General features: G+C 37.0%; 1 protein-coding gene across 7 annotated transcripts; it reads left to right on the top strand.

Moving 5' to 3' along the window:
• The first annotated feature begins 34,519 nt into the window (after positions 1–34,519).
• SLC35B3 (solute carrier family 35 member B3) lies at positions 34,520–59,516 on the top strand. Of its 7 annotated transcripts, none has more exons than XM_027654102.1 (11): positions 34,544–34,657; positions 38,989–39,267; positions 40,627–40,748; positions 42,383–42,537; positions 43,972–44,079; positions 46,295–46,392; positions 49,159–49,251; positions 49,644–49,755; positions 52,621–52,690; positions 53,786–54,060; positions 58,993–59,516. In XM_027654102.1, the coding sequence occupies exons 2-10, from the start codon at positions 39,067–39,069 to the stop codon at positions 53,934–53,936; spliced, it is 1,110 nt and encodes a 369-aa protein (XP_027509903.1). In that variant the 5' UTR covers positions 34,544–34,657; positions 38,989–39,066; the 3' UTR covers positions 53,937–54,060; positions 58,993–59,516. The 7 variants fall into 7 exon arrangements, with proteins under 7 accessions (XP_027509906.1, XP_027509903.1, XP_027509902.1 ...); XM_027654101.1 differs by having other exon boundaries at positions 58,598–59,516; XM_027654098.1 differs by having other exon boundaries at positions 55,591–59,516.
• The last annotated feature ends 12,573 nt before the right edge of the window (positions 59,517–72,089 follow it).

Below are 72,089 nucleotides of genomic sequence, written 5' to 3'. Positions count from 1 at the left end.
ACCATTTGGCATAAATCAATTCCAAAATTGGCAGACTTCTCAGGTCTGACTATTCTGAACACAAATTTGTAATTCCTTTTTAAACCACAAAGTTTATAATATTGACAAGAGATGCATAAATAGTGCTGAGATTAAAAAGAAAGAATATTTAATGCATTTTAGCTTGTACAGACCATTCCTATACTATCAGTTGCTGACATGTAGCCTTCAAAAAATAAACTGATTTATGCAATTGCTACATGATCTCCTGTGTGGTATAAATAGATATTGTGCTAAATATAAAAACAGCAGGCCTGCACAAAAATATACATGCAGTAAGGATCAGTTATATGGGAGCTAACAGAAAGACAATGCCTCCTGGGTTTACTGAGCAAATGTAATTTCTATAATGAACCTTTTTTTAATCCCTGGTAATTTTAGACCCAGGTAATAAGGTAGAAGTTTTTGTAAGGGAAAGTAGTACAGTGGCAATACCATGGAAGAGAGAATTGATCGCAAACAAATGATTATTAAATAGCCAGGCATCAAAAGAACAATTGTTTCTTTAGGACGGAGGGGGGAAAAACCACACCATTTTCAGTAGTCATCAGTAGCCAAAAAACAACACTAATCCACCATTAGTGTTTACTAATGATAACTAGATACACTCCTGTTAGTATTCCAGAGCCAGCCCTGCCATACTGATGTTTATTATTACTGTTTGTAGCTGTAGGCAGCTAGAGGCTCACTGTGTCTATCCCTTTCTCATCATTTTAAAAAGATTAATCTTTAGACAATGATCTGCTGATATCATTAATCTTAGTCTTGAACTTCTTTGTTGTTCTTGCCCGGTAATGAACAGCAACACAAAAAATGCCGTGCCTTCAAAAACAACAGGAATCTGATTTGTTGGGACTCTGCACTTTGGGTAATTTTTCACTGCAGCACAATATAGATGTAAAATGGCAATCTAGGTGAGACAGCCTTATTCTCTACATCACTGCCCCATTTTCATACGAAGTCAACTCCATTTATGTTAACACAATTATAGCTGCTGCCCAAGAAAACTAGAAACTGTAGAAAACTACAGTGCCAGGGTTTTGCATGCACTCCATGACACAGATTACTGTGCAGTCCAATACTGTACCAAAAATGTATTCATCTTTGTATTACAGAAAGAGAGAGAATCTTTCTCTGGTAAGGAGTAATAAGTTTTTCTAGAATCACTACCCTAATGTTCAGCTGCTCACATATTTCCCCCTCAGAAAAAACTCCAGAACTCACCTCTCTATGGAACTTGTCACTCATATACTTTCATTTCACTTGTTTTTAAATAATTTTTGCTAGAAATAAGAAAAAAATATTCCCTGCTCCAGAAATATTGACAAGTAATTTTCATCTGCAACTTCCAAGAAAAACAATTAAATCCCCTAAAAATCGAAAATTTTCATTTTCAAGCGCTTTTTTTGTTTGTTTGTTTCATAAATAACATTTTTCATTAATACCAAAATTCACTGGAAAAGCCAGTTCTCCAGACAGCAACACTGTTCCACTCCAGTTAACCCAGGTCTAGTAGAGGTCTATTCACTCATATCAAAGCCAACTATATTTCTTCCAAATCCAAGCTTTTTCCATAAGTTAGTGTAATACTCCTCCTCGGAACTGTTGCTGAGACACTGTTAATTCATTTGAGCTGGTGCATGGCTAAACTCTTACCTGTGCTTTTCTTTTATTCAGTATGTCTAAGCTCCTTAGAGTTCCAAGCAATGGAGAACTGAATTTAATAATATGTATGTCAGACAGGTACATATCATCTTCAGTACATTCAAAACAATACAATTTTTTTTTAAAAAAAAAGATACTAAGACAATGAAACTTTAACGGAAGAAAACAAAACTTTCAAAACCTGTGGCTGGGGGAAGTATTTCCATTTTCACCCTTAAATTTCAGAGCACCCTTCACAAGCCCTCTCCCCAAACAGTGTTAATTTCTCTTTATAACTTCCTGGTTGGATCCACTCTTTTGCATACAGATAAGTTCTCATATTGTGCCATCCATACAGATATTAAACTTTTTTTCCTGTGAGTAAAGTCAATCCCATTCAAGTGCATGTATGCAGATGACTTTTTTTCCTTCTCTCCTCATCAGCAAACACACACCTCCTGGGGAAAAGTGAAAAGGAATGAGCAATGTGCTTAAGACAAAGTATTTATAGGAGTCACCCTTGACTTTTTTTTGTCAGCATTACAATTGAAATGTCCTGTCTCCCAGATTAGGTAGACTGGATAAAATCTTGTAGAAAGGTCTTCTCTTTGCCTCTCTTGTTGCACATTTGATCACTAGAAAATAGAAGAGTTGCCCAGAGTTATCCAAGATCAGAATCTGTACCAAATTTGCCCCACAATCTCCATACTGTAGAAAGCTAATTCTGTACTATATAAGTAGCTCCAAGACAAGTCAATATTCTACCAGATATTAAGTTATGTCTGCCCTAATGAACACCAAAAAACAGTTCCCCATGCTAATTATCTATCTTTTAAGGTAAAAGTTTCCATCTTAAGTCTTCACCCAATATTGAAATACTTTAACATTTGATTAAATTCCCTTCAGATATTTATTATTTGTAGGAAGGTAAGATAAAAAGCATTCCAAATTGGTAAGAGAAAATCTACTCAGATTTTTGACCACAACTAAAATGTTTAGAAGCTTAGAATGTTTAAACAAACTTCATGAAAGTACGATTTAAATATGCATAGATATTTCCACCTCATTTACAACAATTTCCAAGGAACACAAAGAATTCCAAGCCATAAGAAAGAGTGCAAAAGAAAAACAAACAAAACAAAGCAACAAAAATCAAAACTGCTCTAGTTCTCTAGTTAAATAATTAGAGAAAAATTTTGCATAGACACAAATGATAATAATGGGATCTTATTCTACCACCACTAAATTTTATGGCAAAATTCCTATTCACTTAACACGGGATAGTGTTAAGGAAGAAAAAGAAAGAGAAAACAGAACTTAGTCCTTCTAAATGCAGTTTCACTGCTGTCTCTGCAACAAATTATCTATGCAACTTGTAAGTAAAATACTCAGAGCCTGATTCAGCTCGCTGGTGCCTTATCTGGTCTATACTGAGGTCTACAAGGAATAGGTCTATTGAGGTCTATAAGGAATTCCGTTTATATGCACATACACATGAGGAGGAAGAGACTGGATGGCAGAAGGAACAGAGATACATATTTCTCTGCAAAGTGCAAAAGAGCTGTGATTTCCCATGTTCCTCCCATCTCCATTCATTTGGAGATCCAACACAGCTGGACTTCATTCCCTACAAAGTACTTCCTGGTGCTTTTTGGGTTGTCCGAAAGAAGTAAAGGTAATTCCTGTGGCAGAAAGAGCTTCTAACCTTCCTGCCTCTCTTTCCCATTTGTAAAGGGATACCAAATTACCTTGCAATTGTACTGCAATGGATAATTCACAAAAAAAAATTTAACTACAGATAAATAAAGCAATGGCCAAATTTTGAAAATCTGACATAGGAAACATAATAGACTCCAGAAGCAACAATAATTCAGCTGTTTAGTGGACATCTCACCTCAATATGCTTGCTTTTTCTCTGTAAAACCTAATGCTACCTTACCATGTGATACAATGGCATAATACCTGATCCGTAGTTCTTACCTTATTTTTTCCCTTTCCTGAAATTACAATTTTTAGTAGTAGAATATTTACATATTGTCTGAAAATAAAATCCCTTGAGAGGGTTATTTTCAAGGCTTTTAATCAAAATAATACAAACCCTAAAAACCTCACATATATATTTAGAGTTTCCATCAGTGGAGTTTCTTTGAAACATCAGGCTTGCACATGATTCTTTACAGTCTAGGGGTCTAGAAGAATTGAGATGGAAGATAAGAAGCAGCAAAAAGTTGGAGCATTAGACAAAGTACAAATAAAGCAGAAAAAACAACACAAATGATAACAGAGAGAACATCAGAAAAAAAAATCATCCACTCCATTGCAGCAAAGGAGCTATCCAGCAAAGTCTGACTGAAGACCTTTTTTCAGGTTTTGATTTTTATTTTTAGACCCTGCTAAAACATTTCTAAAATATGCAAGTAATGACTTTGAAAAGCAATAATTGCGATATTAAATTTTGCTTAAATTTCTTGGGCACTGATTTGTGTACAGGCTCTTATACCAAGTTCCCACGAAGCCATAAAACGTTTAAAATACTGTCTGTGCAAATGCAAAATTTATGAATTCACACATCTCTGGTTGATTTATGTGAAATAATAATGCACTATTTAATGCTTAAACATGGCTAGGAGCAATGCTAGGCTATCAAGATGTACAATGAAATAATAGATTTATAAGACGGATAACCTTCCTGCCTAGAGAAGCTTGTTTAAAGGTGTACAGATATATTAAACTATATGTAATTTTATACTAACTTAATGCTGTAGGCCTATACTGCAAGCAGTAAAAGATTACTGCCACAGTATTTTCAATAATAAAATGATCTGGCTATTCAACATAAGGTATCAGAGGAGTGCAAAAAAAATTCTTTATGATTTTAAACTTTTTTACTCCTCTCTTTTGATTTAATTTAAACATTGAACTGCTATCTTTGCTTTTCACCAGTCATTGTCATCAACTCTCATCTGATTTATCAAAAACACTTTCGTTTCACCTTTCAAGGTAGGAGATTCGGTCTTTCTCTGTGACACTAAACAACAACATATTCAAAGATTTCTGCATTAAAATAAAAGGGACATATGTGGAATGTAGGTCCTCTTACAGGAACTGACTTTTGCTGAGGTAGAAAGTACCACTATGATGTGGTTGTGAGCGGTATATTCCATCATTCCTGGCAAGGCATACGAAGGTAACAGGATCTGGCCCTTAAGTGGAACAGCAGGATGCAATACTGCGTAGGGACTCACAATGTTGACTGATGTTAGGTGGAATACTTGTAAAAGACAATGTGAAAAACAAAAACTTAATATCAAATATTTAAGAACTTGTACTGTTAATTCAGTGGCAGGTATCCACTCAAATACATGCCGGAGCAGCACCCACAGACCCTACATAGAATAACGTCCCATGTTCACATTTCTTTTGCTCAGAAGAGGTCATAGTTTGTTTGATTGTTTGTATTTTAATTCAGTACTAAAGAAAAAGCTTTTAAATAAAAGGTCCTCTCAGGCAACTTTCACAATACAAGAGTATTTCCATAGAAATTTTGAATAGGAGTCTATCCTTGGAAAGAAATTCACATTAGAATCCAACAATTAACAATTCTTCCAATGGTTTTCCTTTTCTTTTTTTTCCTTCTGCTGAGTTTTTAGTTGTTCAAGTAAGTGGGTTTTCTTAAGTAAACCAACGAAAGAAAGATTAAATGGAGTTCAAATACACTTAATGGGCAATTTTTTTTTTTAGTAGACAAAAAGTTATCTCATTTTTCTTAGTGTATCTCTTATCAAGATACCATGGACTGAATCCTGTTCCTGTTTGCTACTCTCAAGCCATGAGAGAGCTCAGAAGCCATGCTGAAAGGTTTCAAGTGACTCCAGGTTTTGATATGCAACTACTGGCTTATAAATATGTAGGAAAGGCAAAGTGGTCTAAAGCCAGTACAAGAGGAAGGCAGCAAGCACAAAATCCAGACAGACCAAAGATGCTCCTGTAAAAAAACTTAAGATGAAATAACTTCCCACTCAACCAGTGAATTAGCTAAACCCAGTAAAGTCATCTTGTTTGGCTTTGAAGTTCCTCAGACAACTGTAGTTCTCCTTCTGTGGATGGACAAGTTAATTTGAGCAAGGCAACATTCATGTTGTACCTGAGGATAGCTGAGATGTGTGAATCTAGCAGCTCTCCAGCTACCAGCCTCAGGGGATTTCCAGAAAGCAATGACAGGATGCATCTTTTTTAACTTTAAACATTCATTAGGTAGATGTCTGCTCATTAGCCAGGCAATGGTAGTTTTAGGTTCAGCCTATATCTTACTTAAGATGGTCAGGATGAATCATATCCTAGACGTGCCCCCATTTCTTAACATTGACTAATAGTAGAAACTACAGGATCAGGTTTAGAGTTCTACACTGTAGTCTAAAGAGAAGATGAATTCCACCCCAAGCTCTTAAACAGTTTAAACTGTGTTCAATACATTCTTTAATTCAATCTTAATGTAAATGCATAAAGAATATAGAAGGTATATGAGAAGTTTGTTATACAGAATAACTGGAGATCACGGTGTCTCACAGAAGGGGAGAAGCAAACCAGAACTCATTGCAGAGGTTTCCATTCATTCAGGGGCTATATTAAGTCACCCTATTACACACGCCCATTCTCCTTGGAACTTGCAAAACTGCTACCTCTTACATGAAAAGAAAGAAGACCCTCGATTCTCTGTCACCAGCAAGCAGGACACAATTGATTCTGGCTTATATTAAATTGTTCATTGATGATGCTTTGCATTTTCCAAGTATCCTAGAGACTTTCAACTAAACCTTTTAACACCCTAATGAGACAGGGGAATTGCTGTTCTGCCTCCTTGCAAATGAAGAAAATAAAAGACAGATATCACAGCCTATGCCTTTAAAACCATTTGCTAAATTTCAGTAATTCAGTATCTGGATTCTTATTTTGGGACTCCCAAAGCATAACTTTGAAAGGTAATCAGTACCCAGTGTTCTGAGCTCTACAGAAACTAAGATCATTCTTCTCCTGTGAAAAATCACACTGAAGACTTTTCAATGCAGGCACACAAGCAACAGAGCACAAAATATAGTGGGTCCTTTTGAACATATATTCCTGAATTACTGGCTTATAATAATAATTAAAAAAATGTTAAACACTCTAATTTACAGCAATGAAAGGGAAGCAAATACTACACCTGAACATGTAAATCATACCTCTGCATATTACATAACAACTTATGTACGTTAGTTTTCAATTCCATTATTAATCACAGCTCCTTATTTTAAACAGAAAAGCAAAATTCACACAACCATAAACACTCTAGTTTACCAGCTGCATTTTTTTTCTCTGTGCGTATAACAAACATTCTATGACGGAAGTTGCTTTTGTGCTAATGACACTTTTAATAGCCATTTAAACCCAGATGAAGTAGGGTGTAGACAGTTTTATATACATCTAGGTGGTGAGTCTTCTTTTTAATCAGCAAAACCACTTTTGCAAAGTTCAGGAAAAAAATAATCCCAACTATATAATATTTTACTTCCACAAATGCTAGCCACAGTTGAAGAATGTTTCCTGCATTTTCAGAACCTGAGCAAATATTATTTTAAGCCAGTGTGGTACTGAGTATTTATGGCTATATGTACTACAAAGGCACAAACAGGATGGCCGAGGGAGGTGATGGTTACATAGGCTTCATGAATCACAGCATCTCATCGCATCAAAATTTATTCCACAGCCCCCCACTTGGGAAGAGTGTAACTCGAAAGGTAGAGGCAAAATAACCCCCACTGGGAACATAGCTATTCTCCCCATGCTTTAAGTCTGTGCAAATCCAGCCACTTTTAACTTCTTCAATAAATACTGAGAACTCTGACCCTAAATCCTCCATTACCTAAACTCGCAGAAATGTCCAGTTAAAGAGTTGCAACTACAGTTCTATAACCATGGAGGAGAAATACAAAACTAACTATATATTACCATATTTGTATTTAACAACTACAGTTACAGGCATTTAGAGCAAAATTTTCTCTTCCATTAACTAGAGATTTACCACCAAGATTTGATGCAGGATACACAATGAAACTTGCCTTGGGTAACCACAGGAGGACCAAAAAAATCCACTAGCTTCATCCAAGGTCACTTTTAACTAAAATGTAGCAAAATTACTGTGAAAACTTCCAAAGTAGATAATAAAAATTATTCCATATGGGTACATTCTCTGGGGAAGAATTATATAATACCAAATAATAAACTCCAATATAATACACCACAAATAGAGGGACTTTTACATACTATCATGCTCTCTAGTTTCATAATATCCAGCTAAGAAAAGATTAGTTCACCATTAAAAGTACCCAACTTGTCTAAAACTCTACTTCAGTGCACAACCAAAAACATTGTAAAGTGTTATAAATGTAACAGAAGACTAAAAATACTAATAAATATACCATTAGAAGATGAGAAACATTCCAATTGAGATGCTGAAAATGTCCTGAAAAATCCAAATATAAGATGCTTACACATACACCTCAAATTGATCAGTTTTCCTACAATCACTCACACAATCTTAATACTTTTTAGAAGACTGCATGGTTCTGTGAGAAAGAAATGCTAGAAATGAATATTTGTTAAGTGTGCAAACCTCCAGTAAAGGAAAATAACTACAAAATAAGATTAATCATGAAATAACCACAACTTTAATTCCAGTGTGACATGAATTGAAAATGGAACACAGGTCAGTGAAGGGACAGGCAGAGACCATACCTCAGCGCAAAGTCACCATCAGGGTATTCTCATAAACAAATACCATCATTTGAACAGTCCAGTGAGATACCTACTGTACACAAGGTGTGCTGGTCTAGCCAGTATTTTAATTAGAGCAAAGCTTCACAAGATTTTCTTAAATTAAGGAACATTTTGTGAATGCTACATGATGATACTGCTTAGATATTCTAAATATTTTAAGTTGTTCTATGAGAGATCAGTACATATTTCAGCACACAGATGAGCATATGCCATATTAACACTGTAAGTAGCTGTAGCTATAAACTGTTATAGTACATACTATGTATTATAAATTTATTTAGATGAATAAATTTATTTTGTCTTTTTCCCCAAAAATGTATTAAAAGACATCAATATATTAAAAACAAAATTAAAAAAAAACCAAAACACAAAAAAGGCTTAATTTTGATCTCTACTAGTCTCATGTAAATCTAAAGTTTTTATTGCCAGTTTGAGCCATTTTTAGCTTAGTCCCCCAAAATTGTTTTTATTCCCATATGTATAACTAAAAACAATTAGCCGAACTTTCTAAGAAAATGCTCTGTTAGGCTATGACTGAGCACGTAAAAGTTTCAGAGCCCAGGAGGGAATTTTCTGCAAAATTACAAGCAATTGAACATTTCCACTACAATTAATCGTGTGCCCTAGGAAATGTACATCTCGGACAATTAAATTTTCTCCCGTTTATGCTCAGTGCTGCATTTTCAATTGGTCATAACCTTTCCTTGTCTCCATTTTCTTAAAATGGATGGTCCTCCTAAGAGTGTTTCAGCGTCACTTTATAATGTTATGTCTATCAGTATGTTTAACATTTTTACAACTAGGTGCTTAAAGCTATACTTTTACAGTCATGTTTAAGAACCTAAGAGTAATTTTATTCCCCTGAATCTGAGGCATTACAGCTCCAGTTTACTTTAGTAAATGTACATGGGAAATCTAGTCACTACAACTAAAAAATTAAATTTCTCCTAAAATAAGTTTGATAATTCTGGCATACAACGAACAATATCTGACATTGAATGACAAAACCTCAGTACAAAGACTACAAAATTTTATCAGAAAACAGCCTGCTCTATCTGCTTTCAGTTCAGAGCCACTGACCCTAAGAAACAGTAGATCAAATTATACATTTGAGTGTTGATCACCTCTCATCATTACCAGACATTTTAAATTAACTGAGGCAAACTAGTAAACAGAAGCCAAAAAAACAAAACTAAAACCAAAAGACACCTTGACATAACACACTAATGCATTCCAGTGTCATCCAGTACATAAAGCCTTGCTGTCCTGAGGGCACAATGTACAAGGGCTTCTGCAACTCATCCCAGACCAAAGTGGCATCCTGACAAGTGAATAGTCTCAGGAACACAATGAAACTTAACAAGTAAAGACCAGTTCAAAGCTGATTGACTTTTTTTTTTTTTTAAGCAGTTACCTTGGTATTTGGGCACTAGCATTACTTATGTTGGGGATTAAAGCTAGAAAGCTTGAAAAATATTCTACCATGGCATGTTTTGCTTCCCAGGTGCCAGAACCACTTTGCAGAGAGTCTTTGCTCTATTGGGAAAAAGAGTAAGAAAACAATATTGTTCTCCTCTGCCTATCTGCAAGGGGGATCATCCTCCCTCAACATGGGGAAAACTGACTTTTGAATTCATTTTCCTTCCAATCATTTACTTGCATAAAAGGAGCTATACCAATCTCAGGCAGCTGAAGGATGCCTGAGAATTATACTTGGTGTTGTTCTGCCTACCAATCTCATAAAAACTTCAGGAACTGGACATAGGTCCCCTGTGCCAAAATCCAAGCAAAGTAAATGAGATTCCAATAAATTTTTTAAATAATGTTTCTGTGCTGAGGGAAAACATAATTCTTGTCCCTTTCCAATCAATGAAATCCAGTATCTGCAATTATCTACGGGGAGATTTCTATGCAGTGAAGAGGAATTACTTGTTTCTGGCAGCAACATTCCCATGCTTAAAGCCCCTGACTCCATCAGTCAGTCCTGAGTACTTTACATTCTCTGCAATCTGGAAATTTTCCAGATGTGTACACTAGTCATGTAACAAAAGCTGCACTAATATACACCATGAATGCCTCAAACTCTCATATTCACCCTTTTTTTTTGTATTCACTGTACTTCTCAAACACCCTACTATTGAGAATTATATTGTTTAAGTGGTGCATAAACAACATAGATGTAAGCTCTTAGCATGCAAAACGATCAAATTAACATGCTAAGCAATCAAACTGAGCGACTTTTTTTTTCCTTTTTTCCTCCCCCAGTAGGAAATGCAGAACATTATACACTCACTGTGATTATAAACTGATAATAAATCCTAAACTACATAAATATCTTCACTATTCTGAGGGAGGCTCAAGATGGGACAGCATTGGCAGCCTTGCATTTGTATGTAATTACAATGCAGGAATAAAACCAAAACAAAAAAGTTTTTAAGCGCAGTCTGAGAAGTGGCTGATACAGTGAGATGGTTCCCTCTTCTGGTCAAAGTTGGAGGAAGCTAAACTCCGATTTTAGTCTTTTAATTGAAATCAGATAATCTGTAGGATATAAAATTATAGTACAAGTCTAATTTTAGTTTACATCAAATTCATCCAAACATTTTTATAATATATTTTCAGAAATTAGTCCACAGATGAGATAATTTTCAGAAAACTCTTTAGTGAAGGTCATATATCTGCTCTCTTGAACTTTATGTATAGATTACCTTATTCATAACCAAATATTAGCACAGGTCTCAGAAACAGGTGTCTAACTTACTGTTCTTGTAATGAATGTGCATTATGCAAAAGAAAGAAACTGTAAAAAACCCCAAACAGGTAAAGCTAAACTGAAAGATTATTTAATAGCATATTAAAAAAAAAAAAAAAAAATCATTCCCCAGTTGCCCCTGGCTAACCTGGTAATTTCCAACAATGTTGCAATGTAATGGAAATACCTGCTGGTACCCGTGGCAATGTAAGCTCAGTAATGTTTTGAGGGGTTGTTTTTCTTTAAGAAAGGCCCCCAAAACAGAATATCTCCTTTCTACATATTACACCCAAGAACCAAACTACGCCACTAACAGTGCCAGTGCTCAATTAAGAGCATATATTATGTTTTTCTCAAAAGGTAAATAAAAAATAACATATGGATTTGTACCAAGAAGTCAGGAAATACTAAGCTGAACTGAAAGAACAACTCCTTGGGTGATCAGTAAAACCTATTGTAATTGATAACATAATTTTAGAGTTGAATATATAACTGTCTGGTCTTATATGTTCAGAAGTTACTTTGAACCTCATCCAAGGAAATTAGATTGGCCAAATAAACAATAGAGAAAGAAAAGAAGATGCAAAAACTATTGACGGTCATTTTTTACAAAATACCAAAAAAAGAAACTCATCCAAAGAATCACCATAATATTTTAACACAATGTTAAAAGATGCTTGAGAAATAACTGGTAACAGTTATCCACAGGAACATGATGTACAAGTATATCTACAAATATGTACAAGTGTGTCTACAAATATATAGCTAGACAAAGTAACAAAGAAACAATAGAGAAATGTCTGAAAAGCAGCAACAAAAACTTCCTTGTTAACTCCCATGAAAAGAAACGAAAATAGAAATGACGGGACATCCACAAGGCCTGAAGTTTTATTCTATTTCTAAAACTCTAAAAAATAATGAAGAATTTGGGGATGACACCAACAGTCAAGTTCTCCTATTGAAATACACACAGAATAAGGATTGACATAGAACTGTGTGTTTGCTGCTCCACGTTAGTTTGTTAAAGCAGACCAAGTTCAGCCATTTGCTTAGTTTGATCACCTTCTGTTTTTCTCTGGGCACCATTTCTCCTACATTCATCTCTCTTTTTGAATTGTACCCTAGAGAAACTTCATGAAATCCACTTTTTTTCACAATCCCAATTACTGTAATACATTCCTGACAAAAGCCAACATTAAGTTTTGTAGTTGAAACAATGTGCTTTCCAAAACGATACTTTTCTGGGACATTATACTGCCTCTCCTAGGAGACTTGCAGAAAATCCTGTCAACCCTAACTGCTACAATAAAAAACAGCAGAGAGGTTTCACTGCGCAGCCCTCGTCACTCAAGCTGAAGAGTTCCCTGGTTAATGATGACAAACCAAGGAAGGACATGAAAAAATATTTTTCTGTTCTCTTGTGCTTTAAGATTTATGCTCTGTTAGATTTCGGTATGAACTCACAGCAACAAATTTCTTCACAAAAGAATCCTTTCCCCCCTCCATCAACTGGATATAGCCACATAGAATCCCTTTAATACTTCTCCTTTTTCTTTAACTTGCCTTCCTTCATTTATTATCCAGACACTGAGACTAACTCTGATTTGTATCCCAGCTGGGCTTTTTCGGGGGGTTTTTTGGTGTTTTGGGTTTTTGGGGTTTTTTTGGCTGACATACTAAAGAGCTAGTACAGTTAAGTTACTACACCAAGCATGAATACCATCATCATTCTTAGTAATAATAAGTATTTTCCAGCTAGACAGGTATCAGCCTGGTGGGTCCCTCTTACTCCTTCATGTTGTTGAGCTCTCACCTACCAACTACATTTTTTTTATAATGAAAGGAAATAAAAATGTTACCTACCAGAGCGGGATGCTGCCAATATCCAAGTATCTTGTTTTTCAAAATATGTTTTTATGAAAGATATGATTTCATGAAGCAGATTTATCTTAAAAGAGATTAATTTTCTAACATAAAAGTGTTCAGTTGCAATTTTTCTAACCGGTTCTGCCACAGCACTCACAGGGGTTCTATGAAATGATAATTTATAAATGTTTATATCAGCAAATTATTTAAAAGATCCTTAGTTAAAACGGGTTCTGGAATATTAAACTACTGTGTCTCTCAATATGAACCGCAGCTTATACATCACTATTTTTTTCCTTAGGAAAAAAATCACATCGGGAGGAAAAAGTGAAAATCACTTGGCTTCCTCTAACAATATTGTCCTGGAAGTTCAAGGCAATCAGTAATTTGATAAAAACAAAATTATTTTTCATTGAAAAAGTTATGAAGTATTCAGAAACATCAGAAAGAAAAAATATTTTACACGTGGAATTTATGTTGTAGGTCAAAATGAGGCTTAAATGATTCTTTCATGTTTCTCTTGCTTTGAATTACAATGAATTTTATGGGTAAAATGATCTAATATTAAAAGGTTTTTCTTAAACATATGTTTTGATACAGCACCAAAATTTTCTTATAATGGCAGGCTCTTCAAAATATGACTTTTCAGAAAAAAATCTGTAAACAAAATGCTACTTTAATTTTTGTGCAATCACACCTTCATCACTTGTTATTGTTATATGAAAGAATGACAGAGGATGTTCTTATAAAGCACAGAGCATCAGAATGTTTTAAATATTAAAACAAGCACTTGTAAATTTCCTTTGTCTCAGATAATTTGGTTGTGGAATCTTCCCTTTCCCAACAATGCTCACATTAGCAATGCTAACATTAGCAGGTAATAAACAATGTTTCCCCACACACAAAGTCCAGCTCAACAAAGAGGAATTAAAGAAAATTTTTTCCAGCTTCAATGATTAGGCATTAATGACAGGCATTAAATAAAGTATTAACTTGACAAAAAGTAAAGGCAAGAAGGTGATTATCAACAAGAGTAAGTATGGGCAAACTGAATTCCCAATTTCTAAATCTCTAAATGTATAAGGAACGCAATATAAAGTATCAGCTGTTTTATACAGTTCTGTACCTAGTTTCTAGGATTTTCTTGGTGCAGGAAAAATAGTCATCCAGAATGTATTAAATTTGATACTGCCATTTGCCCAAATAAACACAGAATTTTATGACCATAACTGAAAGAAGATAAAACATCCAAAAGATAAAATTTCACACTTGTACAATCTGAAATTTTCACATGCTACCCTCCAGCACTATTTCCATTTTTTTGCTTTTATTTTTTTTAAAACAACTAGAAAGTTTTAGTATGTGAGGATTTTAGCATTGTTTGAAGCAGATTTCATGAGCATAAGGCTTAAGACAAATGTTCCATATGTCAATTTCTCACGGTTTTCGGGGGAAAAAAAAGAAATTATTAATTTTAAAAAATAAACAAAACCCCAAAAGAAACAAAAAGATAAAAACACACAAAAAAACCCCAAAAACAAACAAACAAACAACAAAAAAAAACTAAAAAAGGACCTAAAGATAGCATTAAGAGGTTTCTCCTGATTTTTAAATGACAGAAGTTCTCCTTTCTGTCAAGTTCATGGATGTTTTAGTTTGGTATAATTCAACTTTTAATTCTCGATGATACAAATGTAGACTATAATTTAATTCCACTAGTTTAATTTAGTTTTACTCAGATGTAAATTAAATATTACACATATTCTCATATTGCCTGTCAGTTTTGCTTTCTAAACTTAATGTTCTATAAAGTATTCTTAATTAGTAGCAACCATGGAGAAACATAAAAGAAAATAACTCAGAGTTGGGTAAGATACAGAGATGAACTCCCACACGTCTTAGGTGTTTTCCTTTTTCCAAAGCGGGTCTAATATAACCTTACACAACAGCAAATTAAGGTTGTATCTTAAACAAAGACCACAAAAAAACAGTTCAGGTACATGTATCAAAACTCTAAAAAATTACAAAGAGGCAAAACTGAGCAAGGTGAAGATTTGTGGAGATAAGTATCTATAGGCTCATAGATGATCCATTACAACTTGCCCAGCTTTAATTCCACACTTTTAGAAGGTGGTTTCTTAAAAGCCAACAGCAAATGACAGACTGACCTTGAGTGTCATTCAGTTCTGTGGTCAGCTGGCATTCATGCACCACTACATGGAAGGCAGGTGCAGTGTTCAAGCTGCAACAGCGTTGCTTTGAGTTCCCTCACACACAAGACTCCACAATGATTGACGGATGTATTTCTACAGACAGCTTCTCAGACAGGCCTGGCTTTACAAGGGATGATGCCAAGCACTTTCCTTTTGTATTTCGGAGGGTCTTTATGCTGGGAGGTGACTCTCGACATTTTGGCATATTGATGTGAAGAACACGGATATATTTTCCTGCAGTTTTGCATAAGACATATGGGAACCAGAACGCACCTGTCACAAGTTGCCAACCGTAATATGTAGCTTGTAAGAAAACATAACCTTTGGGAATATCCAAATGATATTAATACAGTATGGCTAAACAGACAGAGGCCATAGGCAGGCCTGGCAAGTAAGGGCACAACTGCCATTGACTTTGGATGGTGTAACACTTCCTTACACCACAGCTGTACGTGGTCCCAAATGACTTTCAATTTAAAGAAATGTCATGTTTGTGTTAATCACAGGCATAATAGTAAAGACATATACATACACATATATATATAACCTTCATTACTTTCAGGGTTATTATGAAAGCGTTAGAAGCAGAGTGAAGCAGAAATCACCTTTAAGCCGTTGAATGTTTTTTCCCTGAATATACTCACTTAGAACATATATGCTGTTTCAGTGCTTAGGTGATGAGTTCACTCACCTGCAACAGTTCTTACTACACTGTAATTTCTCTAAAGGTAAATAAAAATAAAAATGTCACATATAGAGACACATCTGGAAATAGAAATAGTAAATTTTCTGCAAAAATAGTTGGTTAGAAAATGATTGTTCAGTCCCAAGTTGAATAATGGATAGCAACTGCTGAAAATAATAGAAGAAATATAAACTCCTGAACTTATAAAGGATAATATTTTTAATCTGAGTAGGGAAAGCAATAAAAAAAGTTCTGCATAAAACTGGAGAAGTATTTCCAGAAATATAAGCATCTATAAAACTGAAATAAATGGTCTCCTCCTAGAAACCACCATGAAACAGTAGTACATAAATCAGTACTTTCTAAGGAAGACAATATGTAGCTGCACAATTCTCACATCTACCCATGCAACAATCCTCTGTTCTGACTCCTCTCCTCTAGTCAAATCCTAGCACAGTCCTAACAGCCAACTCATGTAACTTCTTCCACAAGCAATACTTTGCTACAGCTTGTTTCCAGTCATTTTGTTCATCATTTACACTGACAGTCAGTGTGTTTTAATTCATATATGAACTTACAGTAAAAACTAAATTCAGACATCCCTGAAAAGCTTGCAAACCCCAGTCCCATATTATTTAACATAATTACAAACATGTGATACTAGACCTGATCTTGCATTCCAAAAAGGGTTCCAATGAACAAAAATTCCCATGATGATGAACGGAAAGCAGCAATGTATCTCATGACACCCAAAGTCTATCATATCCAATCAGTATGGCCAATCTCAATACAACTTAATTTGTGGCTAAAGAAGCACAGTTATTAAGTCATGTGAATCTTGCAACACTGTGTCCTGAAATCATTTTTCTATCAAGCCCGTGTAATCTCTAGACCGCCCTGGGGAATGCTATTGACTAAAGAAACAACTGATAACAATATTCAAAATGCACGTTCTCACTAGATACCCTAGGACCATGCTGGTGTTTTTGTTATCACTAGAATTTCTGTCACTGACGTCCTTGTTCCTGAGAATAGGGGTTAAATAATTAGGAAAAAAATTTTAAAAATTGTTTATTTATAACATTATACAATTGTGGGTTAACAGCCTGATCACAGTGCAAAGCAGCTTAATTCTGTGATCTTCCTACAATAGCTGACTTCAGATTGCTTAAAGCAACATGGTATTAAAAAAACATATTGTTTATTTTTAACCCCTTGTGTTTGCTACTAAGATATTAACATCATGAATTATGAAACAGAATATGCATTCCTGAAAGTTGACATAAAATTTACAATAGGTGAAATCTCATTAAAGAAAAAAGTGTGACCAAAAGGTTTAGACTTCCTTAGAATGTTGTGCTATAGACAAAAATATAGAATGGCATTGGTCTTCTTTAGTTTCAAAAGGTTAGTTTTCTGTAGGTTTCAAGGGGTTTTTTTATTCATAAAACTAACAGAAAATTTATCAACCTCCATTTTTACCTATTTGTGTGTGTGTGTGTGTGATGATCTATGGTACTGCCCAGATGATTATACTTCACCATCTGGTTAACCTTATCAACAAGGCACTAGAAAACAAATCCTGTGCAGTGTTGTTCTGATCAGAAGCAGTTACCCAAAACCATGAAAAATTGTTATGGAGACTTGAAATGTGCTGCATAAACCAGTTGTGACTGAATTCAACTAAGGGCTTCTACACTTTTCAAGGAAAAAGATTATCCTCCAAAACTCCACTCAAGATCATGGCTTTCATGAGTGAGAATATGTTATGTTCAATACTAGAGAAGTAGATAATATTGATTGGTACCAAAGCATTGGGATAATAGAGCACCCAGAAGCAGATTAAAGTTCTTCATAAACAAAAAACATAAACATTCATGTCTTGGTAACTTATTTGGAATTTAGAAAAGATAAGCAGCAATTAAATTTTGCATTTGAATCTTCAGGGAAAAATAGACATGTTTATCCTACAGAACAACAGTTGCATTGAAAGTCTCACACAGTGGTTATCCACATATATATGAAAGAGAAAACTCTTGAATTCAGTGCATAAGAAATAAGTAGAACTAAACATCTCATACACCACACAGCAGAGTCATGCTGATAATCATAAGTAATCTCTTAATTAGAAAACTAATTTATTAGAGGGATGTATTTCTGTGTTAATTCTTGAAAATTGATATTTCTCAGTATTTGAGCCAGTAGGGTCTCCTAAACAGACTACTGAAAACTTTAAAACAAATTTAGGCCTTGCTAGAAAGTGAAGTGCAAGTCATCAGGCATACTGACTGGTTCTTCTAATTCTAATTCTTCTAATTAGGGAAAAAAGATTTGCCAGAGCAGACTGTTTCTTGTAGGCATTCTCAAACAAAAGACAATGATCTGGTTTTCCTAAATGGCAGCCAGGAAAATGTTACGTAATAATTGCTCTGCTTTATGAAATAAATGCAAACCTTCCAATTGGAGTCGGTAAAAGAATATATCTCCAAGAACAATCCAAAAGCCTTGCTCAGCTTTTCTCTTGCAAGTTTCTCTGGTAAAAATACCGCAGTCTCACTGTCTACTGTAAGGCTACTTCTAGCTCTTATAATCAGAAAGAAATGAGGAAAAGAAGAGAAAGCATAAAGACTACTTTTTTGACTACCTCACAAAAGTAATTCAATATTTATCAGAATATATTCCAAGTAGAACGTCCATCCTTAACTTTTTGATGTAGTAGTTTTTCTAAAACAGAATTAAAATTTATCACAGTGTTAGTCCTGTTTAGTACTATGTATCACACAAGGTCATAAACAAAGAAATTTGCTCTGCAAATGAATGCAAACTTGTACACGACATTTCAGTAGTTATGCAGAGCTGTTTGGATTAACTATTAATAACATGATAAACAAGACAGATGAGTAAACCACAAGGAGGTAGGGAGAAATTACCACAGGAACGCAGCACAGAGTAAACAAAACTGCCTTACAGTCCATGCCAGGCCCTAGTACAGAGCATGGTTAGGTGTGTGGAAACCTTGGATCTCAGTGTACAGCAAATACATGGTATACTGCATCCCACTGCTAAAGAAAGTCCGCTATGAATTATAGCACTCCACATAAATTCTCTCATTTATGCCAGAAGCTGTCATAATCCCTCCCTTGACAGAATCTTCCCTATTTCACCTCTCAGGAGAGTTGCATCAAATAATCTGCCCCACTGAGTCATGCATATTATAGGAATGCACATCCTTTATGTCAGGATTTCAATACAGTGGGCAGCCCACACTGTTATTTCTAGAAAGAACAAAGCCAGTATCTTCTGATAAACACCTCGTTTGAAAAGAATGGAAACAGTTTTGTTTACAAAATAAAATAGTCAAATACCCCTGTGTTTATTGTCACCCAGATGAAAGGCCAGTAACACAACTTAGGTTTACCCTCAGTATACAGATTTTAGAGAATGACTATAACTCTGTTACAGTTTATACTTCACCAGTCTCAAAAATTACCTTAGAGGACCACCATATCCTGCTAACACAGAACTTGTTTTTCTGTATTCCAAAGGAATTCCATCACTCTTAACCCCTTTTACAATCGTTCTCTTCCTCATACCTACAGAACGCCAAGAGCTTTGAAATGCATTACTATGCAAATATCTTGGGTGTCTTTACTACACATTTATATTGCAGAGTAATCAATAAATTATTATTTCAATATTTATTGGAATCTCAGAATAAGAAAGAAGACAGATTACACAAATCCATCTTAGTTGATTAATGGGTACTCAAGCAAAAGGCATACACTGATGGAGTGGGTCAGTATGCAGACTATATTACTGAATATTTCAGCTCGGTTGTAAATATAGTATCTGTTTCTCTTAGGGACTGTCACACTGAGTGCAGTATAAAAGGCAATAAATTTCAACAGATTAATTAACTCTTTGGTTACTGGGGCTGTGTGTCACCTATCCTGGCACCTAATAAAAAATCCTTTAATGCCAAGACATAAAGAAGGGCCTCTTTGAAAATGAGTTATTAACAGCATTTCGTGAATAGATGGAGAAATTGTAGCCCAGCCATTTAAGTGTCATAAAGTGCAGCAAAGGCTGCTGGAGGCCTCTGAGGGACGCCAGGCAATACCATAACAATCAAATCTGAGATGGAAGAGGGATTGAGCTGTCCACTCAGAATTTTTATATTGTCAAAGAGCAGCGAGGAAATAATGTGATCAAGAAGTGAATTAACCTTGTGTGTGAAAGAAAGGGGATGATCTGATGGAAAAGTCAGTAAAGTAAAAATCACTCCATAATGCCTACATTGCAGGCTGGTCATGAGGGGCCCCTAATGTCTGCAGGCTGTCAGGGAACAGATTCAGCCCTCTAAGTACCATAAACCCATTACCTGCATTAGTCAGTAATTGCAATACCTTTATTCATACTTTCAAAGTTCTTAGGGTTCTGGTGCTGGCTAACCACACGACATTAATGTCTATAAATGTTCTCTCTTTCCATCTTTGTAATAGAACACGGACAGTCTTCTGGGGCAATTAATACCCAAAAAGGCACGGAAAACTTATGTACCATGTTATATTTATATGCATGTCTATATCACACCATACTCTTTAATCTGGTTTCCTTGGTGTCAATTCCCTATGAAACTATGCTGCCATTTCTAGTAAATTACAGGTTGCAGAAATTTGCACCGTCGGAATTGAAGCAACCACATGGTAGGACTATACCAAGGAGGAAATAATCCATACCGTCTAACAAGGTTGCTTTGACCTAGATGTCTTTAGTAAACCACTAATCAAACAAAAGGCAGTGAAAGTCATACAGTACACTTCTGTCATGTAGGAGGATGCAAACTTTTTTCTTCTCCTTACATAAGACAAAAATTTTCCTTGAACCACTCATTGTAGAAATGATGAGCACAGTCTAGGAGTAGATGACGTCTACTTGGCCCAAACCTCTTGCATATACAAAATTCACAATCAGGTGTGACACCAGTAAAGTCTAGTAAAAGAAAAATCTTGTAGGAACACCCACAACCCTAGATAAATGACAAGCAGAGTGGGCTCGCACCTGATGTTTTGCATGTTTAAAAGCATTTTCTATTATTAAGACTGCCTTTCCCATAAAAAAACTGTTCACCATTATCTCAAAGGAGAACACATAACAGTGCAATGAGGGCTAAAAACCATGTAGTTGCAGCATCACTATATAAACTGAGTACTAAAAAAGCATCCTTTAAAGAAGGTCTCACAAATCCTTATTCTGACTATTAGAAATAACCAGAATTACAAAACCAATATGCAAGTTTAACAAAGATTTTTAAATGTACTATGGTTTTCCAAGAATTCTTACTTTGTGATAAAAATTTAGTTATCATTCATTCCTGCATACTGTAGTCCATCTAGCGATCAAAATTAGTTTCAGAAATGCGAGAATGCAAAGTCTCCCTGCTGCTGCCAACAGAATTTGCCAATAGGAGTTTGTTTCCTAGCCAGCCATTGCATGTGAAGAAAGACACAGGACTTCTGGTGTAAGTCATCTCTCCTAATAGCTCATGTTCAGCCACCATCCTGGGGTGGTGCTGCTGGTGATTGCTTTTGGCTTGCAGATCTCCCCAGTCTGGCCCATAGCACTTCTGACTTCTGACTCTGCGACTCTCAGACACAGTTTCACTTTAACCAAGGTGGTTTATCGAGAAATACTGTGGTATCTAATTTTTATTGTATCCTAGAGTAAGTACTACTGCACTCTATCCTTTCCTCTAACAAATTGGCACAAAGAAAAAAAAATTGCAACTCAGTTTTCTGCAAATATCACTTCTTAGACAAGCTTTTGTGAAACAGTGTATATATTTATGCAGAAGATTTACTAACATTAGAAAGGTATATAAAATATAAAAAATTAATAAACAGAAAGTATTTTCTCCTCATGGTGAATGTGTTATTTTACTCAAATTCTATTCAGCAGGTCAAAAATAGTAGGAGTTCAATAAGTTTGGAAAGCTTTGGACATGTTTATATAATAGATTACATTATGAATATCACCACTGAGTTACTCTTCTCTGCTCCTTCAAGATTGTCCATACTCTTATATGTTCATGACAAACATTTGGCAAAATACCTTGTTGTCTGCCTATATTATATCCACTTCTAGTTATCACCAGAAACTATACAAAGGTTACCTCTAGGAGCATCCCTCCAGGGCATGGAAAAGTGCATCCTTAATATTTCTGTTCCTTTTATTCAAGCAGCCAAATATTCAAAGCAATTGTGGAGAATATATTCAAAGCTGAAATTAGGTTAGTCACTTCCAACTCTGAAGAACAACATTGAATGCACCTGAATCCATTACCCAGGAAAACATGGAAACAAACTGCAGCACTGAGCAGATTAAAAAGCACTTTCACTTAAAAAAAAACAACAACAAACAAACAAACACAACTAACTGTATTTATAACAAAACAGCTGAATGAAATAATCTTTCTCCAGGTCTACAGAGCAGCAGTGAGCACCAAGCAAGGTTCAAGAACAGCAAAATTAAATCTAGCAGAAGTCCAGGCATAGGCTGCCAAGTATTGTGTGCAGCAGGAAAACTATTCGTCCTTCTACCAGACTTCCAGTTCAGTATTAGGTGAAAACACCTCATCATTTTCAGTAACCTCACGCTGATAGTCCAATTGCTTAAAATGAAAAATAGTTTTGCCAAAGAATATTAAATTCAGGCAACATTTGCTGAGCCTAATAGCATGTGAGCACATGGCCACAAAAGTGGTAAGAACAAAGATCAATATTTCAGACTCTCAGTTTGGTGAGAAACAAACCCTTTACTCTCCAAAAAAAAACATCACAGAAATTGAAATCTATATGAAAAGCTTGTTTAGTAATTCGATTCCGTTTTTGTTCCTTCAGACTTATGACTTAATCCACAGGCTTCATCTTCCGGTAACGAAACGGGCACAAACCATTAAAAGGAAAATTTACTTATCCCATAATACTATTCATATACATGATTATAGAAGCTTTCTTGATCCTAACTAACTCTTGAATTTCATCCAACTAAAGTCAGTTCCAACGAAACTTTTTCTATGACTATCATACATGTAAAAATATTTCTAAAAAAAAAAAATCACATAACAGAATATATATACACATACATATGAGTAAATCTAAAAAAAAAAAAAGTGACAAAGGCACTGAGCCAGTACAATTTTGAGAACAAAGACAAATCTGGCTCTCTTCAACAACAAATTCAAAAAATTATAATATAAGAATCAGACTATATTTTAGATGGCAAAGTAAAGTCAAACTCTCCTTAAAGCTGAAGCATTCTGGGACAATGATCACCGGGCTGTGAAAGGAATTAATGAGCTCTAACACTACAAGTACTACTGCCCACTGTGTTATAAATGCTTCTCTCACTTCTTCAGTTTTCTCACCTGCAAACAGGAGCTAGAATAAAAACAGCATGGTGTTTGAAGACTACTTCTGAGAGCTTACATCAACTTCAGAAATTATCAGACACTGTACTAGATCAAAGTATTACAGATAAATGATTAGATTAAAAGACCACATTTCTATGCAGATGACTTTTCACTTCAGGAAACAAGCAAACAGAATGGTTTTCATTCTTTCATAATGGAAAATGTTATAAATGGACAGTGTATGTCATGAAACATCAGTGTTCCCTGCTTAAGGTCATGCCTGTCACTACACTCACTTTAAACTGAGCTGAGTAGATGTTTAGTTTTGTAGTCATGCAATTTAAATACCTGCATGGACACTCCAGCATGTAAAAGACCGAACATTACAGACTGAAGAAGCCCACGGAAAATTACACAAAGGAACTTGTGTATATACTAAAAAAGTATATATCTGTTGGTTTTGGAAGAGTCACTGAAAGATGTCCAGATACCTCAGAAAAAAGCAATGATCCTTGTTAGTGAACCCTGGAAGAACTGGGCTGGGGAGTGAACTATCAAAGAGCTCCTAATAGAGAGGTTCCAAACTAGCAGAGTTCTAGCTACTTCCCATAAGGAATGGCCTTTAAGATAGACGAAGTGCAATATCTTAGAAGTAAAGGAACATGAAATGAATATTTTCATAAAGCAGGTGCTCTTCTAATACAACTGTAGTATAGCACATTTTCAGAATGGCTGATTGCCATTATTGCTCACACAAACAAATAGAATAATTCTAACCATGCTTACCAGTCAAGGCGTTTGCCACAGCCAGGGCCATAAAAGAACAGTTCTTTATTTTAGTAAATCTACAAAATTTATTTTTCGCTTTCTTTAAAAGAATGGATTAATCTTCAAAACTTAAATGTAGTGGGTTCACTGGAACTAAAGGCCACCAGTTTCTATCTAAACAAAAATTGCTTAACACTACCTTTAATCCTTTACAGCGAACCCTGCTGATTCTCGCTCATAGAAGGATTTTCTGCCACCAGCTTTTGTGCCCCAAGTAATTTTCGTCTTTCTCACACACCATTAATAACGCTACTGCTCCAGGTATCACTAAACAACATAATTAATGGAGCCTAAGTACACTGCAACCTAGCCATGCTGCAATGTGATTTGGGTCTATAAAGAACATGCTGAAGGCTTTGGCAGAATTGGCAAGATCATCCCAAATAATAATGCTGTGTGGGTTCAAAATAAGGAAAAAGAAAAAAAAATACAGAAACACACTACCTTCAACATAACCAAGCAATCAGGATACAACTGTAATAAACTGAGAATAATAAGCATGTTATAGTGCTACTTAACTTATTTGTAAATATCAGTTTAAATTGCTTAGCAAAGGAAAAAAGCCTGCAATATGGACCACGGGGGAAAAAAAGACTTTAGATTATTGGCTTAAGTTCAGCAGCAGAGTTAGCAATTTATGGACTTGATTATACCTTCAAAATGAACAATAACCCAGTAACTACTGCAGTAGAAAGGTACTAAATTTTTATGATATGGGGTAATCAGGTTGGCTACCAACGACATAGTAGACATGCTGCAAAGAAGAAACAATTCACATTAAAACAGTCAAGTAACAAATTCCCTTCTTGAAAAGGATATTTTTCTTTTTATGATGTCTTTAGCAGACTGTAGGCTGTTTCTTTAAATGAATGCATATGACACACTTAATTTTCAGGCGCACTTGGTTACAGAAACAGGCACCGCACTGTACATCATGTTTAGAAATAAATAGAGCTGTCATACCAGGATTTATATTGACATTTACATCAGACTCTTAATCTGTGTAGATTTGACAGATAGGAAAAAGTCAGTCACCCCATATATAAATGACGCTTACATATTCATAATCAAAATATTCTTGGTTGTTTACTCAGTAAAGCAAAACTAGTTTCTTTATGCATCTATACTGTGGCAGTAAGTAGTCTGACATTTCAGCATATTCGGAGATGGTGTGCTAGGTTATTGCAATTACTATTTCCAGTAAAAATTAAGGGGCAAAACTGTGGTGCTTTTTTTTTTTTAAAAAAAAGGTGTACTTTTTTGTAGCAGGTTGAAAAGAATTGTATTCTTTGCTTCATGGTGTAATGGGTACTCACAGTGTGTGGAATTAGCAATTTCATGCAAAATCAGTAAACTTTTCCCTTCTACTAAGTGCATGAATTGTTAAGAAAAATTAAATAAAAAATGAAGTACTTATGATAACTCAATAAGCACTAAAAGAAATGTAGTGCTTTTTAAATAACTTAATGCCTACATGAGTGCTATAAAAATTATGCAAATATAATTGTAAAATAGAACATTCAAAAAATAATAAAAATAATATCCAAACTATTTTGGACTTTGCTTTTTTTTTTTTTCAAATTTCTTGTTATCTTCTAGAATTTAAAACACTTTTTACACTGTCCTCTCCTGAATGTTTGTGTAATGAGTTGAGCACAAATTTGGGCATGATACCTGTAAATTCTCTTTTCACGCATAAAAGATATAATTTTATGTGGATTTAGGGCAGGGAGAAATAGACTTAGTTTTAAATAGTTTCAGTAGGTACTCTTAGCTGTCATATGAATCCATTCTCAGACAACTCCAGGGTAGAGATTAGGATAGTTTAACAGAACTTACAATAAAAACGGTTCAGCACACAGAGAACAAGTCCTCAACCCTTCTAAAACATAAGGAAAAATTAACACAGGAGGGAGATCTGCATTCCCTTCTTACCTTAGACACTGTCCATATGAAGTCCATATAAACATAAGTGTATCAGTTTTGATGCCCATAAAGCAGTGACAAAACTGCTTCACAGGAGTGCTGCTTTAGTTTGAAAGATACTCACAAGACACTATAAAATATCATAAAAACACCCATGAGTACAAAACAAGTGATATGAAAATTCATTTCAATACTTTCCCATGCATAACATGTTAGTTTCTTCAGATTACATTATGTTATGGAGGTTTTCACAGTCTTGCCTTCAGAAAAGTTGAAATTCATATAAAATCCATTATTTATTATACTAGGTCCTTAGTAATAAATACGGTATACTGCTTTTAACTGCAATTGTGGCTAATTCCCAGCTGGTTTTATTTTTCTAGCACATCAGCAAAGTACACAGAGTCCTTTGACTCAAATTATTAAGTAATATTATAAATTAACTGAGAAGAAGAAAATAATATAGTGTAAAAATTACTTCAACATCCTTTTAGGAGGAATTAAGATGTAATGATGAATGAAGTTCAGAAACTCAGAAATTTTGCTTCAAATTTATGTCAACACAATATAAAATATTTTTATGCTTATCTAAAAGTATCATTCTTCAGCCTGGCCTGTCCAAACTTATTCTCTCCCCAAAGCTACCAAACAGAAATATAAAACAGAACTTGTATTCTCCTTTCCTTCTTCCAAAAAACTATCAATCTTGCCTTTCCAATACCCACTTGACACCAAAAAACCTGTTTGTTTGTCTTCCAGAAACATGCCTTGCCTGTAAAACACCACCTTCCAAGTTTATGTACTTCGAAATATTATACCACGCATATGTATATCTATGATGGTGGAGGAAGCGGCTAAGCCACTATCCAACATATTTGAGGATTTGTGGTAGTATGGTGAAGCTCCCACTTACTGGAAAAGGGGAAATATAATACCCATTTTTAAAAAGGGAAAAAAGGAAGACCCGGGGAAGTACAAGCTCATCAGTATCACCTCTGTGCCTGGCAAGATCATGGAGCAGATCCTCCTGGAAACTATGCTAAGCCACATGGAGAACAAGGAGGCAACTTGTGACAGCCTGACAAATCTGGTGGCCTTCTATGATGGGGTTACAGTGGTGGTAAACGAGGGAAAAGCAATTGAAGAAATTTACCTGGATTTCTGCAAAGCATTTGGCACTGTCTCCCACTATGTCATCATCTTTAAACTGGAGAGACAGGGATTTGATGGGTAGACTTGGCAGATAAGGAATTGGCTGGACGGTTGCAGTCAGAGTTGTGGTCAATGGCCACTGTGGAGACCAGCAACGAGTGGCATTCCTCAGGAGTCAGTATTGGGATTATCACTGTTTAATATTTTCGTTTGTGACATGAACAGTGGGATTGAGCACACCCTCAGTAAGCTGGCCAGAAAGCCATTCATATCCTGGGCTACATCAAAAGTGTGACTAGTAGGTCAAGGGAGGTGATTCTTGCCCTCCACTCCACTCTCATGTGACCCTACATGCAGTGCTGCATCCAGCTTTGAGGCCCTCAACATAAGAACATGGACCTGCTGGAGCAAGTCCAGAGGAGGGCCATGAAGATCATCAGAGGGCTGGAGCAGCTCTCCTGTGAAGACAGGCTGAGAGAGTTGGGGTTGTTCAGCCTGGAGAAGAGAAGACTCTGGAGAAACCTTAGAGCACCGTTGCAGTGCCTAAAGGCAGCCTGCAATGAAGTCAGAGAGGGACAGCACAGGGGGCAATGGCTTTACATGGAAGGGGGCTAGGTTTAGATTAGACATTAGGAAGAAATTATTTACTGTGAGTATGATGGGGCATTAGAATCTGTTGCCCAGAAAAGCTGTATATACCCCATCCTTGGAAGTGTTCAAGGCCGAACTGGATGGAGCTTTCAGCAACCTGGTTTAATGGAAGGTGTGTGCCCCTGCCCATGGCAGGGAGGTTGCAACTAGGTGATCTTTAAGGTCTCTTCCAACCCAAAGCATTCCATGGCATCTTCACTTACCAATTCCATGAGCTTTGCAGTCCCAGATACATCCAGGTTGGTAATCTGTTAAAGGTCCCTAACTGAACATTATAAATGCCAAAAACTCGAATGGCTTCAAAGTAAGATAAACAAAGTGTTGGAGATGTCTACTAGAGGGCATTAAACAATCTATACACAACATCCACACAAGTTACTAGCACAAGCCAGGGGGCTATGCTAAGAGGAGAACTACTTAGCTATCCTCAGGTCCTTGGACTCTATCACAGAGAATGACTAAACAGACCTTTGATATGACCTAATACTTGTTCTTAGGTTAACTTTCAAGAGCAGAAATCCGTCAACATTCAGGGAGGGACCTGACTTCCATCCCTCAACAGTGAGGACCTGACTTCCAACTTTGCACAGCCACAACACACTCCATTATTTACAATCTAGAAGGCCCTAAACTATTACAAAAATCATGCAATAGGACAGTGAGAAATTTTTTTATAGAAAACATTCTATCAAGCAACCTTCCTCACTCTGCCATTGTCTCCAGCGGAGCAAATGACCTGCAGGCACAAGTGAGACAGCTTTCACTCCCAATGCCCTAGAGTGTCATCAGTGTAATGCCATCAATTTCAAGTCATAAGCCTGTTCAGAACTGCGTATGAATAAAAGGAAGTTATTCCAAAAAAGGCTGCTTGTGACCCAAACTGACTGGTCAAGTTACTTTAACCACCTCTGAACACGAAGTACAAAACAATTTGAATGCATCCTGGCTTAAGCACAGTTTTTCTGATATCAACCAGTTATGACTGCAAAATTCCATATGTTGTTATTCCAAACAAGTTGTAGAATACACAACTGCACATCCAGTCTTTCTGAAATACATTACTTACTGTTTGCACTTCTAAGTACCAGCATTTATATGCACCGGCGACGAGACAGAAATAATGAAGTTATATCTAGACTGTTATCAACACTTGATAGATTATATGCCTGGCCCTATGTTCCGTGTTTTAAGTGTAATTTAAAAATTTAAAAATCAGTATTGCAGTACTTTGTAATGTCAGAAGGCAGAACCTTAATTTAACTTTATAATTCTAGATACAATAGCTTTCCTTTGAATATGAAGTGATGTATCACACATTTCAAACACAGTATTCTGTAATCATACAGCTCTTTGTTAATGTTAAAACCACAATTTAGTTTCTGAGGACATAAAATGCAGTAGTACAAGGAATACATTAGAAATGCTTTTTAAAATCAGGCTAAGAAAAATAATTGTAGCTGGAATTTAAGTACAGAAAATTAAAGGAAAGTATTCAGAAAACCTTTATTAGAGAGGCCTAAATAACATATACTTTTTAGCAACATATATATTAAAATATATGGATTTTTAATTGCATTGATATTATGATACTTAATTAGCCATCCCCATCTTGGATGGGCACTTATTCCTAATTTTAAAAATAATCCTAGCAGAAAGCCCATCAAGTCGTTCTTCTGCTTCTGTCTTATTTATTGTGTTCTCATTCCACTATGTCTCAGTAATAGCAACAAAAACCTGTACAAAACTGGCAGAAAAATCTTACTGCGGAACACACAGTATTAAATTATCAGTCACACAGTATTAAATTATCAGTTACACTATTATATTTTTCAACAGAGGAGAACTATTACTTTTCTTCCTCTTCCTTATGCTACAGAGGTCTCTTCTTTTCTCAGCCAAGTTTATAGGTTTACTTAACTCCCACTAACTCAGTGGATGACTGGATATGACGGCCAAAATACACTTTCATCTAACCAAAATATTTACTTTTGTGTGATGCTTATTTGTCTCAAATATAAATCCTAAAAAAATTTTCACAGAAAAAATTGGCTGCTTTGCATGTAATTCCCATTTTTGGTAAAGATATTAAACCAGTAAATGACATTGGGTTTAGCTGTTTCAAGACTCACGAACTGCATCCTCATTTGTATATGTCATGATTTAATCAACACAGCAGATTCTAAAATTATTTATGCCAATAACACACAGATCTGAGAGGGTGGCTTCAAGCATTTGAAAATGGTATTAATTTGCCGTTCATGCTGACATATAAAAAAACCCCTCACTGTTCTGCTTCATTAACTTCATTTACTTATCACTCAGGTTGAATACTTGTGGATACTTGTGTCACTAATGGTATACCTATGCACCATGAGAAAACATACCTGTATTGGGTAATATTCTTAATAGGAATACACACTATGCCACAAAGATATTACTGTCCATAACCCATCAGCAAAATGTAAAATGTGCACCTGTTATAAATATTCCATATTTGTGAACCCCTTCCACTAACAAGAAATGCCTAACAACTTTGTTCTGGTTAATTCACAACCTGCTATACAGGGCATGGGAACATGGGTACCATTTCACTGCTGAAAATTAGAAATGTTCATAGTCAAAGAAGTGGGAAAACAATCTAAGTTAGACAAAAAAGGCAACAAACTTGGCATTTCTAAATTGGACTGTAGTGAACAAAAGCTCTTGTCAATAAAACTTCAGCCAACAGTATTATTGTGTATCTTCACTTATGTATTCCAGAAGAAAAACATAGGGTTAAGTCTGTGCACAGACTAAGCTTCCCCATTGATACCTTGAGTTGGTCAAGAAGAAGTACAGACAAGCAGTGTGAGAACTTTAGATCTTTAATACTTCCACTGCCTCTGCTTGTGATGTACAATATCTATTTCCTGGATAAACAGAGAAGTTAAGTCCCCAGAGCCTGAATCCAGTAGCTTTCATAAGCCCTAACTTCATTTTTACAAACGATAAAAGAAAATGTAATTTGCTTTCCAGCTTTACCAGTAATCCATATGTGTTCATATTGCAGACTGCAAAAGCATCTGTGAGATCAATAATAAACATCCTACTCGTCATTTACTCTTCTGCTTTATTTAAAGAGAACATTCTCCAGCATACACCCCACTCTACACTTTCTCCAGTTTGATTGATGGAATATGGATAATAGAAATAGAAGAATACATTGCGAATAGCAAAATACATGTTCTATATTAATAAGCAGGAGAACTCCCGAGTCAAAATAAAGCGGCCTAATTTCTACATTTCTGAATTTAAAGAAAAATAACAATAAGATATCTACAAGTCTCAGATATCAGGGAATATCAGATCACATCTGCCAGTGTGTCTCTCCTCAATGCTCTTATTAGTCAAGAGCCTCACATACCTAGGTTCCTTCCATCCACTTAAAGGTTACTTAGTCAATACAATTTTAGTGGTGCAGTTTGCTTTTTCCTGCTTTCTGCCTCCTTCTGAGTCATTAAGGCACAATCACAGAGTCACAAAATGGGTAAGACTGGAAGGGACCACTGGAAGTCATCTGGTCCAACCTCTCTGCTCAAGCAGAGTCCCCTAGAGCACGTTATTCAGGATTGTGCCCAAACAGCTTTCAAATATCTCTGGCGAGGGAGACTCCACAACCTCTCCGGGCAATCTCTTCCAGTGTTCGGTCACCTGCACAGTAAAGATATTCTTCCTCATGTCCAGGGGGAACTTACCGTGTAATCACTCCACTTATGTCCATAACAGTAAGGTTTATTACAGATGACGTATCTAGAGAACTTACAGGAAGCCAGAAAATGCCAGCTGGTCACGTGCAAGCTTGAATATATTTTCTTGAATCATTGGGGTCATTATTTCTATCACGGAGACAGAGAAAAGCACCATTCGTATTGTTGCAAAAAATCACAATATTTGCTTACTGTGAAGTCCCTCAACCCAGGTAAAGGAAATCCAAACCAAGAACCTCTCAAGAAGATGGCTCCAAGTATTTTTCTCAACAATCACTAATCCCCTTTTTCAGAAACAGCTATTTTGCTGAAAAGTTAGAGGGGGTTCAAATTTTTTGTTTGTTTTGTTTGTTTGTTTGTTTTTTTCTTAAGTCAACCCAAAGTACACATTTTCTTTTTGATGTTTGTCACTTAACAATACCCTTAAAAATATGATTTTAAATGCTGGTGCACTTGTTGCTAATATCTATAATATATAATGATTTACTATGCAGGCACTGCAAAAGGTAAAGGAAAACTTTTAAAACAGTGTAAACATAAAAGCTTGAATTTCCTAAATACATATCTATTGTCCTGTAGTGTTTATGTACAACATTAAATAGTTCTGCATATTGTTACAGAAAACACAGCAGTGACATTTTATAGCCTGATGTGATTAATAATAACTAGACTTTATGTATCTTCAAGTTACATCTAATTTCCACATTTTCCAAAAAATGCCTTTAGCTACCTTTCTTCCCAGTTCTTTGCCTGGTTCCTTTGGCTTTTATGCTCTCTATGCATTCTGCTGTTATTGCTCTCATTTACCTTTTTGCTTGTCATTATTAAATACCTTTATTATTTCCTACCTGCAGCCTCACACAGATAGATCACAAAAAGGCCACCCTGGCAATACATTTTTGCCATTTTTTATGAAGGCAGCAGCTTTGCATGGGTGCTTCACTGCACACATCAGAATGGCAGAGCATCAACCAAAGCCCAGAACAAAACTTGTCAAGGATTCTAAACAGTCTCAGTTTCACTGCAGCATGAAACAGTCACCTTCTCCTGGGGCTTCTAACAGAATCACAGCATCAGTCAGGTTGGAAGAGACCACAGTGGGTCATCTGGTCCAACCTCCCTGCTTAGGAAGGGTCATCCTAGAGCACATGGCACAGGATTGCATCCAGACGGTTCCTGAGTATTTCCAGTGAGGGAGACTCCACAACCCCTCCGGGTAATCTGTTCCAGTGTGTGGTCACCTGCACAGCAAAGAATTTCTTCTTCGTATTCCTGTGATTCAGTTTCTGCCCATTGCCTCTTGTCCTAGTGGTTAGCACCACCAAGAAGAGCCTGGCTCCATCTTCTTCGCACTCACCCTTTAGATATTTACACATATTAATGAGGTCCCCTCTCAGTCGCCTCTTCTTAAGGCTGAACAGGCCCAACTCCTTCAGCCTTTCATCATGAGAGATGCTCCAGTCCCCCAATTACCCTCATTGCTCTCCACTGAACCTGCTCCATGTCTCTCTTTTACTAAGGAGCCCAGAACTGGACACAGCGCTCCAGATGCAGCCTCACCAGGTCTGAATAGAGGGGCAGTATCAGCTCCCTTGTCCTGTTAGCAATGCTCTTCCTAATACATCCCAGGATTCCACTGGCCTTCTTGGCCACAAGGACACACTTGCTCATGGACAGTTTGTTGCCCACCAGGACCCCCAAGTCCTTTTCCGCAGAACTACTTTCCACCAGGTGAGTCCCCATTTTCCAGAGCATTAAGGTGATCCTGCTCACTGAGGACCTAAAGCAGCGCTGAACAAACCACACCCGGGCAGAGAGGTGACACCTTCACACCTGCCCCTGTCACTGCGGTGCCCCCTCCAGGTGCACTCAGGTGAGGAGACCCTCAGGCCCTCTCAGGTTCCTGCTGCCCCAGGCTCCTTCTTCACGTCCTGTTGTGCTGTGGTGGGACAGGGCACATGGCAGAGTTATTGACTAGGAGAGCCAGTGGTATCCTGGGGTGCATTGGGAAGCATGACCAGCAGGTTGAGGTAGAGGATCATCCCCCTCTGCTCTGCCCTGGTGAGGCCACATCTGGAGTGCTGTGTCCAGTTCTGGGCTCCTCCGTACAAGAAAGGAGCTACTGGAAAGGATCTGGTAGAGAACACAAAGACAATGAGGGGTCTGGAGCATCTCTTTTGTGAGGAGAGACTGTGGGAGCTGGGCCTGGAGAAGATTGAGAGGATCTCATCAATGCATATAAATATCTCACAGGCAGGTGTCAAGAGGATGGTGCCAGACTCTTTTCAGTGATGCCCAGCAACAGGATGAGGAGCAATGGCCATAAACTGAACCACAAGAAGTTCCACCTCAACACGAGGAAGAACTTCTTTATGCTGAGGGTGGCAGAGCACTGGAACAGGCTGCCCAGGGAGGTCGTGAGTCTCCCTCTCCGGAGACATTCCAAACCCACCAGGACACGTTTCTGTGTCACTTGCTCTAGATGACCCTGCCTTGGCGGGGGGATTGAACAGGATGATTTCCAGAGGTCCCTTCCAACCCTGACCAGTCTGTGATTCTATGATCCCCGCCGGTCCCGAGGGACACGCCAAGAATCCCCCCACGAGCAGCCGCCGACAGCCGGGATCCGGAGCCCCGCCGGGCCCCGCCCCTCCCTCGCAGTGGGCGGTCTCTGCATAGGAGCTGAGGGGGCGCCACCGCCTCCCGCCCCAGGCCGGGTAGCAGAACGCCGAGCGAGCGAGCAGCGTTGTCTCGATGCGCTCGCCTCTCTCGCCGGCCCCTGGCGCATTCCCGTGGCCACTTCCGGCGGCGCGCGGGGCTGGAGCAGGGAGCGATCCCGGCGGGAGGGAGGGCGGCACGGGCTGGCAGCGGCGGGAGGCGGCCGGCCGGGGCCGCCCTGCCCCTCCTCGCCTCTCCTCGCCTGTCGGACAGGTACGGGGGCGGGACCGCTCCTTCCTCCCTCAGGGACGAGGGGCTAGCGGGAAGGAGGCGGGGGTCGCTTCCTGGGAAGCGTCACCTGGCATCAGGGGGCCATGGGCGCGACGGTGAGGGGCGCCGGGAGTGGGGGCAGGAGCTGGAGGCTGTGGCCGACGGGAGGGATTTGGCCGGTCCGAGGCGGCGGCGGCGGCGTCCGCGGGCAGCGGGATGGTTCCTTTCCTGGGGGAAGGGCGGCCTGTGGCGGCTGGAGAGCCTCCCTGGTAGCCCTGTCCGGGACAGCTAGCAGATGCTCGGGCGGGGCTGCACCTGGCGTGGGACAGCCCCCGGCAGCTCGGTGGGCGGAGGGAGGAAGCTTCAGGGATCGTCGTGGACCTTGTCTCTCTTCCCTCTTCTGCCTCCGGGGCAGGAGGCGGATACCGTGGAGCAAAGTATCCCTTCAGGTTTCCTCACAGATGTGCGTTTCCGTCCCTGTTACCCGGAGCATCCCTCAGCTGCTGTCCTGCCACCAAGCATTTCTGGTAGTGTTTCCGGAGGAAATGGATCGTGGCCAGGGCCGACGTGGAACTTGCCTTGCGTGGCCCGGGCGGGCAGTTTTTCTGGGTGTGCTGAGATGCTAGGTTCTGCCAAAATTATGTTTTCAATTGATGTTCTTCAAGGTGGAAAAAAAAAAAAAAAGCCCCAGGCCCTCCATAATGTCTTTTCCATGTTTGGTAAAAGTTAACTTTTTGGAGGCCAGAGAAAACTTTCCTGTCTAGTCACTTGGTCATTTGTTTCTTTTTTGCTTAAAAATTACTGTTCTGCGTGCAAGGTTGCAAATATTGCTCTGCAGGGGAGTTTTTTTAGACGGGACAAAACAAAGTCATTGATTTAAAGAATGTGTTGTTTACATTTTTACACGCAGGAGGAAAAACAAAAGAGGGAATTTGGTATTTTATGCACATTGGGACAGCTCTTAAGCCACTCGACTTTTCATACAACAGATTTTTGCTGCAGCTTCGTTCAAGACGTGAATTAGTTGCTTGAGGGATTTTAGCAAGAGAAGGATGAATAACATTTTTCATACTTAGAATAGTAACAGTTTGAGAAGTCACAGTGAACTTCAGAAGAGTTCTGTCACTGTTGATAATGAAATTACTTGGTGGAGGGTGTTGCAAATGGATACATACATTTAGAGTTTTTTCAGCTGTTAAATAATGTTCCTTGAAATGTTTTTTGAAGGATGTAGAGAAAAACAATTACTGTGTATCATTGTTTTATGGATGGCCATGGGCGTGACTAGAGCAATCAGTGTTGTTTCTTACTACTTTGATAATAGACTCAGTCATCTGCAAGAAATTAAATGAACAGATTGTAAAATCTGATGGCATTCCTGAGGAAATATGTTGAATATAAATAGTTGAAAATTGAAAAGATTGTGTTAATTGTGTGGATTAATTCCAGTAGGCAGCTAAGCACTACACAGCCACTTGCTCACTTTCCCCACTAACCTCAGAGGGATGGGGGAAGAGGAAAGGAAGAGTAGAAAAGAAAATGTATGGGTTGAGAGAAAAATTGTTTAAGAAGGGGAGGAAAAATGGAAAAAGAGATGCAAAACAAAACAGGTGATGTAAAGGCAATCACTTCTTCCACAGGTAGATCAATACCCGTTCAGTTCCTGAGCAAAAGCTGGCTAACCTCCCTGAACCCTCTCCTCTCGCTTTTCATTGCCAGGCATGAGGATTTATAGCCTGCAATATCTCTGGTTAGTTCAGGTCATATATCTGGTTGTACCCCCTCTCCTGCTTGCCAAAACATTACTGTGTTATCAGCATCATTTTGGTGACAAGTCTGAAACACAGCACCATGCAAGCTGTTCTGAAAAAAATTCTCTCCATCTCAGCCAGACACAATACATAAATACACTTGTTGTTTCTTCTTCCTTCTACTTCTTATGGTAACACAAATAATATTTAGATTAGTAGCCAGAGTGAAAAGTGTAGGTATAAAAATATGCATTACACAATTCACTCAATTTTTGGGTTCATGAAGCACCCATGACAGTACATGGCTGTGTCTTGTCCTGGGCGTATGTCATACTCAGTTTTAATTTAGGTGAAAAATGAGGCTCATATTACTTCTGCAGCTCTTGTTCCTGCTGAGAAAGTGTGACTATCAAGAGGAAGTGTACACTGGACAGAAAAGATCTGAACAGACATCAACAAAAATAAAAGTTGAACTGAGATGCCAACAGTGGATAGGTTTTTAACTGTGTTAGTTTCCTTCATGGAAAATTGCTCTTTGGGCTTGAACTTGGAAGTTCTAACTTTGCCTGCAATTGTTTGGGGAGAGTAGTATTTCATGTCCTAGATTTACTGATCAAGTAGGATCACCAAGTATCTTCTACAGGCACCTCTACTCTACTTTCCGTAGTGGTGGGATGCCATAAACATGAGATTAAAGAGGGCTGCTCAGTCATTATGCCCAGTCTCAACAGCTATATATAATTGCTTTCTTAAGCTTCACTTTAACAAACAGTTCAGTTGTTCCTTCTTTCATTTTTAGGCTGCTCTAGAATGCAGATAGTCTAGAGATGGAAAGGTAGTTTGGGGTTCGTTCATGATCTGTATGCCCATTTGCTCTCATTCTTCTGTCCTTAAAATTAGAGTTATTTTTTTCTTCTTCATGGTAATCCCTTGATAATTTTATTGAAAGAAAGTCTGTTTTCTTTTCATCAGGGTTTTGCTAGGCTAGACAAGTAACTCTTTCGTCTTATTTCAGTTCCTAAGACAGGCAATCTGTTCCTCCATCCTGATAACCTTTTTTTTCAATTGTTCTTTCAGTCTGTCTTTGAGGGTGATCAGAACTCTGTGATATTATACATGAAGGCTCATTCATGCCACATTGCCTGACATTGGTACTTTTCTGTTTTTACTAAAAATAGCCTACTTAAACTTTTTCTTTTTTTTTTTTTTTATGGCCACCTCATTTTAGTATAAGCTAACAATCCACAAGGGTAAACTTCCTACCTCTCACTTTTGGTCTTCGACTGAAGAGCTATGAATTTAAGCACAAATAATTATTGTGGTTCCTAAACCCCTGTTATACTCCCCAAGCTGTTCTTTCAGAACTCTAGTGGGAATCTTGTTCCAGCCTGATAGTAGGTTGTATGAAAAAAAGGAAACATAAGAACATTGCAAGTTTTATACTAATCCTTAATTTTTCAGCTAAGATTGTAGTTTCTTGTATAATATATTGTATAATAAATTGCCAGCATTGCTTCAGACTACATTTATTGCATGATCTTGTGATAATATGCTAGCACAATTTCTATTTAGAAACGGTGAGAAAAGCATTGTTTATACATGTGTGATGAGAATTATTCTTGAACTGGGGAAAACAAACCACTTAATAGTTGAGACAGAGTTTAATTACTGACTCCTCACTGAGCTAGATGCTGACCAACACTTAAAAGTCTTGGGACAATTGGCTGATCACTGTGTTTATCTTGAGGGTCAAAAGGAAAAAAAGCCTCAAACAAAAAAAGTCTCTGCTGATCTGGAGAATAGAATTATTTGCATCTCAGTCGAAATTCCTTGTATGGGATTCAGTCATCCAGTTTTGTTTTCTGTTACATATGGCAAGAGCTGTATGTGATAAATATTGAAGGGATTGCCATACCATAAACCTCATCAAATAAAAAGTTGCATTTCTGAGACTGGCTTTTCAGTCTGCTTGTTTTCATCTCCACGTTCTTTTCTGCAGAAGTTGCAAGAAACAGTGAATAAATGTGAGAATTGGGGGGGGAGGGGGTAACTTCTTCCACTTCAACACTTTTAATTAGTCATAGGCTCAAATCTGTCATTTTTAGCAAGGCTTGCCATGTAATGGTGTAGTCTGGTATGTTTTGCTGTGAAAATGAAGCATAGTAGACAGAAACACAATGCTTCAAACCAGTTCTTTCATTGTGAGTTCATCGTGGGGATCACTTCTCTGCCAAGCAGTCACTCCTGTGAGTACTGGCATAAAAGGACTACTTAAAGCTACTGTGAAACTGAAGTTGGTTTTCTGTTGCTGATGTTTTGGGGTTGAGTCATTGGTTTGTTTGCTTTGTAGAGTGCAGGAATACTACTTACCTGTAAAGTGTTGTTGGCCTCTGGTGTTAACTTTGGTGTTAACAGAGTAACTGATGTTAACTTTGGACATCAGAAGAGATAAAAAAAATTTATGAATGGAAACAATCCAGCAAAACTCTGAAACCTTTATATTTACTCTATAAATGTCACATTCATTTACTATTGTCAAAGGGCTGTATGTTATGTCTTATCTGACTTTAGCATTTCTTTCAGCTTTCAGGCAGAAGACACACAGAAAGAGAAAAGCAGAAAGAGGATAACAATAGCACCGAATGCAGAGAGCCAGGAACCATGGATCTGAAATTCACTTCATCAAGAAAATACATTTCCATCAGTGTACCTTCCAAATCTCAAACTATGTCTCCTCATATCAAATCGGTAGATGATGTTGTCGTTCTCGGCATGAATCTCAGCAAATTTAGCAAACCTACTCAATTTTTCATCTGTGTTTCTGGAGTTTTTATGTTTTATCTAATCTATGGATATTTACAGGTAAATGCTATGTACTCATGTCTTAGGCCAATTCCTCCTACCCCTATTTTTTTTCAATACCATAATAATATAGTATGTATTTTAATATGTATAGATGTTTAACCTAGATATTATTGCAAAGTCAAGCTTTCAGTATTCAAGAGCATCAAGTAACTATATAATGTGAGTTTCCATTATAGCCCATGTGCCTAAAAGGTTTAGATCACTTGGACTTTCTTAACTTGATCTTTTACTCCCATGTGCAAGATAGACCTAAGTCTTCATTGGCGTTGAAACCTTTAGAGCTCTCAAAAGTTCCATGAGTGCTGTAGAGTTATAGTTCTCTTATTTTTCTCTCTGCTCTCAGGACAGAGCTGAAATGTACTGTGGTAGTTTCTTAAGCGGAAGCATAATGTTTATGCAATTTTAGTTAAACATTTATCTTTCTGTTAACCTTTTCTCCTTTATCTTGAACAGCTACATTTCTGTTCCTTTTTTTTTTAATTATTATTGAGTTCATCGAGCATTCTCCATAAAGCAGTGATTTTAGAAGTTGATAATTAAAAATCACCCTCTTTCCAATGCAGTTTTCAAAAGCAGCTAAATATAAATATTTAAATATATAATATATAAAAATATAATATATATAAAATATATATATAAATATATACAAAGTTTATATTTTTAATGTAAAGTTTCTTTAAGAGAGTTAGACAATATTATCAGTAATTGAAAGCAGAATCTCAAAAAGGAAAATATTAGGTAGCCTTTTGTTTCTATAGCTGACACATCTACAAAAATCTTTATGCAGTGCATGTATTTTTCCACAATGGATTGCTCTGGTTTAAAATGTTCCTACAGCCTGCAAATTTATAAACTCACAAGTGCTATTTGATATAGGCACTCAAAATATTAGGTGTGTATTCCTAGGAGCTGAAAATTACATCAGTAAGTATGTTTGTTAGAGAAAGTTTGTGTTTAACTTATCACAAGATATTTATAAATTCGGAATAAAAACAGATAAAAACAAAGTCTTCTACTGATGTAAATGAACTAAAAAAAAAAAAAAAAAAAAAAAAACCGAGAAAAGCAGACAGGAAGCCATCTATAATTTTATATAAATATTAATGGATCAGATGTAATCCCGTGATGAATTGATCCATTAATTTCAGTGTATTTACACCAGCAGTAAATTATCTTCATGAATTTTGGAAACTTAAATTGTCTTTTCCACTACTTGCAAGTTACATGTGGCAGGTGAATTTGAGCAGCTGCAAAGGCTGGATTTGCATGTATGTGAAGGAAAAAGATCTGTTGATTATTTGTCAAGTCAATATTTTGGTGTATGTACATGACCTTGGTGGGTTTTTGTTTTTATAGGAATTGATATTTTCAGTGGAAGGTTTTAAACCTTTTGGTTGGTACCTCACTTTAGTGCAATTTGGATTTTATTCCATTTTTGGACTAATAGAATTGCAGTTGATTCAGGACAAAAGGAGAAGGTATGTGTTTTTCCAAGCATTTTACCCATTGTCCATCAAGTTAGAATCATTTTACATTTATACTAAATTTAACTTCTGTTGTTTGAATGTGAGTAGTGTGAGGCATTGGTTAGCAGTTCCATAAAAGTGAATTTTCTGGATAATGTTAGAAAATGTTTTATAAGCACCCACTTAGATTTCAGACCTGAAAGTAGTTTTGTTCACTCTATTGTCATTTGGGTAGATTTGCTTCAAAGGATATGCTGAGGTTTTGTGTTTTTCATTTAAGATAGCACTCATAACACCCTGCCACAAAACTCTTCTGTGTTTTCACTGCAGTTGACCAAGGAAGTTTCTGTTGGTTTGAATCCTATGGAAATGGGATAGTTTTTTCTGCCTCAGTGTGGCTCCATATCCAGCTACAGCCTCTGCAAACTGTATATTGAGACCCTCTGGAGAGCTGAACAGAGGCTGTCATGGTGTACATGAATTTTAAAATTGCCTTGTATCCTAGTAGAGCATAACTAGTTTTCCTTACCCATAGTCAATCTTGGATTATTTTGCAAAAACTGATTTTAGGTTATAGAATTCCATTGTATCCAAACAACATAACTTCAATAAACTATTCCTTTTATTTTAAACACTGACAGCTTATATTTCAGGTTATTTGACTTCTTGAGATACATCAGATAATATTGCACAGTTCCCTTTTGGGTGTTCTGTTACTAGTATTTAGGGCTTTTATTATCAAATAATTGATAATGCTTCAGAGCATGACTCTTTAAGTAAGTTGTGTTGGAAATATAGATCTTAAATATATTGTACATTTTATTTTCTAGCACCTAACCATCTTCTTGTAGGCATGCAGAAATCTGTTAAATTTTAAATTTTTCTTGCATGCCTCAGAGTATGTCTGCATCACATAATGAGTTATGGATAAGACAGGATTACAGCAATACAACTCCTTATGTTGCTTAATGTGGCTCTGAGTATGCATAAGAAAAAGCTGAACATATGTTCATCGATAACTGTAAAATATCACAAAGTGAGCACAGCGATTGCTAAAAATTACTGTTGGATCATCTGTTGTCAGGTGATAATTTCATAAAATTGTGAACAAAATATCTGAAAATGTTCAACGAACCCCTCTGTTCACGGTAGCTGAATCACTGCTCTCTTAGTTTTGCTGAGTTTCGTAAAACAGTGGTACTTTTTTCAACTTTTGTCATTTTAAAAGTGTCAAGGTTCATGTGAAAATGTCACCAAAGAAACTGGCACAGTGACCTGAAAGGACAGGATATCTTGGTTTACCAATCTTCTGTATTTCCCTTGACAAATAACCTGAAGCCTTTGTCTTGATTTGTGTGTAAACAATATACCTTCTCCAAAGGAGGTTAAAGAATTACTACTTGAATACTTCATGAACCATGAAGTTTTTATTGTTTTGTATTTGATTGCTGTTTATTCACAGTAACTGTAAGAAATGAAATATGAAATCAGACATTTATGTACATTTTAAAATTTCTGTTATGGATTGAAATTCAGTGAGAAAGATGTTGAAGCTGTATTACAAACATATTTCTTTATCTAAATTTTCCAAACTAAATCTCCAGATGAGTCTGCAATACCAAGATTCGTGTGTTTATATTTTGTAGAATTCCTGGCAAAACCTACATGATAATAGCGTTTTTGACAGTGGGAACTATGGGTTTGTCAAATACCTCTTTAGGATATCTGAATTACCCTACTCAAGTCATCTTCAAGTGCTGTAAGCTCATTCCAGTTATGATAGGCGGGGTTTTTATACAAGGTAAGTGTTAGTCTTGCTTTTAGGTGAAATTTTTATTGTTTCTTTGGGAGGCAATTATATATGGAAACCTGTACTTTGTTAAATTGCACTGGTACTATTTTTTCTATGGGGGGAAAATGAGAATTTCTGAAGCATCTTCTCAGAAAATATAATTGGATGAACAGAAAATGTGGGGGAAAACCGTTCTACAGCTCACTTGCAAAACTTCATTTTTACACAAGCTTTCTTAATTTTTAAGAAATTTAAGTTTGTTTTATAAACCAAATCACATCATGTATGAAATAGCTTCAATACTGAAATGGAGAACCTGAAATGGAAAAGAAATCCAACCATGATTTGTGAAGAAATCCCTTACTCTTCTTGTTTGTAAATCTTAATCCCTAAATTCCTAATAAAAATTCCTAAATTTTGATTGAATGTTTATCAGAAATACACCTGGTTTTGTATGTCTTTGACTAGTCCTAAAGTCATAGTTCATATTCCAAGAAGAGAAAAAGAGATCTGGAGAAAAGCAGATAAAGGTTATAGTTATGTGAATAAATATACTTCAGTATTTCTGGATTTAGAAGACAAATAAATTATAAAAGTTTGTTTGTTCAGTGCACAAAGATTCAGTGAGTAAAGCTCCACATGGGCAAGTATTATGGAACAATATCTAGAATGCTGTATTTCTGTTTCTGTAGTTAATTTTGGCCTTCTGGTTGCAAAGCCAAATTTTCAGAGAAGGTTGCAACTTTACATATGCACATGCACACACAGTATTTACATTTTATTAGGAAGAATTTTGTATCATTTTAATGCAAAATGACTGGTATTCCCTTAAAGCTTTTTGAAACTTTATATTGTGTTGTAGTAGTATTATATTCTCAGAAGCTTTGATTTTATTTTTTTAATTTTATTGTGAAAAAAGAAATCAGTTCAAAAAAGTTCTCTTGGAAGCTCATACTGAAACTACAGCTTCTGGGAAAAGAATATAATATTTCAAACAAGATATGCTAACTCCTGCCTTTTATTTCCTTACTCTCTTTTGCCATCTCCCTCCAGATCTTGTCTTTCCCAAACTAAAAGACAGTGTAGGGTTCTAGAAGTACCAGAAAAGACAACTGAAATGTCTTGCATGAGGGGAAAGTATGAAGAAAACATCTAAGCTGTCCTGAAGTTGCTAAGAGAATGCTTTGCTGGGGAGGACATGCTTTAGGAGTCAAACCAAAACTGACCAAAAGCATTGGATACTACCTGTTAGGATCCTCCTCCATGTTAGGAACTGCTGTTGTAGAAGAAACTAATTCCATTCAAGACCAGAGCATTAAGTCCTGTGTTTAAGTAAAAGAGTTGGAACAGTGTTTCCTTTGCCTTCTAGTCTGTTGAACAGGATAAATGTGAAATTCTGAGAGTGCTAACAGTCCATTCATGCTGTTTGTATTGCTTTTGTAGGAAAACGTTATAACATTGTAGATGTGTCTGCTGCCCTATGTATGAGTCTTGGATTAATATGGTTTACTTTAGCTGACAGCACAGTTGCACCAAACTTCAACTTGACAGGTAAAGATATATTATATTTTAGAGTTTAGGAAAGTGCTTGTTTTTTTCCTACAATAAGCATTCCGTGGAAGTTTGAGTTCTTGGTGGAGTGCCTTCGGGTATTGTACAGAAATTGCTAGTTTCATTGTAACTTTGCACTAGCAGAACTCCTGTCTGTAACAGAAGAGACCTTTATTCCAAGTGTTAAGTTTTTAGGTTTCTGAAATTTCTGGAAATCCCACCCTTTTGTTTGAAATGTCTCATGCATGTTCTCAAGAAATAATTACCCCAGTAAATATGTTAAAATGAGTATGATAAAATTCAGTTGGACTATTTTAAAACTTCAAATGATTAGTTGTCTTTTCTAGTTAAGCTTTTAAGTCTTTTTCCATTTCAGAACCATTTACTTTATATTAATTGACAATCTCACTCAATTTTGCTGTAATTTTTAGGTGGAGTGCCCACCTTCTGAGTTTTTTATACTGTCTAAAAGAAGCAAAGGGAAGATTTTAACCTGCTTGGATTTAAAAGCTTAGTTGAATTTCTTTCTCAAATGGCAATTCCTGAGTTCATTCTTCTGATTTATTTAGAACTGTTTCCATGTGGGTTTCTTTCAGAACTGATTTAGGACCAGGTTTTCGAATTATTTTTACTCATGCTTTACGTGCACTATAACATTGCTGGTCTCGTTTGTGGTTTTCCTGCTGCTGCTGCTCAGCAGGTGCAGCGCTACCACAATGAATGGAACAGTTCTCCTTACACTCCAAACTGTGTAAGGACATAAGATTTACATTTGTCTTGTCCCCACATTTCTCCTCCCTGTGCACACTTGCGCTTCAGATTCCAGGTAACCTTTTCATCTCAGTCCAGTCCTGAACCCATGCATTTGTCCAGTGGTGTGCCTGGGCCCTTAAGCACTGCTGGAACAAGGATGATGGAGAACAGAGATGAGACATGCTCTGTCACTTTACAGAAGTGACCTGCAGCAAGGCTGTTGCTGAGCTGGAGTCTTACTGTATCTTTGGACCAGAGCTGAATCCATGCAGATGAGATATCTATATCTTTAGCATAAACAATGTTATTCATGTTATCATGGGTTTTCCATTGAGTCCCACCTTTTCCGAGGTCTGATAACTTTCAATGATGAGGAGACAGAGAGAGTGTAGCATGGAAAGGAAATGGTTCCCAAAACAAAAATGCTGGTTTTAGAAGTTCTCATATATTCAGATGTTTGCCAAGGAAATGCCACCTTAAACTTCATGTGTCTTAAAAATGTTAAATCTTACAATTCTGAAAATCCTAGGAACTATGATTTTTTTTTTTCTCTATTGGGAGCTTATACTTCATCTGAATGCCTATTTTGAGACCTCTTATTGTAAGAACATCATATTAAGAAAATATAACCCTGCTTGTTTCTGGTCTTACACTCCTGATTCTTGCCTGACATGATCTTTTAAAGAACCAAGACTAGAGCAGACAGTAAATATGATTTTGATGATTAATATCTTCTGTAATGTATACTTAGAAAAAGTGATATTTCAACGTGTGTGGATCATTAAATACAACAGTCATGAAAGAATGGGAGTTTGGAGGTTGAGAAATGAATTGTGACTGACATGGATAAAGGGTTATTTTTGTTATTGGAAAGCTGATTACATTATTGACTGTGTAGTGACTTTGTTGTGAGCATATATGGTAACCTAAAACCATGGGGTTTGTAGCCGAAGAGTGGTTTTTTTTAAATTAATGTTTCAGTAATTAGAGATTTCCACTATGAATCCCCTTGTATTTGTTTTACCATTACATATAAAGTTTCTATTTGCCTTTGTCAGGAAAAAAAATAGTATGGGATTAACTACTGAAAAAGAATATGTTTTCTGGTTATTTATCTTCATTAAAGATACCTAACTAAATGCAATTGACACTCTTTCACTATTGTTACTACAAAAACTACAGCTGGCTTCTTTATAGCAGTGGCCAGATGTTCCCATGAAGCTTAGAGACACACACTGCTCAGGGGTTAACTAGTGGAGGGAGTGGAGGTGGGCACTGCTTTGTACTGGTGTAATGAAATATTTTTGCTGGCATTTAGAATATGTTATAGAAGGGAGTTATTATTATTTTTCTACTCCTGAGTTATTTTTTTTCAGGGTAAGTACAGAGTGGTTTTTGCTGCTACTCTGCTGATAAATATTCTGAACAAGTTTTTGTTTGTTTGTTTGTTTTCTTATATTAGGTGTGATCCTAATATCCCTTGCCCTCTGCGCAGATGCAGTTATAGGAAATGTACAGGAAAAAGCTATGAAGTTGCACAATGGTTCTAATTCAGAAATGGTAAATACCAGATTTGCAATTTTAAAACAATATGATCTATCATAGACAAGGCCTACAATGACAAAATATGAAATTTAATATGCTTTTCTCTTGCTTATGAAAGAAAAAGCTCTTGGTGTACTACTCTTGGAGTTTTCTGCTTGTTTCTTTGGGGACTTTTGCTGCTTTTTTGTTTTGTTTTTCAACCTTTCAAGGCTGCTGCTTTCTGTGTGCAGAAATGTATCTTGCAGCTACAGAAACACTCATTTCTGGCAACAATTCCTTTGTCTACCCTGCAGGCCTGAAATCAACGCAGTGTTTTCTCTATGATCATGTGCATAATCTCTGAAAAATATATACTGTCCTTCTGGTATAGTTGAGCACGTGTTATATGGAACACATTGCTTTTCTCACTTACTAGACTTCCAATTCTAGAGTGTGCTAGCACTTGAGAGGCAGCCTTTTTTGCATCTTTTGAAATCTGTAAAACTCTGACTTTCAGAATGGATGAATATGTGTGTTCCTGATTCAGTGAAATACATAATTTTGCAAAAGTCTTGCTTAACATTTTTTATATACTTACTTGGAATATGGATTATCTGTTCGTGTGATCTGAGGTTATTTTCCTTTTTAGACAAAACTTATGTTTGAATTTGGCATATTTTTTCTGTGAAGTTGAGTAAATACAAGTAAATTTTTTATTATAACAGGCATGATTTGAATATGCCACAAGTAAAAAGTTACTGGAATTTGTTTTCCATATTTGGCACATTATTTGACATTTAACTAGAAGATCTAGTTTCTCATTATGAATGTAGCTTGAGAAATGGAGAAGAAGGTAAAAGGAATCTTCGTTTAGGGCTGAAAGTGATTTAGGATGGCTCAAGACATTTGAGCTACAAGTGTCTGAAAAGTGGAAGAATATGCACCTAAAAGTGTCACTGTATTCTTGTTTTTATTTTTGTACTTTTTTTTAGTATTCACTGTTGGCTGCTGCTGAAGGCAGAGATTTTAGCTACATGGACCTTACATGACCCAGTGCAGCTTTCTATAGCTGTCATCTCCAAAATCCAAACTAAAGTACAATCTGTAACTTTTCTTGCCTACTTTGCATCTTCCCAGCAGTCATCTGACAGTTGTTGCTACCTTACCTATGAAACTCCAGTTAAATAAAAACTTTGCTTTTATTCTGCATCAGTCTGACAGATATTGGTCCTCGTATTGTATACTCATACTACTAATAGAGGATGAATGTAATGATTAAGGATATAAAAGTTTTATTTGCTTGAGGCTTAGAGATTACACTCCAGGATTTTGTTTACAGAATTCAATGCAGAAGTACAAGCAAAATTTTAGAAGTCATTTACTTGAGACTGAGGGTAAAAATTGCATCTGAATCACAGATTATATTTAATGGACAGTGATCTGTAAATAAAATCGAATAGTAAAGGAACCTGTCATCCACAGCATCTCTGTTTCATTGTCAGATTTGGAAATTGCCCTGGATTTAAGCAATTATGAAAAGAGAAAAGATGTCTTGTGGCTGGAATAGTAACTGCTGCTCTTGAAGATTATACCTGACTTTTGTCTTGTTTGTCTTACATCACACTGTCTAACAAGGAAATAGCAATGTGGTGCTCATTCCTGGTTGTGAAAAGGGAGGTCTTATGGCAGTTTGGGAGAAAAGCTGGATGCAGAGGCAAGTGAAGAACTAGGGACTGACTTCTGTGTATATGAACAGTGTCAAATAAAAGCAGGTCTGCTCTTTTAGATGTGTATTCATCCTCCTTTATTGTAAAGCAATGATAAGTGTTCTGTTGTCTCATGGCATTGCTAGCAATTTTTAATAGATTTATTTTTCCAAATAGTTGAGATTACTCCAGCAAAAAACAATTGATGAAACCTATGTCAAAAGAAGTAGGCCTGTTGTTGACAATGAGTTTTGAAACCATAATCAGCATGCTCTAGGCATGTTCTGTAGAACTGTGTAGAACAGTTCTGTTTACTGTCTCCTTTTTTCATAAGAAAAGGCTACTAAATGTTGCACAAACAGCTGACTGCCTCCTGCTACATGGGAGGATGTGTGGATGGGTTCCAGCTTCTAATTCTGTTGACTCAACGTGGGAAAGGATAGGGTGAAGATTCTTCTGTTGGTCTGTGAAACTATGAATTAAATAAGGATGCAGACAAAGTAAAGAGCCTACCTGTTTGCTAAGTATTCTGAGTGCTGAACTGGGCCAGAGCTGGTCATATTTGAAAATCTTTTGCCCTATAACCATGATACATTTGTGCTGTGTATGTGAACGGAAGTGACACAGCTGAAACTAATGTGACACTTCTGGCAGTTCATGGTGATTCTGTGCTACCCTTTGCACTTTTAAGGTAATACAGATCTTTACTGTGCCGAAAAAGCAGTGGAAAATGAAATAAGTTTAACGTGTTATTCAGACTATTAAACTAAATAGTTGTGTGAAGTTTTATTTAGGCTGTGAAATCCTGAACTTGAAGGATTTACCGCTGTTGACACTGACCTCAGGATATTATTAACTGACTAGCTTTCCAAACTTCTTTTATGTTGTTGTGGGTAGGAAGAATGTGTCTAACATTTATTACTGACTTTTCACTGTACATCAACTATTATAGAAATCCTAGTTAAAATATCTTCAAAGGCTGCAAATTCAGCTCTGAGAAGCTGAGCATATTAGCAGGGCCAAGCATTTGAAAACATTTAATTTTATCCTTTTGTATAGTATCACCTGGTAATTATTTTCTCTTACACTATTCTAGGTTTTGTATTCCTATTCAATAGGTTTTGTATATATTTTATTTGGATTAACATGCACTAGTGGATTAAGCCCTGCAGTAACATTTTGCTCAAAGGTAGGTGTAAAGATTTCTTTTTCTCTATGAAAACCTTCTTCTGTATGGTTTAGAAAATCCCACCACTTCTCTCTCTAATGTCCTATTTTCATCATGTAAACTGGTTAACTTGTATAATTCATATATTAAGGAAGTTTTTCCAGTCTTTGATGTATAAGATAGGGTAAATTTTTAAAAAGCAACAAAATCACAGGACCAGACTTATGAGCTTATAATTTCATTATTATTTTTCCATTATTTAACTAAAATTAAATGAGGATTTTTGCATGAATGCATTGTTAAACAGCTTATTATTGCTCAAGCAGTTGATTAAAGTCTGTACTTTTATGTCATTTTGCAATACCTCAGGGTTTGTTTTACATTTTCCTAACCAGCTTTTTTTATTGTTGCAGCATCTAGTTCAGACTTACGGTTATGCATTCCTTTTCTCCCTGACTGGGTATTTTGGCATATCCTTTGTTCTAGCTTTGATTAAAATCTTTGGTGCCCTTCTTGCTGTAACAGGTATGAACAAATGATATCTTTTCTGTTTTTGTATAAAAACAAAGTAATCCTATTCTATTATTTAGGACAGAGCTTTTGAGAATTGTTCTTGCTCTGGCTTTTTTTCTGTTCTTTGTGCTGGCTGATTTCTGTAGCACTAGTACAATGTGTTTGAGAGCTCCCTGGTTCTTTTTGTGCCACAGTCTCAACCTCGAAGAGCCTGTTAAGTAAACTTTTGCATATAGCCCACACTGTATTTTAGTGCAGAAACAAAAACCACTGTTCTAAACCAAAACATTGAAATAGAATCACAGAATGGCTTATGCTAGAAGGAACTTCAAAGGACATCTAGGCCCAAAACCGCTGCCATATCTTCCACTAGAGCAGTTTGCTCAAAAGGCCCATCCAGCCCGGCCTTTAACACTTTCAGAAACTTTAACACACAGTTTCTGTGGGCAATCTGTGTCTTGCCACATGGCAGTAAAGAATTTCTTCCTAATATCTAGTCTAAACCTACTCTCTTTCTGTTTAAAGCCATTCCTCCTTGTCCTGTCACTACATGCCTTTGTAAAAAGTCCTTCTCCAGCTCTCCTGCAGGTCCCCCTTAGGTATTGGAAGGCTGCTATAAGGTCTTCCCAGAGCCTTCTCTTCTCCAGGCTCAACAACCCCAACTCTTTCAGCCTGCCTTCAGAGGAAAATATAGCAAAGTGTAAGGAAAGACATGTATCATTTGAAACCTGGAAGGAAAAGTAAGGATGTTTCTAAGTGCATGAAACTACAAACATTAATCACAAGAGCCTAGTGGGTGGAAGGTGTAGCAAGATGCCATGTAGCTACTTTCCTTTCTTACTTCTACCACTAAAAGAAACCCCTGGTTTCTGTCGGATGATGCTCTAATTCGCTCACAGTAGTGGAGTTGAAAACATTGTTTTCTGACCTGAGGATTGCATGCTCTGATTTCCTATCCCTTATTTCCTCTGCAGCATTTGTTTTTAACAATGTTCAGTAGGTCTCCTGACTGGAAATTGACCCAGATGAGAGGGTTGGTCCATGTAATAAAACAACTCTTAAAAAAAAAATGGTCTCACTGTACTAAAAAATGTTAAAAATGCCGTGGAATAGCAAACCTCTCCCAGGTTTTCCTATGCCTGACCTTGACAATTCTAACATTTGAGCCCTTTCTGTCTTGCCTGTAGCAATGTGAAAATGTTTATTGTGCCACAATGAACACCACATTCATTACTGTCCCTCCCACCTCCCCCTATCTGCTCTCCCCCTTCATGGGGGGAGTGGGGTGAAAGAGTTTAATGAAAATTGTATTTCTATTAGCAGAATGAGAAATTATCAGACTTAATTGGGAAAAAGAAGAAAAGGCACTTAAATTAGAAGGAAATGGTTACATAAATATTTTAATTAATAACTGATTTGAAAGAACAGAAATAATTGTAATTAGTAAAACTGAAGTAATTTAACCATTTTTTAAATTATTCATCTGTAAACTGTTTTCTAATTAAAACTCAATTTTCTTTTTCATTCTCCTTTAATTTTTCATGTAATAGGAAATCATTTTATTTGATGTGCATAAATTTCTTAAAATGTAAAGAAAATCAGTAAAAATTACTAAAATTATTAAAAAGTTGAGGTTGGGGCAGATGAAGCAGTAGTGAAGTCTGTTTCTTCCCCTATAAAACATACTTGTAAGTAAATATTTGTCTATGGAGGAGAGTTGGTTAGAATAAAACTTGCTTGACTAACCATAGCAGCATGAAATATACCTCAGTAGTCACTGGTAACTTTTGCCACTATGTTGCAGTACAACTAATTTGGATGTTATACAAATCTTGCTTAAGCAAGTAAGACTTTCCAGTATGTTATAGAAAAAATAGCTCATGGTAAACACAGTATTTTCTGTTAATAAAAATTTTATTCTTTAGGTGCAGACCTACTGCACCCTGTACTGGGGGTCTTTCTCAAGTAAGAATCCTGTGCTATCATATAGAATAACACCTTCTCAGGCCCTTTAACTCTGCAGCTAAACTTGTGTGCCTGGCTGCATTGCTGCTTTGTTTTAAAACATTTTCTACAACTTCTTTGATAAACTATATATGCTACCCAGCACTTAATTTGGTGTATCCTTGTTCATAGCAGTTTGCATTGAAATTGTTCGAATAATTGTTGGAGCTGTAGTTAATTTGAGAGTAACCAAAGAGGTTACTGCTATTTTGGAAACAGGATTATGTTCTTCACTCTTCTTACTACTTTGATTTTTTTTTTTAAGTGATCAGATTACATGTAGAAGAGGATCTCTTAATGGTTTTGAGGAAAACTTCCTCAAATGCAGTCATTGAAGTCAGAAGAGAACATCCTTGTTCTCTTAGGTTTGTAACTAAAATTGTATTTCCCTGCACTGTTAGGTAAATTTATAGCAATTTCAAAAGAATGATGAGATGATAATCCCATTCCACTTAAAAACAGAGCCCAAAACACCACTGAACTCTAATAACATGAGGTGGAAATGGCAAGAGATTTGTTGTATCCAAGCTTTAACAGATTAGTTTATACCATCAGATAATTGCAAGAGTTGTTTGTTGCTTTCAGAGACTGTGAATTGATTAACATGAAGTTATTAAAGAGCAAATTTCATTCTGGAAGTTTTTTTGCTGCAGATAGTGTGACTGGGGTGATACTTCTGTCACAGTGTCCTTGTTTGCAAGCAGTGTAGGGTTCTAGCACTACATTTGCAGTGTGTGTTTGCACCAAGGGTGATGTCATTTTAGCCAGACACTTAATTATGTGATGAGGTTACCTGCTAGTACTGAAGCCTATTTTATGTTCTTTTGCTGCAACTGAATTCTTAAAGAGGTAAATATTTGTTTTCCTCTGCAGTAACAACAGGAAGAAAAGCAATGACCATTGTGCTTTCTTTTTTGTTCTTTGCAAAGCCATTTACATTACAGTAAGTATTTACAGTTTTAAATGCTTTATTAAATATTTTATAAGAAATCGTGTCTTGATCATGGAAATATAACAATAGTAATTTTAGTCAGAGTTTACTGCTTGTCATTTCATATCTTCTATGAATGTTGGCAATTTGCTGAAAATTTTGACGGGCTTGTTGATACTAATCATACTAGAGAAAATAGTTCCATTTTTCTAAAGGTCTGAAAGACAAGCTATTCCATGTGTTGGCATTTTTTATTGTGGTTTTTTTTTTAAAGAAAAACCTTACATAATTTCTAGTTCTTATGATACTTAATAAATTGCTTTCTCTGTGGAGGAAGATTTGGCTAAAGAAAGGGATTTTCTCCATTACGATATTGTTTCTGCTTTTATAAGCTCAGATTTGAGTTCTTACCTAACCTTTTTAAATAACTGCAAGCTTCTATTATCTTGAGATATTAAATGACAAGATTTTTGAGCTTGGGTTTATTCCCTTTTTTTAGTTTCAGGGAAGAGCTTATATTGAAAAATGCAGCTAAGTTGTTACTTTGATCCTAATTGTTTCTGGTTTGAAACAAAATAATATTCCATTTTATTTCTATCTATAATTTTATTTGAGATTTAAGAACAAAGTTTACACCCAAATGCCCAAATGGAATTTACTCCAGCTAAAAGTCTTGAGGCTTAAAATAATGGAGAGCTTAAAGAAAAATGTGTCTGCATTGGGAAGTATGGATATAAGGCACTGAGTAAGAACATATTTTGGGTCAGTAATAGAGAGTATAACTCTCATAACCATAGGAAGGAAAAACATACTAAAATCCTCAGGATTATTTTATTCATGTGAGAAATAACAGATACTGTTTAGTTATTATTTAACTATAAATGCACCTTAATAAGCTTTCCAGCCAGGACAGGAAAAAAGAAGGGTGCAAGGATAGTAATAATAAAGATTCAAGGATATTCAGAGCCCACTGATTTGTAGGAGTTTTTTTCTTCAACTCCTCTCTCCTTAATGTAGGGGCTTTATTTAATCCACATATATAGGTATGTAATTGCTACAGATAAGTGCTAATGGTAACTTTTTTTCCCTCCTCTCCCTCCCCTTTAGGTACGTGTGGTCAGGCTTACTTGTTGTCCTTGGTATATTTCTTAATGTTTACAGTAAGAATATGGATAAAATCAAACTGCCTTCAGTGCATGGTCTTTGGAAAAAAACTGTGGAAGAGAGAAAAACAAGGACGTTGTCACAAACTGTATAGACTTTGCCTTGTCTAGACTTTGACTTCCAATTTTGTTGGAACAGTCTTCAACTGATTCACTTTCCAAAGGGAACATTATCAAAACCAAAGGAGCTGAAGGCATATTATCTGCTTGCAGATTGCTGTAAATGCACACTTTTGTGAGTCCTTTCTTCAGAGCACTTGAATTCATCGTAAAAGGTGTTGTAGGCCATTGTCAGATGGCTTTATCAGGCAATGAAGGACAGCAGCTCCTGGCAAACTGCTGAGAAGCTGCACTCAAGTGGGACGCTGTAGAAGACTAGTTTGGGCATTTTAATAATATTGGCCATGTGGCTGATCTGAGATTAGTGGTTCTTTGTTAATTGTCTAGGTGGAGTAATTTAAATGTAATACTGTATTAATTTTTAATGGAACCTGATCACCAACTGGTCGACCAAATTGCGATTTTAAAGGTGGAAGGTTTAGAATATGGTATGTTGTCACTCTTTTACATTTTAAATAAAAATGTTGGGGTTTTTTTAAGTTATTATTTAGATCATCACAGAACTTGGTATTTATTGTAATAATTGAAATTTTTATGGAAATCTTAGTGTTGCTCTTTTTGACTATTGCTTGCGAGTAACAAAACTGAGACTGAGTTTCTGTAGTCAACACCCATACTTTAGTAAGGGGGGAATGGGCTTTTAGGCCTGAACAGGGTGAGAACACAGAGTGAAAAAAATCATGATGGAAACAGTGGTGTAAGAAACTGTTATTTGCTTATTCTGTGGTGAAATACAAAAATTTTAGTGGCCTATGGCCCTCTGTATCTTAGTGGTGTAAAGAGACATGGAAGTTCTCTTTTAATTAGTGTCATCAAATTGAAATTCTTCAATTTTGATATTGGAGTAAAAAGTAACAGCATCTGCTAATGTGTTTGGAATATGTATTGTGTTTGTGTGGTCTTCTGATGAAGTTAAAGAAGATTAGGGTACAGATTACAATTTTCTTTCTTTAATGCTACCAGTCTGTCTTTTTCACCATGAATTTAGGAAGACTAAGTCCATTTATCTCTCTTACTTTCATATTTAACTCGCTTTTGAATGACTTGCCATCTCTTTCATTTTATATAGTTAACAAAGCACTTTGAAAATACCAATCACCTTGCAAATCACTGTTCTTATGTGGTCATGGTTTTTCTTTTTGTTGTGTTCCTTAGATGCATCTTGGTGTGTGTTCTTTCAACTTAGACAAAAGTAAATTGGGTAATAGAAACATATAGTCAGAAAGAACGTACAAAGAATTGAAATATCTCACAGGATTGCCCTCTGTCAAACTACTAGTTGATGAAAGTATTCTCAGTGTGCAAAATGTTTTTCAGACACTTAGGAAGAATATCTGTTCCAAGGAGCTTGTAATCAAAGCACAGACAAAAAATGTGCCTTAAATTTTGCTTATTAAATTGGTAGCTAGCATGTGCTATATTAAGTATGTTATGGAATAGAACACAGAACAGCATAGCCATCTTAGCACATGGAATGAATAAGTGAAGAGCTGTGCTAACATAACTGCACTGTCTCCAGCACTCAAGCTACTCTGGTGTGTCACCAAAGCCTTTCAACCCATACAAACCCACTGTTGCCAAGTTGGGAGAATTTATTGCATGTGACAATTTTGTTTCTTAAAATCCCAGCTGCTGCATGATTGATTGTGTCCTGGATAAGGTAGAGAGATGTGAATTTGATGAACAGATACACCTTGAAAGAGAAGGATTGCCTGCCATGACCTTCCATTTTCATGTTACAGACAAAGTTTTATGGTAAGGTATGATAAAGTGTCACAATTTCAGATTTGGTGTAAGAGTGCATTTGACCAAGTCAAGTGGATTGATACCCTTCTTTCCCCATAATATTTATGATTTCTTACATTCCCTTGTATTCTTTTCACTATATGAAATTACTCTTTCCAGTGAGGGTAAGATAATTTTACAGTCTCAGTTCTGCCATCTGTTAACTAAAGTTTATTGAACTTCAGGAAAACAAACTATGTGAAAGCTACCATACATGCAGAAAGTCATAGTAAATATAATTCATTTGGCATCTGTTTTATTTAAATAGATGAGAAGTAACTCGCAAAGTTTCCGACTGGAATTCAAATGTCATAAGTAGGTTTCCAAGCTGTTTATATAATCCAGTTTTGTCTCCATTTTCTCTCTTTGGAGAGCATAGCATTCACAATAATTCACCTTTTAACTTATTCTCTATTTTATACAAGACTGAGTTAATGAAGCTCACATTGGGGGAAGTTTTGATTTATTTTTTTATTAATTTTCTTAACTGTAGAAATGTATGTTTTGTTTTACAGATGTACTTTAAAATTATTTTTATACAGAAGTGAATATTATAGGTTTACTGTTAATAGCATAAATTTAAGAGTCAGCTCTTTATTTTCGTAGGTGTGAGTCTAGTACTTGCAAATCAACAATATGTATGGTAAAGAAAATGCACACAGAAGTTAGAGTAGTTCATAATTTGCCACCCATCATGGTCTGTGCAGTTTCATGCTTTCATTAAGAAAACCTTAATTTCAGTGAAATGCTGTTTGTGGGGTTGTGGGGTTTTTTTTAATAAGCTTCATAGTGCATGCAAGGAAGAGAACCTTACAAAACTACAAGTGTTCTTATCACAAAATTTTGTTTTAGAGTCTTCTGTACTGTATACGTATGTTGGTTTTGAAATATGAATAAGGGCTTGTCCACAAAGTAACTGTAAATTCTTTTTTTGTTTTTGTGTAAGAGCACTTACATTGAGGTGTTGATTAATCCTTTCTGGTCATGATAACTATTGCATTTTATACTCATTGCCTCCTGTGCTCTTTATAGTAGGCATGATGAAACCACAGAAAAGAACATTCAGGTCTCTCACCAGACGATTTATTTAGATTTATTATCTAAATATAATGTGAAATAGTTGCTTCTTATTCTTATGCTACACAACTTTCTCCTCTCTACAAAAAATCTACGATGTAAAAATTAGTTATGGCATTGAAGTTCATAGTAAAATTTAACTCTGACCAAGGTCTCCAGTGATGTCAGCAATCTACCTCTGTGACACCCTCTACTTCTGCCTCCTTTGGAAAACTGAGGGAGCTCTGTTTTCCTAAATTAGCATGCATTTGCAGTTGCTTTCACATTACATTTTTGCATTTATTTAGCACACTTCAGTAACAAAGTAATTGCCTGTGTAGTGGATTTCTTCATTATTTCTTCATTCAGTATGTCAGTATCACCAGAACTGCTAATTATTCAGGTACCTATGTGTGAATACAAGTATGGGAGAACTAATGCCCTGAGCTTGCACCCCTGCCCCCCAAACCTACAGTATTTTCTGATACTGCATTAAACTGGTTTTTGTAATCTTATTTTACCACTCCTGTGCTTTGAACTTACGAAACATTTCAAGTTAAACTTAGGCATACATCATTACTACTTGTCTTCCTTGCTTCCTTACTTATCTTTCTTCATTTTGGATGGTAACTCCGTTTTTACCATGCTCTGTTGATGCACTGTGCATTTTTTCAGGTTTATATTTCTGCATTTAAGGGCTTACATCATACTATTGCAGGTTGGTTACATTCCATATTTTGTGTTTCATATCAGTCATAGCCATCTGGATGATTCTTTTAAATCCTCTTTTCTCCATGAAAAAAAATCTTTCATACATTCCGTTATTTTTGGAAAGGTCTTGATGAGTAGACGTATGAGTTAACTCCTTGACCTCATTCCATCTTGCAAGAAAATCTCTCTTCTCCCTTGCTTGCCTTTGAGAACTAAAGGAAGAGGAAATAAATTATTGCAAGTGCTATTTTTTTCTTTAATAAGTGCCTTCCATACTAACCTGGTGTGTCTTAATTGTTTCCTTTTTTTTCTGCCTCCCATGCTCCCAGGCAGAAACAAGCCCTTGTCTCATGTTTGACCACTGCTTGTTCAGTCATGGAAACTTTTTGAGTTGTTTACTGTTCTGAAAAGAGGTATAAAATTGCATGTATACTCTGGAGGGCAGGAAATAATAAGTATACTTCACAAGTTAAGGAAGTAATTAAATGGATTAATACTTTTTTCTGGAGGGATTTTATATATGGTTTAGGTAATAGCTCAGAATTTGTTAGTGGAAGGGGGTTTTTTTCCTTTTACATTTTACCTGCTTAAAAATCTTTATATTAATTTTAATATTTAATATAAAACTCCTGACTGTTCAGGCAGTTTATAGAGATTAATTTCAGTCTTGCCTATGAGGCAGAGAAGTCCTGTCTCCATTTCACTGACGTAGAAATGGTAAGTTGCCCAAAGTTGCCTTAGTAAATCTGCAGTGAGCAAGGAATAGATGTTAACACCCTCAGTTGTTCTATACCCCAAGTCCAGCAGAGCCCATCTGTACCTTAAACAAAGCAGTACCAATGTAAGCTCAGTTTTCTTTTACTCCAGTTTTAAAGATGTTAAATTGTTTCTGTTCCTTGTTCTATACTAGCGTAATTTAAAGGGAAATTAAGACAGCCATAAAATAGATTTCCTGCATTTTATTTGAAGCTTCTTTGCATTGTTATGTTCTTGTTGATTTGTTCTATTTTCTGTGAACACTGCTATGGAAGCAAACCAGAGAGATTAGCAGTTGTACAAGAAGCGTAATATCCTTCACTTTAAGGTGACTGGTGCATCTTGCTGCTGGTCAAAAGCTGCTGCCATTGGAAAACTGTGAGGAACTATCATCACATGAGGAATTGAGCATAATGGTGTCATGCCAGGTCTGTATCTTTTCACCATTCACTTGTAGAGAAGCAAAGACTAATGCAATAAAGAACATTCATCCACAAATACTCAGCTTAGAATATAATGCTGACTTAACACTTTTCTACACCTGGATTCTGCTAGTTTGCTGGGGTTTTGAGGTTTAATAATAATGTATTGCTTCTCTACACTTTTGGTTATTTAGATGTTTTCTTTCCTAGATTTCTCGGTTTTATGCTTCCTTAAGTTTTTTTCCCTTACTTGTATTTTAAGTGTAAAGTTTTTACCTTGTAATTTTCATTACGCCTGTAGTACTGTGTGCACTTCTGGGCTCCCCACCACAAGAGAGAGATGGGGCTACAGGAAAGAGTCCAGCAAAGGATCATGAAGATGATGAACTGGAGCATCTGGGTCTGTTCATCCTGGAGAAGAGACAGCTCAGAGGAGTCTCATCAATGTGTATCAACACTGAAGAGAGCGTGCAGAGATGGAGCCAGGCTCTTCTCAGCGATGCCTAGTGACAGGACAAAGGCAATGGACACAAACAGAAATACAGGAGGTTTCCTCTGAACAGCAGGAACCACTTTCTTACTATCAGGATGACTGGCAGAGGTTAGCCAGAGACCTTGTGGAGTCTCCACCATTGGATATATTCAAAAACTCTGGACATGGTCCTGGGCAACTGCCTTTGCTTTAGCAGGGGAGGTTGTACCATATGGCCTCCAGAGGTGCCTTCCAACCTCAGCCATTCTGTGATCGTAAATCTTAATATCTCTGTGTATCTTTCACTTTTTCTCCTGTTTACAAAGTGTTAATAAATATACTTAAAACATAAACCAAGCGTCTCTGATGTTGCTTAAAAATTGGGAGCAAAAAAACAGGCTAATTTAGTAGAGATAAGATAGAGAACAGATCTTTAATGAAGGCCTTCTGGTGCAAGGAGTACAAAAAGGCATGTGCCCCCATGTCCAGGGGTTCCACAATTTATGGTCTGATCCGAGAACTACCCTCCCCCAGATCTGCCTCCCTGGCACACCTACCCGGAAATTGAGTCAGAGGTCCCAAGACCCCTTTCTCCCTCATCTTCCTGTTCTTCACAGTACATACTGTCTTTGGAGCTTCTCCAAGATTCCAAAAAATCCTAAGGCATCACTGGGTTGGCTATAGTAACTCTGCTGAAGCTGGCAAAGCCATGCTGACACCACCTGATAGTGTGATTCTTGCTGAACTAATGACTATCAGAGTACGTTCCCTTGGAGAGAGAGAGACCTTCATTTGGTAACTGCCGCTCAATGCAAAACAAGAGTATGTGAACCTCTAAGAGCAAATGCAAGACACTTGTACATGAAATTGATACTGTCAATACAGAACTATTTGAAGGTATTCATGAAGGAGCTCAAAGTTGCTTTTTATTTTCTGCATACAGATCTTGCAGTGCTGCTTGGTGTTTTAGTGCACCATCTGCAGGTATCTGCCAGAAATGTTGCTACACTACTTTCTGCCTGTTGTCAGCATTTTGCATGAACGTGGACAATTGTGGTAGATGCCTTCATACTTGTTCAGAACCCCAGTATAAATTCCATTTAAATACAGTTCTGTAGTAACAGGCATTAATATGAGCATATCTATACAAAAATCTTTTATAAGGGAAAACTGAAGCAAAGATGCTGTGTCAGATTAAACATTTGAATCCCAACAGCAGTGGAACTCATGCGTGCACACACGCACACAAAATGAATACCACTGTTATCCATGGATAACAGCCTGCCTCGTGGTAATCTGTGGTTTACCTGTCACTGCAGCAGTAAAAGGGAAGTTCATTAAATAGATCTGCCCTGCATGTCTGTTAGTGCAGTACCTTTGAATACAGAATGTTGTAAGTTTGGCTTCTGCTGGAAACTGTCCTGAAATAGACTTGGGTGATGACATGTTCTGGGTGACACCCAGTCAGACATGGGAGAGGGATGCATTACAGCAGGCTTTGGACATGCACAGTCTGGTTGATTCCATGCTGACAGTATGTCAGCTTTGCTCTATGTTAATAGAGCAAATCTCTCTGTCCTCAGCCTATTACTGTATTTTCTAGGTAGCACTAACAGTAAGCTGGATTTACCAAGCCAAGCCATGCACATGTTTTAAGAAGAGCATCTGTGTTTAAGTCCTGTGCAATCTACATCTTGAGGGAACATAGACATCCCAAAAGTCTCTAGTATTCATAAGAAAATGGAAGGTGTATTTTTGATCTAGTTGGAAGAGAGTGTTCTCCCTGTGAAGGACAAACACAGTGCTATTACATGAGAAAGGTTATAGGTTCCGTTATAGCCTATGAAACAATTGGTGAGTGGATCAGTAGGCCACTAGAATCATCTTTGGGAATTTAGGCACATTTATAGGTTCTATTTACTGGTACCGTTTGTAGAAGAATAAACCTTTCCTGACAGGCTACAGTTCCTGCTTTTTCATTTTTGCCTCATTCTCAGTTCCTGAACTCTTTTAGGTTTCCATAGCACTACAGTAACTACTGGTACTCAGTGCTAACATAAATATGGATATAATCAAACCTCTGAAAAGTCCTTGTCCACAACAGGGGAACAGGAATGACGCAGCAGTGGTATCTCGGTGATGAAGCATTGTGAAAACTCCATGGCCCCGTTTCACACATAATGTGGTGTTGCTTACTGCACACTACAGAGGCTCTTCCTCCTTGTGTGCTTCTCTGTGACTTCAAAAACTCCAAGCCCTTGTGGTAGCTTCATTACATGAGACCTATCACAGTCTTTTGCAGGACTATGCATTCTAGGTAAAGAGCCCTCTGCATAGAAAATTAAGGGCACCACACGCTATGCCTAGTAAGTGGGTTACCTTATAGGCTGTTTATAGAAAGTATAGGCGCTCAAATTGGTAGGTAGGTGAATTATTCAAACCCATCTGAGCCTTACTTTGAATGTCAGGGTCCAGCTTAATGTTCCTCATGAGAAGAACAGTGATAGTACTAAGAATTGGAAGTGCCCCACTTGACTTTAAGAATGACCTATGGTTTAAAAGTACCCCTTCAGAAGAGAGCTGAGGGGGAAATGGGTCTCTGACATCTATGGCTGAGGAGAGAAGAGCCACAACATCCAATGATGAATGGCTCTGTTTAAAGATCAGTATGGCTTCTCTGCTCATTGTGTCTTTAAATTTAGCTTCTATATTAAATACTCCTTTCCTGATCCAGTAATGCTTATTCTTGCAAATTGGTAAAGGTATAGCAATTTATTTTGAACTTGATGGATGTTTCATTTTGAGATAGACATTGCAGCCACAGGATTTGGGCAATTGTGGACATGGAGTACTGCATTCAGCCTGGGATGCTCCCAGCACAGGAAGGACATGGACTGCTGGGAGCAAGTCCAGGGGAGGGCTACAAAGATGATCAGAGGGCTGGAGCACCCCTCCTATAAGGGAAAGCTGAGTGAGTTGGGATTGTTCAGCCTGGAGAAGAGAAGGCTCCAGGGAGCCTTCTTAGGAGAAGGCTCCTGATTGCAGCCTGTCAGTACCTAAAGGGCTCCACAGGAAACACAGGGAAAAACTGTTTACCGGGGACTGTTGCGGTAGGAAAAGGGGTAGTAGTTTTAAAGTAAAAGACAGTAGATTTAGATTAGGTATAAGGAAGAAATTTTTTACAATGAGACTGGCAAAACACTGGAACAGATTACTGAGTGAGCTGGTAGATGCCTCATCCCTAGAAACTTTTAAGGTCATGTTTGACTGGAGTCTGAGCAATCTGATCTAATTGAAGATGCTCCTGCACATTGCAGGGGATGTTGGAGTAGGTGACCTTTAAAGGCCCCTTCTAAACCAAACTGTTCTATGATTCTATGTCCTCAAAGAGGATTTGAGGCCCCTGGAAGGCTTTAATGCATAAAGAGGAGTTCATACAGGCTTCAGGCAGTGACAAGCAGAATTTAAGCTCCTTAGGCTTTAACATGTCTTTAATCTTTTGTTGATGTAGCCTAAAGTTAGGATTATTTATTTTATGTACTATCCAAATTTTGGTACTGGAAAATCATTTTAGTGAAATATACACTAAAAATTGCTCTTAATAAGCAGCTCAACTGAACAGCTGATAGTATTGTATACCTAGTTTACACTATCCCGTGTAGTGCAGCTAATATACAAAATCTGAGTGTTGAGTGCTTGGCCTCTTCAAATGAAGACTGTATTCTTGCTGTTAGGAAATTTATATAAAAGAAAACAAATTCTGTGTAACTATGTAGATAAGAACTGATTTAAAAGTAGTTCATCCTTACTGTGAGTCACACCTGATTTCCCTGGACTTCTTATCCTTAATAAATAAGTCATGCCTGTCTCTGCAAGCTTGGTTTTCAGACTTCATCTTTCCTGGGATTAAAGCAGCCTGAGATTAAGCAGTCATGCTTGCTTGCATGCTTGCCAGGGATGAGACCAGTTATCGCCTAAAGCTTTTGGATCCCTAGGCACATAGGTAAAGGCTATTTAAATAGACCATCTTGGACTTGGTACAACACAGCTTGAATATCATCTATTCTTTCACAGGTTTTTTTTCCAAGAAGCTGAAGCGTAGATTATGTACAAATGATACATGGTTTGACTTCTAAATACAAATGTTAAGAGAACTAGCTTTCTTCCTACTGAGAGCTAAATTTGTATGGAGAATAGGTGTAGCTGTGGATCAGAAAGGTACAATGTGGTATGATTCACCAGATTTTATTTCTGCACTGTGCACTGTGGTAGGATAAGGAAAGAAATGAAAACGAAGATGTGTTGAAGAGCAATAGCCTTAGTTCTTTTCATTACATAATGTTGGATGCAACAGATAAAAAGCGGGTTTCAGTAATCAGACTAAGGCTTGGGACAGGGATTTTTCAAAGGAACTGAAGACAATGAAAATATTGTTGAGCCTTAACTACTATTCTGAAAATACCAAATTCAATCACCACAGAAGAGCACTAGACTGCCCCTCTCTGTGCAAAGCTTCTCTTCTGTGGAGAACCACTGTGAAGACAGATTAATCTTAATGTACATGTTGGTTGATGGGAAAAGACATCTTTTTAGGTATGGTGAGGCTTCATGGTTGGAAGAATGGCTCCTTTCAGTCATCTTTATTGTGGGTCCTTTGAATCTGAGAGTAGCTGTGCCAAACTGAAAATGAATGAGCCATGTTTGGTAGGTATGCAGGTGGCTGAAGGGAACTGTATATGATTTAGTGTGCAGTCTCTTCAATCTGCTAGATTTCTTGTTCTGGAGCTGTGGTTGTTGGATCAGTTTAACTGTTCTCTTTCTGCTAGTAACTTGAAGTGTTAAAATGTGGGGTTTTTTGAAAGTGTGGATACTTGTTTTTTGCACAGTTTGGGGAGTTTAGGTTGATTTTTTAATTTATTTTATTTTTCCTAATTAAAATTCCATGGTGCAGGGGATTCTTCGTAAGTAATTTTCAATGTTAAGCTTTTATCTTTTCTGTTTCATTTATTTATTTTCACAGTGAGAACTGTCTACCATCTCTTCTTCTCCATGTTCATTTCTATTATTGTAATCTCTCTTCAACAGAATTGGTACCATGCATTATTTTCTCAGTATCATGTAATAAATAATGGTACATGTCTGAAGCTCATCACAACAGCAAATAAGATGGTGCGTAATGCATCATCCTCTCCAAATTGCCACAGCAGGGAGGCCTGGCAGTACATCCATTACCTCTGTTATTTCTCACAAAAAGCTTAATTCTTCTGCCCATGGATGTTGTAAGGCAGCAACAGAAAAAGAGCTGAGGTAGCTACATGGGGATATGAGCCTTTGGGAGAATGCTGCTCCTTTCAGTTAGAGGAGCAACCCACATTGGATTGCTTATGGCTTTATCACCGTATTTACTCCTCTACCCTCACCCTTTTCATTTCTTCATAACTGGAGAATACAGATTAAAACCTGGCATCCTAGTTGCTAGTTTTATACTGAGCAAGATTTTTTTAAATCATTTAGTATCACTTTCACCATGACAACTGGAAGTGCTGGAATAGGAAATCTTTACTCAGTGATCCAGCTACTGATCGCTCATTTTGGCTCCTGGTATACCTTTCTTCTCTTTTCCTTGAGAAGGCTGTAGTGACACTAATTCATAGAGTAGGTTAAAATATGAGGATGAAAACATGGAGGAACACTGTCCCACCACATTGTGCAACAGAATTTACTTGGGCATTTTTGTAGCTAGGAGAGAAGTGAAATAAAAGAATCAGGTCTTCTATGTAGGTTTTCTATAAATGGTGCATTGTATCTTACCAATTTTTACAGGATGAATAGAATCAGGACAAATTATTCTGTTGCATTTTATTCTTTATATTTCACTAGCACTGTAGTTGGAACCTGGGAGTCTGTTCCTTACACTTCTGTTACTCCTCCATAGTCAGACTGCGATGCCAGTTTAGCAGGAGGTCAAGAGTACGTTTTTCATGTGGAGAAATATTGGGTTCTGGTTTACCTATCCTTTTGAGATCTTGCTACTCTAGAGCTCCTCTAAACCCACAGGTGAATGGGGGAAAAACTGTCAAAATACTTCCTTGTTTTTCTTTAATTTTCTCTAGACTTTTTTTGGAGTAGGGATCTGTATGTGTGTTGAGATTTGTTTATTTTTAGTGGTGTCTTCATTAGGAATATTGAGTGGTAGTACTTTATTAGAGTTTCTTAATTGGCATTAATGTAACAGATTTTTAATAGTTTATCTTAAGGAAAGTCTTGAGAAATTAAAATTAAGTTCCTATTTTGATATTGTAATGTACAGAACATAAATGTTGTGGGGATGTAACTACCCCAATCAGAACAGTACAGTTTGTCACTTTACCCACCTACCAACACCCCCTGTCCCAAAAACCCCACATCTCTCTGCCTTGCATCCAGGCATGCAAAGGATAAAACACTGAAGGAAAAATGTATAGAATAGTTTTAAAAGTGCTTAATTTGAAGAGCTAAAATGCTTATCTGTCACTGAATAGCGGCAGCTTTATGTTTCTGCAAGGCTGAGGTGAGGCTGGGCGCTTTAGTTATATTCTGTGTGTTCCCATAAATGTAACTTTAATTGAATCTTCTGGAGTTACAATACTTTGTTTAGGGAGATTATTTGAACCACTATCACTGTTTGTTTTGGGGTAACACATAAACAGCTCTGCCTTGCTGATTCCCAATCAACCACATGTGAAAAATGACAAAATATTTCTCTCCCATTTCAGAGAAAAAGAAGAGAGGATGGCTGACACAGAGATACTGGGCAGGGTGACTCTAATGTAGGCCTGCTGGATCTCAGCCTGTTGCCTTCATACCATAACCTCTGTATGTCTCTTCCTCTGTTTTACAAGTTGCACTTATAGTCAGTGGCTTTATGTGGCTGTTTTAGGAAACAGTATTGCATGACTATATTCCCATCAGCTGACAGAGATGTAAGAATTTCATTAGCTTGATAACTGCTCTCATTCTGGCTGATATAAAATGAAAAAATGTAGTTTGAAAATACCTTCCAGGGCTGTTGTGGTGGCCCAGATAGGGCTGTGTCAGAGACCCCAATTCATTTCACAACCTTTCAGTCCTCTGGATGCCACGTTTACTAACTAGGCTCCCACAGGTTTCTCCACAGCAGGCAGTAGGGCAGATGAGCAAGGAGCTTAGTCAGTACTTCAGCAAGTGTTTGGATACTTGCTGGAGATTCATCAAGAAATGCTTCTGATGCAGTAACTTCCTAAGGCTACCTTAATTAGCATGCAGGCTTGCAACCATCCTGCTGCCAGGATGCTCTCTCACAGCAGCAAGACAGAAGTAGGTCCCTTTCCCACCTTACTACAAAGGGAGCTGTGAGTCTCTTGGGCAATGTGATCGCATCGTCATCTATGAGTTATGGATTAAAATGTTCATGTACTCAACTTTATTTAGGGGAAATAATATTAAAATCTTGGAAACCTGAGTATTCACCAAGTAAAATTGACCCCTTCATCCTACTTTGCAGAGAGCACAATTATATCATGCACCTTCTGCATCCACTCAACCATCAAGCACCCAACTCTTCCTGGATAAACAACAGACTACAAGTGCACCACAAAAATTTGAAAATAACATTGAATTATAAACATGTTTGAGAAAATGTACTGCATTGGTTGACAATTCATTAAAAAAGAGGAGTTGAAATTGATCAAATGAATTGTTTGTTACTAATTATTTGCCTAGTGCTAGCTGGGATGTGAGACCTTGAGGGTGGAAATAAATTATCTTAATGAGGGATTAGGTTAAGGCATGTTATAAATTCCCATTTCAAGAGCTAACCCTACCACTAATATATTTGCCTATAACTGTGCATCTTATTTAGTAGCTGCCTATCTTTTTTGCATTGCATAAAATATTCCTCTGTTTTTAAATCCGTGTTCTGAAAAGGAGGTATTGGCCTCCCAGAGTTTATCTTCATTAGAAACAACTCAGAAGTATCTGTGAGGAAAGAAAAGTAAGTTATATTTCATTATGGAGAAAGAAATGTTCACATCCCAAGGATGAAGTATCAGATACCTTTTACCATGAGTTGAATACACCCCTGACTGAAAATCTTGTTTATATTGTGCATGTGACCTTAGAGATCCAGTCTTCTGAGTGAATTGAGGATAGAGAAATGGGAATAAACTGCTTATACAACTTGGAAGGGAAAAGAGGAACAAGGACACATATATTCCTTTACTACTAATAATTCATAGACAATTCTGAGACAGGTAAATCATAGGTCGATTGAGATCGGGACCTTTTCTCTTTGTGTGCTTGTGCAATGTTTTGTGAGTCTAGATACTAACACAATAGAGCAACCATGTAATAATAAAATTATGTTTCTCTCTCCCTGTCCCTTTCCCATTTTCCTTAGTTGTCCTCAAAGTGCTTTTGAAAGAAAGAGCATGTTAATGTCTGTATTTCTACAGGCAGGTCAGCACCCACAGTTATTGAGCCATTACATGTGGCAATCAACACACGTGCACGCACACACACACACACACACCTCCCTGTGCCATCCGTCATGGGCATCAGTCCTGTGCATGTTCTTTCCCTTAGATACTGCTTAGTCAAAGGGCCACCAATGCTGCCTATTTTTTTAAGTTGAGGGTGGAGAAGCAGGTGGGTATGGTAGACTGTCTTGCCTTTCTGTGAACTTATGTTGTTTCATAATTCATTTGATTGAATTTCCTCTGTAGTTTTAAGGCATGATATAATGCCTCAGTTTGCCAAGACCTTTAGAGTACTTTTAAAAATTATACTTGCTTTCTTTCTGATTTGTCAAACACACACTGCTGGTTTTTGCTACACACCTGTCTGCTTTCTGCAGCACTTGGTGTATAATTGGTTCAGCTCTGGGAACACACAGGAAATGATATGCTATCCATACGTACTGCCAGAGCTCTTTGGGAATGTTGCTCATCTCACTGGAAAGAGTGTTGGGCCCTCTGTTCTTCCAGAGAGACTTGTTTTCAAGCACTGTCAAGACCCTTGCTATTGAAATTCAGAACAGTAGCAAACTACCCAACATTCATTATCCTATTCAGTATCAATTCAGAGGCAGCACTTGTGTGTTTGGTTTGTGCAGGAAGGATTCATCACTTTCTTGGGTCAGCTACCTTGTCAGCTCCACAAACACAAACACACACACACACACACACAGAGGGAAGAAAAAATGAGCTTCATATGCTTCATTCATGTCAGAACTCAACAACTTTTAGAGTGCAAATATTCTGCAGTCACTCATGAAAAGAAATTTTTAATAATAAATATCTAACAATTAATGGGCTGGTAGCTGCAGTTGTCTTCAGGGCATAATATCTAATTTCCTTGCAATGTTTCATATCCTTACTTTTCATGCTGCAACAGTCTATCATTAAAACCAAATGCAGGTTTCTATCACTTTTATTTATTTTTCAAATCAACTTATAAATCAGTGCCAGGCCTTGTTACAGATGAGTTCCAATAAATTATCAGCTGTGGACAAATTCTGAATGTTAAACATTCTCTGTTTCTTCCTCCCCCCCCCCCCCTTACTATGCTCCTAAGTCATGCTCTGAGACTGGAGTGCATGACACATAGGGGAGTTTTGGAGGTTTTTCCCCATTTAAATGAGATGGGAACATGGCTACTTAATTACACGCTTTTTAAATAATGTAAAAATGTATTTGTTTTTCAGGGGAAAAATTTCCTAGGGAGACAGTTTTATACAACCTGCAATAAAATTTACATCTCTGGACTTCAGTAAGATAGACATCATCTCTTTCACTTCTACATGACAGGTAATTCCCAGAGACACTTGTAACCCTAATCTGAATCGCATTAATTCTTTTACCAAAATGCTCTGTCATTGCCCTTTGGAAGAAGGTCATAAGTGCTTTTGTGAGCTGATGCTAACTTTTCCTTAGCTGATTTGTCACTTCTAAATTGGGTTGTTGCAATTAGAAGTATATTGCTGATTTTGATATGACTCTCTGTTAAGTAAATTTTATGTCTAGTTTAACCACTAGGCTGAGATATGTCAAATGGCCTAAAGTGACACAGCCTTGCATGGCTGACAAGGAACTCTGAATATTGTAATTAGCTAAATAAACTTTAAAAATATTCTGGGTTCAATTATCTGCAGTTGGGGTGCACCTGTGAGTAAATTAGCTGCAGTCCTTAGCCTGAATGAACTCTGTATCGCATGAACATGTATGGAAGAAAAGATGCCCCCCAAAAACATTCATGTACAGAAAGCCCTCTCCAAAATATTGTGTTATCTCCCAGTTTTCCTTTTTTGGTCTCCACCATACTGTTTGATTTTTATTTTTTTGTTGTACTTTTATGCTTCTTTTCTCTGTCACATCTCTTGGGTTTTCAAAACTTTATTGTTAGACATCATAGATTTAAATCCACACAGGCAGAGTATGATTTGTTTGATTTTACCTCCTTCAATTCAAGTAAACTTCAACCCATTCCTTGAACCATAAAGGGAATAAAGTGGAAATTACTCAGGGTTTTTTTGGTTTGTTTTGTTTGATAAAACTCCTTGTTATTAGACTCTACTGTTAGTTTATCAAGTGATATTTCTAGTTATTGTCTGACATTTACCTTGCTGGATAAATTAAATAATTCGATATATTGTTGAGTGACAGACAACATTAATCCTTAGCATAAAGTAGGAAATTCTTGAAGAAAAACGGGAAGAATTTCTACACAGCATGGCTAAACCATGGCTTGGATGAGAGCCAGAAGTGCAGAATATGCAGGAGTTTTAGACACTTACTTTCCACCTGAATTAAAGAAAAAAAAAACACCTTGTAATTATATAATGCCAACTTCTGGCTTCATCTGAATGCGGCAAGAAAATCCTTGGTGTGTTTGAGGTCTCTTCTGATTCCTGCCTAATGAATAATTTTTATTCTTTTTATGCATCTCTTCCCAGGTACCTGCCATTATTTCCGCAAAGCAATTACTTTTTTCCCCTAAATTCTTCATTTAAATACATGTCCTTGTAATTGGCCAGATGAAACTCACTTATTCCTCTGGCAAAGTAATTATATGTATGATTTGTTGTTTCTCCTTGTCCCTCAGATTCAGTGCTCATCATGGTCTGCTGTACATCCACTGTGAGTACAACAGCAAATGCACAAATGAACACAGGTACAGAGCTGAGCCACATACTCTCCTTCTGATTAAAGATGTAACTTTTTCTACTATGCACATGCACCTGCTTTGCTCTATTTATCAGTCCACGTGAATGACCGACAAGAGGAACTGAAGAGTTGCAAAACCTGCAAACCCGGGGACAGAGCAAAACTACAAATTGAATTTTGCTGACCTGCCCTACTAAATTTAATTCAGCCCATTTACACTGTTTGTGCAATACAAAAAGCTGCCTAGAACAAGTACTGAGCTGGGGATGTGCAATTCACAGCTTTCCTGAGAAGGCATGTTTTTAAATCTGGACCAAGTGAGGAAAAACAATTGACTTTTGCATCCTTACCCTTAATTCTGTCTAGATGACAAGGAAATTGGGGTACAAAGCAGAGACAATCTTTTCCATTCTCTGCAATGAGTCTTTTGAATTTCTTTCAAAAGTATTTAATATGACCTATAGGAAAGTATTTATATAGTCATTTAAATCCTGTACTGGATAACCTACAGGAGAGGCATTTCTAACCACACACAGTGGGGAGAAGTCTGTGCTTACAGAAAGATGTGGATTCCTGGGTTGATGTGAGGAAAACTTCCCAGTGTTTCCACAGACCTTTGTCACTCCTGCACTCAGGTGATGCCTCTGAAGCTGCATGGCATTACGAGCTTCTCTCATCAGTCTGTCTCCCTGTCAGCAGTAGGTTTTTGCAACATAACCTGATCCTATGAGATGATTCTATTATTTTAATATAGATATGTTGCAGCTTAACCACAACAAAACCAAACAGGTCAACTGTACATTCAAAAAACATCCAGTTTTCTTTACCTGTGGTGCTGAATTGCCAAGAGTTTGGTTCCCAGATGCTTTCAGCCAGATATCTAAATTCATACTGAGATGCCTAAATTGAAGCTGAGATTTAGCGGTGTATGTTCAGTCGCTGAAAAGAAGGGCACTTTTATGTATGTGTTTATACAGAAGCTGATTTCAGGAACCCAGACTGAAAATTAATACCTGATATGGATATTTTATTATGGAAGAATTTCATTCTTAGTCTTCTAAACCCACGGTGTTCCTTGCACTGTACAGAGCAAAGTTGCCTTATATAGGCTAGCTTCAGGGGAGTATGAATTGGGACTCCAGCTTCTCTCCACAGGTCTCCCATTGACTTCCCTTGGAGTCTATGGCAAATCTCACTCTTTCTGAACATACACCCTCTCAGTTCCCACAACAGATTGCTGGGGATGCAATGTCCTACACAATTGCTGTGAGGCCTAATAAATTTCCAGGGTGCTTGGAGTTGGTTGAATGAAAGGTGCTATAGAAGAGGAAAGGTATTAATATTGTTGTTGTTGTTTCACCAGATCCCTGAGCATTGTTCTCAGGAGCAGGCAGTGCCTGGTGGAAGACTGCCTTCCAATCTTTCTAGACACAAGCTCTATTAACATACAAACGAACAGGTCACACTATTCTTGGAGCAGAACTCTTTAGCATGTTAATGACAGATTCACACTGGTGGCCCCTTAGTGCTCTGGAGAAATACAGGTTTTGCTTAGCGCTTAATAAAAAAGGCCATCATAAAATATGTCACTTGGGGCCGATTAATACTGTCACAAGAGATAAAATGGAAGAGGAAAATGACATAGATTTATCTTTTTATGGGTGCCAAGTGTGGCTTCCACATGTACAGCAGTCTCACTGTTAATGCAGCATTTATTCACAGCTACTTGGCATAGGTATATATGAG

Source organism: Corapipo altera, unplaced genomic scaffold (genome assembly GCF_003945725.1).
Source record: "Corapipo altera isolate COAL_440 unplaced genomic scaffold, ASM394572v1 60, whole genome shotgun sequence".
Taxonomy (NCBI): Eukaryota; Metazoa; Chordata; class Aves; order Passeriformes; family Pipridae; genus Corapipo; species Corapipo altera.
This window is presented reverse-complemented; position numbering and strand designations above follow the sequence as displayed.

What these genes read in the sequence shown, in the direction of transcription:
- SLC35B3 (XM_027654105.1), top strand. Translation starts at nt 39,067, where the DNA reads ATGGATCTGAAATTCACTTCATCAAGAAAATACATTTCCATCAGTGTA. An exon ending in ATTCAGGACAAAAGGAGAAG is followed by an intron (nt 40,749 to 42,382) that starts GTATGTGTTTTT and finishes TATATTTTGTAG; the next exon opens with AATTCCTGGCAAAACCTACA. An exon ending in ACCAAACTTCAACTTGACAG is followed by an intron (nt 44,080 to 46,294) that starts GTAAAGATATAT and finishes TTCTTATATTAG; the next exon opens with GTGTGATCCTAATATCCCTT.